This window comes from Bos indicus, chromosome 13 (assembly GCF_029378745.1).
Source record: "Bos indicus isolate NIAB-ARS_2022 breed Sahiwal x Tharparkar chromosome 13, NIAB-ARS_B.indTharparkar_mat_pri_1.0, whole genome shotgun sequence".
Lineage (NCBI taxonomy): Eukaryota > Metazoa > Chordata > Mammalia > Artiodactyla > Bovidae > Bos > Bos indicus.
The window spans coordinates 63,246,599-63,318,400 of record NC_091772.1 but is presented as its reverse complement, the minus strand read 5'-3'; the positions used below and the strand labels follow the sequence as shown (position 1 = coordinate 63,318,400).

General features: G+C 47.6%; 1 protein-coding gene and 1 long non-coding RNA gene across 2 annotated transcripts; one reads left to right on the top strand and one right to left on the bottom strand.

The window, feature by feature from the left end:
* Nucleotides 1-20,076: 20,076 nt before the first annotated feature.
* Nucleotides 20,077-64,874, bottom strand: CHMP4B (charged multivesicular body protein 4B). Its single transcript, XM_070801522.1, has 5 exons — nucleotides 64,548-64,874; nucleotides 25,211-25,388; nucleotides 23,283-23,397; nucleotides 22,130-22,256; nucleotides 20,077-20,950 (listed from the first exon to the last, which is right to left on the bottom strand). Exons 1-5 carry the CDS (start codon nucleotides 64,735-64,737, stop codon nucleotides 20,886-20,888), a joined length of 675 nt encoding a protein of 224 aa, XP_070657623.1. The 5' UTR covers nucleotides 64,738-64,874; the 3' UTR covers nucleotides 20,077-20,885.
* LOC139186562 (uncharacterized) lies at nucleotides 64,225-70,621 on the top strand. Its single transcript, XR_011570195.1, has 2 exons — nucleotides 64,225-64,452; nucleotides 66,420-70,621. It is a non-coding gene; the product is annotated as an uncharacterized lncRNA (long non-coding RNA).
* Nucleotides 70,622-71,802: the final 1,181 nt, after the last annotated feature.

The following is a 71,802-nucleotide window of genomic DNA, read 5'->3' as shown; positions in this document are numbered from 1 at the left end:
CAGGGGAGATCCCACAGGCCCTGGAGCAACTAAGCCCATGTGTCACAACTACTGAACCTGTGCCCTAGAGCCTGGGAACCGCAACTACTGAGCCCATGTGCCTCAGCTACTGAAGGCCACATGCCTAGAGCATGTGCTCCACAAGAGAAGCCACAACAGCGAGAAGCCTGCACCCTGCAACTGGAGAGTAGCCCCTGCTTGCCACAACTGAAGTCCAAACAGTAATAAAGACCAAGCACAGTCAAAAATAAAGAAATAAAATTATTTTAAAAAATACAAAAAAACCCACCTAACGTAGCCAAAGAAATCAAAGAAGGCTTCCTGGGAGAGGTGAGATTTGAGTCAGGCCTAGAAGAGGAGGAGGTGTTCAGCCAGCAGAGACGGAAGGGACAGCATGATGGGCAGAGAGCACAGCCTCCAAAAAGTCCTGGGGGCCTTACGAGATCCTCTCCCGTGGCTCCTTTGCTGTAACTTGGGCTGGGAGTGTTTCCAGGTCTTTGGAGCACTGCCAAGAGGAAAGAACTCTCTGGGGACAGAGATTTATTTACTTGGTTGTAAAGTAAAAGCCAGGTTGGGGTTGGGCATTAAGAGGAAAGAAGGGATAATAAAGAGGCAGGCAGAGGACGGGCATCCTCCAGCCCCAGGGACCTGAGCCAGCAGCTCCCCTGACTTGATGCTCCTCCAAAAGGGTGCTGCCTACAAGCATGCAGTGAGCACTTACTGTTTACCAGGCCTGTGCCCAGCGCTTGGCTGCAGCTGAGTATGAGGGATAAACAAGTCAATAAAGGCCGCACTGTCAGCCAGAGACAGACACATCCGAGGCAGAGACAGGCCGAGGGGCTGGTGCTGAGACCCCTGGGGGGTCCCAGCCTGGTGGGTATGGGGGAAGGGAGAGAGCAAACAGAGACAGCTTCCGGGGACAGAGCGCCAAGAAGAGGAAGAGTGAGTGCAAAGATGCTCCCCAGCCAGGTGCTGATCCCTGGGTGGGGGCAGGCCTGCAGGCCTCGGGGGTACTGACGTGGGACGTGGCTTTGGCCCCTTCTGCCCCCCAGCTCCCTGGCAGCCCCTCCCAGACTGCCCGATGCCCCTTGAGTCCTGTCCCAGCAGACAGCTCCAGCCACCCACTCAGGGTCTGCAGTCTGGCCGCAGCCTCCTCTGTACAGCCCTTCCCTACCTGCCTGTATCTTGTTCAGAGTGGAGAAGCCATGTGAATGTCTAGGCAGAAGCCATCCACAACCCCTAACGTGGCACAGGATGCCTGCCTGACCTTCTGATGGGCCCCCTCTCTGCAAGTGCTCCCTTAGAGATCCCCTCCCCCCTCCCACAGAGAGAACCTGCGAACCCCCACACCCCCAGGGCTGACAATTTACAATCCAATAATTCTCTTCTCTGTCTCTCGCTAATTTTGTGCTTATAGAGACGGGACAAGGCAGTAGGGGCTGGCGGGGTGGCGAGTCAAGATAACGGAACTTGCTGGACTATCTTTTATAAGTTCTGAAGGTTATATCTGGCCCCAATTTTAACTGCACTCTTTTTGTTGTTGTTATTTTTTTCTTCTTATTTATGTTAAACCGCACTCTTTATTTATTATTATTATTATCGGCCATGCCATGCAGCATGTGGGATCTTAGTTTCCCGACCAGAGATCAAACCTGCACCCCTTGCACTGGAAGCTCGGAGTCTTAACCCCTGGGCCACCAGGGAAGTCCCTAAGTGCACTCTTTCTTAAAATGTATTTATTTGGTTGTGCCAGGGCTTAGTTGTGGCACGTGAACTCTTAGTTGCAGCATGAGGGACCTAGTTCCCTGACCAGGGATCGAACCCAGGCCCCCTACATTGGGACCATGGAGTCAACCACTAGACCACCAGGGAAGTCCCTTAACTGCACTCTTGAGGATGTATGAGACTTGCTGCCTTTGTCTGTAGCTATAGTTTCAGTTGGGCTTCCCTAGTGGCTCAGATGGGAAAGAATCTGCCTGCAGTGCACGAGACCCAGGTTCAATCCCTGGGTCAGGAAGATCCCCTAGAGGAGGGCACGGCAACCCACTCCAGTATTCTTGCCTGGAGAATCCCATGGACAGAGGAGCCTAGCAGGCTATCATCCTTAGGGTTGCAAAGAGTCGACATGACTGAAACAACCCAGCACGCATGTTCGTCTCAGTCGTTATTGTTGGGCCAACAGGAAACCCTGTTCCGTGCCTCATCCTGGCGCATGTGCAAAAGCGTTCACTGCACCATTGCCGGCAATTATAAAAACTGGCAACAACTCCAGCGACTATCAGTAGGGGAGGGTCATAAACACAACAAGAGCAGGGGCAACACCTGCCTAACCCTCAGCTGTTATACCCTCAGTGCCTAATGTGGTGCCTGGCACATAGTAGGTGCTCAGCAAACATTTGTGAAAGGAGGAAAGGAAGGAGAGAGCGAGGGGAGCAAAGCGTTCAAAGGGTCTTGCAGGATCCCAGAAAGCAAACCCTTCTCCCTTTAGCCGGGTGAGAAAGACGCACTTTGGGGGCTGTTATTGTTCATTTTAAAAACTTCCATCAAATGACTTCAGAATTCAATTCCCTCTTGAATGTTTCTCTTTTCTCATTTTCATCATCTCCCGTCTTTTTAATACTCGTTGTTGAGTTCCCTTTTGCAGCGGTTGATTGAATTGAGGCTCTGGGGACTTGCGACAGTCACTTTAGACACTTAGAGTTCCAATCACGCTGTTCCATGCTCCCCCCCGCCGTTAGCACCCAAGAAACCAGCTCTTATGAGAGCCGAGAATATCTTTACAGCCCAGAACGCCACACTCTAAAACACAGACGGTAAAAGTCAGAATGCTCTGTGACTAATGTGTGTCCAATGAAAGTATTAAAATGCCCATTTAATGGGAGAAGGCTGATTGAAAAAATCCATGTGCTGGTGAAGTTCTGTGACTGATGTCATATGGGGTCCACGCCTGGAAAAGACACGGAGCTCATCAGTCCAGGGGCCAAGCTGTCCAATGTCTCCAGTTCCAGGAAACACCCATAGTCCCCCTCCCACAGGGAGTGGCACCCCATGGAGGCAGACAGAGGGAGGCACTCACGTCAGCTGGTCACTTCCTGGGACTTGCCTGGTGGTCCCGTGGTTAAGAATCCACCTTCAAAGGCAGGGGACTCAGGTTTAATCCCTGGTCGGGGAGTTAAGATCCCACATGCCGTGGCGAACTAAGCCTGTGTGCCGCAACTACTGAGCCCAAGTACTCTAGAGCCTGTGCTCCACAATGAGAGAAGCCCCTGTTTGCCACAATTAGAGAAAGCCTGTAGGCCACAACAAAGACCCAACACATAGCCAAAAAACCCCCACAAAACACAAACAAAACAAACCACAAAAAACAAACAGGCAAAACTGGGGCATTTCCTGTGTGCCGGGTCTTGTGCAAGGCACAACCTCATGGACTCCTGAGAACAACTCTGAGAGGTGAGATTTATCACCCTCTTGCAAAGGGCACTTCCTGTGAGGTCTCAAAGGTGGAAGAGGAGTTAGCTAGGAGAAGAGGAGGGCCCTGGAAAGGAATTACCCAGAGGAAACAGTACGTGCAAGGGCAAGAGGCAGTATATAAAAAGAAAAGCAGTTTGGTATTGCTGAGGCTTAAAGTGCCAACAGTGAGAGGAAAATGATGAGGCTAGAGCTGTGGGTGGGAACAGATGACAGTTTCATGGACCTTGCTGGATGGGGCAGGGACTGGGAGGCAGGAGCCAGAAGCTGGGAGACTCCGGAGTGGCTGTCAGAGTCATCAAGGCAAGAGATGAGGGAGTTAGAGAAACTCACGGAGGCATAGATAGCAGGACTGGGTGGCTGATTGGACTGGATACCTAAGGAGGCTGAGGGGAGGAGAGGACCCAAGGATGATGTCCAGATTTCTGTCTGCAGAGCTGATGGTGGGGCTGCCCGACTCAGGGACCCAAGGCAGACCTGGGGAATAATGTAGCAATGCACCGTGGACATGCTCAGCTCTTGGCAATCAAAAGACAAGAGCCCAAGAGGAGAGGGTCTGGCCTATGTGTGGCCTGGGCCCAACTCAGAGGCATAGCTGTTGATTGTCAGCTTGGCAATGATCCCTGAAGCCACAGAGCAGCAGGGCTCACCTAGTTCAGTTTGACCTGCACTGTGTTTAAAATATGAGTCCATGTTTAGAAAACAAGGCATGCTCAGTTAAAACACAAACATTTGTCTTCTCTTGGAAAATCAGAAGATTTGGCCACATGGGCTAGAATCCCATGAGGGCAACCATTGCTGAGAAGTAGCTAAGAAGTTGGGCTTCCCTGGTGGCTCAGTGGTAAAGAATCTGCCTGCCAATGCAGGAGACGCAGGTTCAATCCCTGGGTCGAGAAGATCTCCCTGAAGAAGGAAATGGCAACCCACTCCAGTATTCTTGCCTAGGAAATCCCATGGACAGAGAAGAATGGTGGGCTATAGTCTGTGTGGTCTAAGACAGGAGTTAGTGACTACACAACAACAAAGCTAAGAAGTTGGATAGCTAATAGGACTTCCCTGGTGTTCCAGTGGCTAAGACTCTGCTCTCCCAATGCAGGGGGCCCAGGTTCAATCCCTGATCAGAGAACTAGATCCCACATGTCACAACTAAGAGTTTGCATGCTGCAAGATCCTACATACTGCAACTGAAATTACCCTGTATGCTGCAACAATGATCCCATGTGCCGCAACTACGACCTGGTGCAGCCAGATTAATAAAAATAAATATTAAAAGAAAAGGAGTAGTTCAGAACTAGGTAGTTAAGTCAGAATACATGCTCTTCCATTCACCACAGTCCCCACCATTCCCTATGGTCTCGTAGAATCCGAGGCTAAGTAGTTCTGTTGTCAGTTACTGCACTTGCAATGACTTCAACATCCCACACTTTTATCATAAAGGATAGTCTCAGAGAGTTGAAGTTCAGTGTTTCAAGTAAAACAGGAGCGCATATATCTTTGCAGACACCAAGACAATTCCTTTGCCTTTAATATGCAAAACGAGTCTGTGTCAAAAGCCTAAGCCAGGCCAGACGCTCTTCTCTCATCCACGGGTCTTGCTAGCAATCCGTGGCCTAGAGAGAAAAGAGAAGAGGGACACAGGGAGAGAGTAATCAGACAGGGAGGGCGACAGGGGGCATCACCAGGAAATAGACTTTTAAGGAGAGAATGATCAGCAATATCCAGCGCTGACAGAAGTTGAGTTAGACAGGCATGGCTCATTTGTGACAAGAGTTTGTGCACACAAGGCCACACATGCATCCACATGTAAAAATGAGTGCACACGCCCATGTGCACACAGGCACATGTATATACACACATACACAAGAGCAAGCACACAGGCCATTTACACTCCCAGTATACCTGCCTCTGCACACACAGAGACACATGTTCAGTTAGTTGCTCAGTTGTGTCTGACTCTTCGTGACCCCATGGACTGCAGCACACCAGGCTTCCCTGTCCATCACCAAGAGTTCCCCAAATTTTGTCAGAACTCTCCACCATGACCCATCGTCTTGGGTGCTACACAGTATGGCTCATAGTTTCATTGAGGTAGACAAGGCTGTGGTCCATGTGATCAGATTGGTTAGTTTTCCGTGATTGTGGTTTTCATTCTGTCTGCCCTCTGATGGAGAAGGATAAGAGGCTTATGGAAGCTTCCAGGTGGGAGAGACTGACTGAGGGGGAAAATGGGTCTTGTTCTGAAGGGCAGGGCTATGCTCAGTAAATCTTTAATCCAATTTTCTGTTGATGGGCAGGGCTGTGTTCCCTCCTTGTTTGACCTGAGGCCAAACTATGGTGGAGGTAGTGAAGATAATGGGGACCTCCTTCAAAAGGTCCCATGCAGGCACTGCTGCACTCAGTGCAGCAGGCCACCGCTGACCCACGCCTCTGTCAGAGACCCCTGGACACTCGTGGCAAGTCTGGGTCAGTCTCTTGCGGAGTCACTGCTCCTTTCTCCTGGGTCTTGGTGTGCACAAGGTTTTGTTTGTGCCCTCCAAGAGTCTGTTTCCCCAGTCCTGTGTAAGTTCTGGTGGCTCTATGATGGGGTTAATGGCAACCTCCTCCAAGAGGGCTTACGCCATACCCAGGTCTACTGTACCCAGAGCCCTGCCCCTGCAGCAGGCCACTATAGACCCGTACCTCCACAGTTGAGTCAGTTCAGTCACTCAGTCGTGTCCGACTCTTCACGACTCCATGAATCGCAGCACGCCAGGCCTCCCTGTCCATCACCAACTCCCAGAGTTCACTCAGACTCATGTCCATCGAGTTAGTGATGCCATCCAGCCATCTCATCCTCTGTCGTCCCCTTTTCCTCCTACCCCCAATCCCTCCCAGCATCAGAGTCTTTTCCAATGAGTCAACTCTTCGCATGAGGTGGCCAAAGTACTGGAGTTTCAGCCTTAGCATCATTCCTTCCAAAGAAATCCCAGGGCTGATCTCCTTCAGAATGGATTGGTTGGATCTCCTTGCAGTCCAAGGGACTCTCAAGAGTCCAACACCACAGTTCAAAAGCATCAATTCTTCAGCACTCAGCTTTCTTCACAATCCAACTCTCACATCCATACATGACCACAGGAAAAACCATAGCCTTGACTAGACGGACATTTGTTGCCAAAGTAATGTCTCTGCTTTTCAATATGTTATCTAGGTTGGTCATAACTTTTCTTCCAAGGAGTAAGCATCTTTTAATTTCATGCTGCAGTCACCATCTGCAGTGATTTTGGAACCTGGAATGTCAGGTCCATGAATCAAGGCAAATTGGAAGTGGTCAAACAGGAGATGGCAAGAGTGAATGTCGACATTCTAGGAATCAGCAAACTAAAATGGACTGGAATGGGTGAATTTAACTCAGATGACCATTATATCTACTACTGCGGGCAGGAATCCCTCAGAAGAAATGGAGTAGCCATCATGGTCAACAAAAGAGTCCGAAATGCAGTACTTGGATGCAATCTCAAAAACGACAGAATGATCTCTGTTCGTTTCCAAGGCAAACCATTCAATATCACAGTAATCCAAGTCTATGCCCCAGCCAGTAACGCTGAAGAAGCTGAAGTTGAACGGTTCTATGAAGACCTACAAGACCTTCTAGAGCTAACACCCAAAAAAGATATCCTTTTCATTATAGGGGACTGGAATGCAAAAGTAGGAAGTCAAGAAACACCTGGAGTAACAGGCAAATTTGGCCTTGGAATACGGAATGAAGCAGGGCAAAGACTAATAGAGTTTTGCCAAGAAAATGCACTGGTCATAGCAAACACCCTCTTCCAACAACACAAGAGAAGACTCTACACATGGACATCGCCAGATGGTCAACACCAAAATCAGATTGATTATATTCTTTGCAGCCAAAGATAGAGAAGCTCTATACAGTCAACAAAAACAAGACCAGGAGCTGACTGTGGCTCAGATCATGAACTCCTTATTGCCAAATTCAGACTTAAATAGAAGAAAGTAGGAAAACCACTAGACCATTCAGGTATGACCTAAATCAAATCCCTTATGATTATACAGTTGAAATGAGAAGTAGATTTAAGGGACTAGATCTGATAGATAGAGTGCCTGATGAATTATGGACAGAGGTTCGTGACATTGTACAGGAGACAGGGATCAAGACCATCCCATGGAAAAGAAATGCAAAAAAGCAAAATGGCTGTCTGGGGAGGCCTTACAAATAGCTGTGAAAAGAAGAGAAGCGAAAAGCTAAGGAGAAAAGGAAAGACATAAGCATCTGAATGCAGAGTTCCAAAGAATAGCAAGAAGAGATAAGAAAGCCTTCTTCAGCCATCAATGCAAAGAAATAGAGGAAAACAACAGAATGGGAAAGACTAGAGATCTCTTCAAGAAAATTAGAGATACCAAGGGAACATTTCATGCAAAGACGGGCTCGATAAAGGACAGAAATGGTATGGACCTAACAGAAGCAGAAGATATTAAGAAGAGATGGCAAGAATACACAGAAGAACTGTACAAAAAAGATCTTCACGACCCAGATAATCACAATGGTGTGATCACTCATCTAGAGCCAGACATCCTGGAATGAGAAGTCAAGTGGGCCTTAGAAAGCATCACTACGAACAAAGCTAGTGGAGGTGATGGAATTCCAGTTGAGCTCTTTCAAATCCTGAAAGATGATGCTGTGAAAGTGCTGCACTCAATATGCCAGCAAATTTGGAAAACTCAGCAGTGGCCACAGGAATGGAAAAGGTCAGTTTTCATTCCAATCCCAAAGAAAGGCAATACCAAAGAATGCTCAAACTACCTTACCTCCACAGGAGACACTCAAACACAGTTCTGGCTCAGTCTCTGTGGGGTCTCTGGGTCCTTTTGCACACAAAGTTTGTTTGCGCCCTCTGAGCATCTCTGGTGGGTATGGGGTTTGACTCTAAATGCGATTTCACCCCCCACTACCATTTTGCTGGGGCTCAATGGCACCCCACTCCAGTACTCTTGCCTGGAAAATCCCATGGATGGAGGAGCCTGATAGGCTGCAGTCCATGGGGTCGCTGAGAGTCGGACACGACTGAGCGACTTCACTTTCACTTTTCACTTTCATGCATTGGAGAAGGAAACGGCAACCCACTCCAGTGTTCTTGCCTGGAGAATCCCAGGGACGGAGGAGCCTGGTGGGCTGCCGTCTATGGGGTCACACAGAGTCGGGCACGACTGAAGTGACTTAGCAGCAGCAGCAGCACCCTTTGCCCTTGGACCTCCAAGATGGCAGAGTAGAAGGACATGCGCTCATCTTCTTCTGCGAGAACTCCAAAATTACAACTTGCTGCTGAATAACTGTTAACAGGGGAATGTTGGATCCCACCAAAAAAAGATACCCCATGTCCAAGGGCAAAGAGACACATATGCACACACACCAAGAAGAATGTGATGAAGAGGTGTGCACACACAAGCGGGCATGCAAACACACACGTACGCGTGTGGACACACCTACTCAGGCACAAAGACGTAGTGTCTGCACAGACGCAGGCCCACGTACATCCCCACCGCCGCCTGACTCCGGGCACCCTCCCGGGGATCCACGCTCACACCTAATGAAGCCCTGCCAGTTCCAAACCAGCAACTCGTAACTAAATAAATATGATAAACAACTCCCCTCCAGATGGCTCCGCACGCACACCCACTCCTCCCGCTTGGAGGGATGGCACATTCTATGCCAATAAATCCTCCTGTTTGAAAACATTTGCCTTCTTAATTGGCCCGTTTACGGGTAAAATATGTTTCTGGGTAGTGCTCTGCCAGAACGGGGTGCAGAGATGCCCCATCCTGCCTGGGGCTCAGCCAGGAGACAGGCCTTGGAGCTGCAAGTGCACCTCTGCCCCGGCCCAGGAGGACAAGCTTGACCCCTGCCGAGACAAGGCTGAAGGGAAAGGCTCTCCCCATGGCTTTTTTCCTCCCTGTGTCTCGAGTTTTCTTTGGGTTCACATTTATCGAGCTTGCTGCATGCAGCACTGCCATCAGAGACACCCTCTTCTCTCCATGTTTGTGTTTCTGGCCAGGCGCTTGTGAGGTGTGCTGACTGTGCTGACCCCCATAGTGGGGTGAAGGGTGATTCCCCCAAAGATATACCCACATCCAAATCCCCAGAACCTGTGAATGTGACCTTCTTTGGGAAAAGGGTCTTTGCTGGTGTAATTAAATGAAAGACCTTAAGATGATACCCTAGATTACCCAAGTGGGCCCTAAATCCAATGTCTTACAAGAGACCACAGATGACACATGTGGAGAGGAAGGTGATAAAGGGCTGGTCTGTGGCTCAGCAGCCCGGGTCAGAGTGGGTAGATTGTTTGATTCACCCACTGTGTGACCTTGGCCAAGTCACTCTGTACCTCTGAGACTCCATCTTCTCATCTGTGAAATGGGGGACATAATAACAGCCACTCCTAGGGTTATTGAGAGGACTGATGGAAAAAAAAAAACCAAAAGCACTCCAATAAATAATATAAAATAAAACAAAGTGAATAATTTTGAAAAAAAACCTCACAGAGCCCTAAGCAGTACACTGACTACTCAGTAAGTGCTGGCTGGTGTTAGGGTGAGCTTAGAGGCCAGAGAGAGGGAGCACATAGCCTCTGGCCACGGAAGGTCACTTTACGGCCAATGTGTGGCCAGGATGACAGCCTAGTGGGCCAAGGCAGGCTGGTGCCCTGACAGATGGGGCCGTGGCTGTGAGCCTATGCTCACCACGAGCATCCTCCCCAGAGCACACCCAGTCCTCTGCTCATGACAGCCCAGCCGCTGTTCTGAGAGCTGAGAGGTAGCAAGGAGGGTCTGCATGGCCAGGGACAGGGAGAAGGCAGGCTCCCCGCACTGACACAAGCCCATCTTTCCTGGCAGTGTGCAGTAGGCGCTCAGAAGAGGCAGCCTCAGTGACTTCCTCTCCGTCTTCATGAGAACATCACCTAGATTTATAACCAATGTGACAGCTAAGAGTTCAGAGTCTGGCCAATATAAACAAACCTTAGTGTTAACCATGAAGGGTTGGCTAAGGTTAAATGCAGGAAGAGAAGGGAAGTGACAACATTGTCACCAAACCAGATCCATTGAATTATCATTGTTCTGCAGAGACTTGATCATGTAGGGTCCAAGGTCAGGGCTCTGGTCCTCCCTGCAGGCTGTTTTGATGAAAGCAAATGTCCATGGATAATTTGATGAAATTATCCTTTTCCTCAAATAATTCATTTCTTCAGCTAGCACGTACTGAGCACCTCTAAGTGCAGGCACACAGGGGTGCTGAGCACAGGAATACAATAGCCTCAGCTGTCATGGAATTTAGGGCCGGGAGAGAGAAACAGACGTCCGACAAGGAAATGGAGGGCCTCTAAGGTGATGAGAATGAGACAGAGCTATGCGTGGAGCTGTGAGAATATGGAGCTGGGGAGTCAGGGATGGGAGAGCAAGCCAGGCAGAAGGGCCTCTCTGCTGTTAAGGATAAAAGGCAGGCAGGGAAGCTACAACACCTGGCCTAGATATTAAGAGGTACCCCTGGCAGCTGAGTGGAGAATGGTTTATAGGGGATCAGGGAGACAGGGAAACCGGTGAGGAGGCCATGACAAGCAAAGGAATGAGGGTGGCCAGAATCAGAGCCAAGGCAAGTTCATGGGTGTGCAACCTGTGCAACCACACAGGGCCTTCATCCAGAAGGGCCCCCACTTGGTTTAATACTTGTCACTGTCTTGAAATTGCTAATAATTTTTGAAGAAGGGGCCCTGTGTTTTCATGTTGCCCTGGCCCCTACAAATTAAATAGAGGGCCGAGGAAAGCAGAGAAAGGATCTTTCTTAAACACTCAAAATCATAAACCTTTTTGCACCGGTGCACTGTAATAGGGCTTGTACCATCTCTGAGAGCCAACTTTGAGGAATTTTGTTGTCTTGTTAGTAGCCTGAAATTGGCCTTGGTGGGAGTACTTACACCATGGAAATCAGCTAACATTACAAGTCAGTCTTATTTTTTCAAAGACATTTATTCATTAGCATTTCCCAGAGTGTGTCCAAGGCCACACTTGAGTAGTGTGCTAAAAATATAGTTTCTAGGTGATGCCAAAGCCCCCTGAGGCTGCAGGGCCAGCGCAGGAAGGCTGGGGTACACCACAGCGTCTACACGCTTCATAGGAGGGAGGGCTAGAAAAAACCGGATTTGTGGAGTGAGAGTGTGGGGGCGTCCTGCTTGGGGTCAAAAACTGAAGTTCTGGGCCTGGGACCCAACCTCACCCTCCCACGTGGAGGCTGAGCCCATAGGGGAGACATCACCCACAAGGTTGCCCACTTTGCGGGACTCCTGGGGCGAACACGGGACCAATACAGAGCCCTCCTAGACCACGCAGGAGCAGCACACACCAGCCCCCCTCTCCTCACCCGCCCAGCCCCTGGCGCTCAGTAGATAATGACTATTACATTACGAATGTTGTGGCTATAATGGCCCCACCTCCTGGCTGGCTTCCCTCCATTCTGTTACAGCCTTACCTCTCATCCCCACTCTGGCAGGAGCCAGGACCTCCACACATACATCAATCTCATCCGGCCCCAAACCCCCTGTCCCTGCCCCCGTGTCTGTCTCATCAGACCCCAGAAAGCAGGCAAGTTGGGATGGCTGGGGGTGGGGATTCTAAGCCCATTCCTATCCCATCTTCCCCACCCCTCCTCCTCTCGCCCTTCCCTCCCGGAGCGCAGACTCTCCTGAAGAGCCGCCCCCCAACCCCCATTCCCCACCCCTCACTCCCCGCCCCGAGGCTCCAGCGCTGCACGGGGCCTCACTTCCGGGGAAATGGCGCCACCTTCAGGCACCCGGGCGCGCTGCGGCGTCGGCTCCTCACCCCCGGGGCCTGGGCTCCCGCCCTGGTCCACAGGGTCACCCCGCCTGCTGGCTGGAGCAGTGGACCGCGTTTCCCATCAAGTGTCCGGTGGAACCTACACACGCTGATGAGATGCTTGGAAAACGCCCCCTGGAGATGCTCCGTGGACATTTGCCCTGAAGTCCGACTTGAGTTAACCCTTCAGTTCCCGGAACATGAATGCTGAGGCCATGGGAAAGTCATTCTTCAGTTTCCTCAAATGCAGCATGGGGGTGAGGGTTAGAAGAGATTATCTCAAAGGCTTGGTGGAATTCTCAAACTTTCATGAAAAGAGAATCATTTGGAGGCGTGTTTAAAATGCAAAATCCAGAACTCCAAGAAATTCTGATCCATGCAGGAGCTTGCGTGTTCAGTCAGAATCAGAGATTCTGATGCAGATTGTCTGTCTACCCCAGCGTGGGAAACACTGCCGAAGGAATGAGCCTCCAGGAAGCTGGAAAAGCCGGCAGCGGCCTGCCGGAGCACACCTTGAATGTGGACGCTGTGACTGCACAGAAGGCGGTGGAAGCTGTGTGTGTGCTCAGTTCCTTCAGTGGTGTCCGACTCTTGGCGACCCCATGGACTGTATGCAGCCAGCCAGGCTCCTTTGTCCATGGAATTTTCTGGGCAAGAATACTGGAGTGGGTCGCCATTTCCCCATCTAGGGCATCTTCCCAACCCAGGGATCGAACCCATGTCTTCTGCATCTCCTGCCTAACAGGCAAATTCTTCACCGCTGAGTCACCTGGGAAGCCAAATAGAAGCCATGAGAGCTATTGTAAGCCATGGGAGCTTGCTACATTCTGTGCAGCAAGGCATGCAAGAGTGACAGCTTTTCAGAATGATCACACTGGCTCTGGCTACTATGAAGAGAGTTGGTAAGGGTCCATCATGGTGGTGGCAACGACCTCAGAGAGGTAACTGCTGAAGTTGCCCAGATGAGATTCAGTGGTGTCCTGGACCAAGTGGAGGGGAGGAAAGGGGGACAGATTTCAGAGGTAAATCTTTTGCCTCCTTTCGAACACAAGAAGAATAGATTAGAATTGCTGATTATATTCTTATCCCAGCGTTTTAAAACTTCAAGGGGTTGTGTATGTATTATGTGCACAATATACCACTCTGTGTGAGTGTGTATATATAGATATACAGATGGTAGAGATACAGATTCAGATATAGATGTGGCATGGATTCAAAAAATTTCTCTGGATGGTGTATCAGAGACCAGATGAGTTAATTCAATACCTGGCACATACTAAGCATTCTGTGTCGGCTCTCACGGCAGATTGTGCCTCCCAAATATGGCCCAAATGATATCTCCTGTCCCCCATGCTCTTTTTTCTTTTCTTTTAAAAAAAGTTTTATTGGAGTACAGTTGATTTGAAGTTTTGTGTTAGTTTCAGGTGTATGGCAAAGTGAATCAGTTATACATACACATATATCCACTCTTTTTTAGATTCTTTTCCCATATAGGTCTTTACGGAGTATTGAGTAGAGTTCCCTGTACTATACAGTAGGTCCTTATTTGTTATCTATTTTATATCAGATCAGATCAGATCAGTTGCTCAGTTGTGTCCAACTCTTTGCGACCCCATGAATCGCAGCACGCCAGGCCTCCCTGTCCATCACCAACTCCTGGAGTTCACTCAGACTCATGTCCATCGAGTCAGTGATGCCATCCAGCCATCTCATCCTCTGTCGTCCCCTTCTCCTCCTGCCCCCAATCCCTCCCAGCATCAGAGTCTTTTCCACTGAGTCAACTCTTCGCATGAGGTGGCCAAACTACTGGAGTTTCAGCTTTAGCATCATTCCTTCCAAAGAAATCCCAGGGCTGATCTCCTTCAGAATGGACTGGTTGGATCTCCTTGCACTGTGCATGTGTCTTCTTTATGTCAATAAGTGAGTGAGTGTTAGTCACTCAGTGAAAGGTTGTTGTTGAATCACGCGAATACACCAGGATTCTTGGCCCCCGGAGGAGAAGAATTCAATCCGGGGCCAGAGACGAGGCTTGATCGCTCAGAGCTTTTGTGTAATAAAGTTTTATTAAAGTATAAAGGAGATAGAGAAAGCTTCTGACATAGGCATCAGAAGGGGGCAGGAAGAGTACCCCCCTGCTAGTCTTTAGCTGGATGTTATATAGTCACTAGCAGTCTGTTAATGAAAGAAAGGAATGTCTTAAAATTCAGAATGGCACCAGGCCCCTCACCCATAAGATGCATTTTGGGATAATCTTGGCACCAAATGGTTTATCCTGGGCCATAAAATGATTAACTTGAATCTTGAAGAAGGGCAGACCACCATACAAATAGTTTCATTTACATAGATTAGGGGAACAATATCTATACTGGTTTGTCAAGTAGGTTCTGGGCCAAGAGGCGGAACCGACTTGGAGACAGAGTTTGGGGTAAAGGCATAGTACATTAGCATAGCTTAAGACAAACATTTCCATAAGAAAAAGGCATTGGTTATCTCTAGACTCGAGAATAGCTAACTTCAGGCGAAGCCGGGTGTCATTATGGCAACACAATATTTTAAGAGAAACCTCCCTTTAAATTTGTATAGAGAAGGAAAAAATATTGCTAGTTTGTTTCCTCCTGCCACTTAAGAGAGATAAAAATGTCTGACACTTGCAGGCTATTTCCTCTATTTGGAGACCCCTGGCCTTCCTGCCTGTTACCCTCTCATCAGTCATATCCAACTCTTTGAGACCTCATGGACTGTAGCCCACCAAGCTCCTCTGTCCATAGGATTTTCCAAGCAAGATTACTGGAGTGGATTGCCATGTCTTCCTCCAGGGGATATTCCCGACCCAGGGATCAAACCCATGTCTCCTGTGTCTCCTGCCATTCGGGTGGATTCCTTACCTGCTTAGCCAATGGTTAAGCCCACTATATGTCTAAAGTAGTGTGTATATGTCAGTCCCAATCTCCCAATTTATCCTTCCCCACATCCCATGCTCTTTTAGAACTAACCCTGCCCTCATCAGGAGGTGGAGTCTAATTCCCCTCCCCTTGAATCTGCAACTAATATAACCAGTAAAACACAGCAGTGTGACTTCACATGACTTCCAAGGCTAGGTCATAAAGGTGATAGATACATCATCAACAATATTGGCTGGAACCATCAATTTTAGAGCCCTGACCTTGGACAACACCAAGAGCTGCATGCTGTGAGGAGGCTCGAGCCACATGGAGAAGTCATGTGTTCCTGCTGAGCCCCCACGGGAGGTCCCAGCCCCCACCAGCACCCATAGCCACACATAGCACGCAACTGAAGAGGTCTCCGTATGTTCCAACTGATGACGTCACCAGCCTTCCAGGGCTTGGCAGGGGAGGCCCTAATTACCATGGAACAGAGATAAGTCATACCCTCTGGGTCCTTTCTGAGTTTCTGAACACAGAATCTACGAGCATAAGGAAATAGTTGCATTTCACAACTAAGTTTCAGGGCGGTTTATTGTGAAGCAATAGTTAAGCGGAACTGCCGTAGTGTATACCACTGTGTCTTTGTCCACGCTTTCTGCGAGGGAACCAAGTGCCCACATGTAGCTGCCCAAGCAGAGGAGGGAGAGAAGGAAACCAGGTAGTCCCCGTGAGATGGTCTAGGGGAAAAAGGTCAGGCCTTCGGGTGGGAAGGGGAAACCAGCCCCAAAGGAGTCCCATCTTCAAAGCCCCTGTGGGAACCTACTTTGTAGCTCAGGGAACTCTATACTCAGTGCTCTGTGGTGACCTACGTGGGAAGGAAATCCACTCAAAAAACAAGGGATATGTGTATTCGTACAGCTGACTCACTTTTCTGGGCAGTAGAAACTAATACAACATTGTAAAGCAACTATACTCCTATAAAAATTAATTTTAAAAAAGCCCATTGGGGAAGGAGTGAGGAGCCCAACTCCACTGTATGACTCTGACTCATAGCTCCATTCCAGGTCAGCTGGATGATTCCAGATCCTGTTGCCTGTGGCCTTTCTACTCTCAGTAGGATTTCCAAGAGAGTTGGCCTCCTCTTTGGGCCTCCGCACTTGGTCACATTCAGGGTTGGCACCTTCTAAGGGAGACAGGAGTCTGTGAACCTAGCCCTCCCGCCATCACCACAGCAGGGAAGGGCTTGGGGCTGGATTCTCGTGGCTCTGCTGCTCACCAGCTCAGTGACCTGGGCCCCCAGTCACTTTATCCCTCTGAACCTGTTTTCTCAGCTGTAAAATAGGGCAGTGAGTGGTCCACCCCTGAAACAGTTCTTGTGTGGATTAAATGAGATGAGATGAAGGCAGATTAAGCGCCTGGTCTTAGTAAATGCTCCCTTAACGTTTGCCATTCTTTTGAGACTGTTGTTCTTGTTGAAAACCAAAAAGTCCAGGCAAGTAACATCACTGTGAGCAAGCGTACACATATTTGCTTTCTCCTGCTGTGGCCTACATTGTCCTGTGGGAATTTGGGCCCAGGTTAGCCAGAGCCTCACAGAAATCTAGCCTGAGCTTGGTGCAGAGCCTGGGCTGCAGGACCCAAAGGTTTATGTGTCTCTGCCAGCTCCACCTGCTTCCTCTGTTTACTGGGTAAGGTCAGAATGCAGCTTAGCAGGAAGGAGGGAAGCTCTTTCTGCAAGGTGGGTACCCAGGGCAGACAGGAAGAGATCTGGTTGGAGAGACAGGGACTCAAGCTCGGCCTCTACTTACTATGGGACTTGACGTACCTTGGCACCTCAGTTTCCTCACCTGTCATTCACTGAATAAATACTTATCAAAGGTCTATTGATTCTGTGTCATTGTCCTGCTCAGACCCACAAGAAAGCCCAAGATGGCCTCCAGGCCTTTGCACGTGCTGTTGAAAACTATCCTCCTAGTTCCAAGTCTTTCACAACTTTTCCCTTGCTGAGTCCTTAGCACCCCTCAATCTTGGTTGAGAGAGCACTTCTTCCCACAAGCCCTCCTCAATCGGGTGCCTCCTTTTTTAAAAATTCTGACCACACTTCAAGGCACATGGGACCTTAGTTCCTGACCAGGGATTGAACCCATGCCCCCTGCATTGGAAGGTAGTGTCTTAACCATTGGACCGCCAAAGTCCAGTCTCCTTAACTGGTTTAACTGCATTGATTACCCAGCCTGTGGCGGCAATGATGATGAGGAGGATGGCAATGGCCTAATTTCCTCACCAAGAGCCTTGTGAGAGCTGGCACAAAGCTGCCCAAAATACAGATGTTGGATAAATGGCCTTCATAGGACAAGAAACTCATTAGTTGCTTCTGTCGCTTATTAGCATGGAACCAGAAGCTTGTCTAAGCCATAGTTTTCACCTCTAGCAAATGGGGTTCATAATAACCTGTTCTTCCCACCTCTACCCACCTCACAGAGCTGCCAAAGCCCTGATGGGTGCTTGCAGGCCTTGACCTCACAGCTGTGTGAGGCACCATCGTGCACTGACTAGTGTCCCCCAAACTAATGTCCACCTGGAACCCTACAATGTCACTTTGCTTGGAAATGGGGGTCGTTGCAGATGTAATTAAGGATCAAGATGAGATCACATTGAATTAGGGACCCTAACACATAATGAGAGGTGTCTTTATAAGTGACAGAAAAGGACACACAGAGACAGGGAAGAAAGTCATGTGAAGATGGAGGTATAGACTGAAGTGATGGAGCTACAAGCCAAGGAATGCTAGGAGCTCCCTGAAGATAGAAGAGGCAAGGAAGGATCCTCCCTACTAGGCCTCTGGAGTGTGGCCCTGCTGATACCTCGATTTTGTACTTATGACTTCTTGAACTGTAAGAGAATAAATTTCTATAGTTTTAAGGTACCTGTGCACTCAATAAATATTTGTTGAGTAAGTTTTGAATGGTTAAGTCAATGTCTTTACTGTTTGTACCAGTTGAAATCTTCTGGAGCTTATAGCCAAGGAATCCTGACATGGTCACTTCTCTCTCCATCCTGAGAACCTCCAGAGAGCAGGAAGGGGGCTGGGCATTACTGAACACAGCATCCCACAGGCCTGGCACAAAGCCCACATCAAGTAGGAATAAGCAGCTGTTTCTCACAGGGGCCCCAGACACTGCCCAGGAATTAGCTGCAGGCCTGCAAGAGCTGGATGCTTGGGTCTGCCAGCTCCTCTCTCCAAATCCCAGGGTGAGATGCCCCTGAAGCAGCTGATGAGAAAAGTGTAATGTCCACTGTGCATTTCCCACACCAGATGATGCCTGCCAAACACCAACTGCAGCTGAGAAGGGGGAATCTGGCAGCAAACACTGCCATTAGATTCTTCTTAAGGTGGAAAGAACTTCTGAGAACACCGCAGGCAACATCCACTCGAGCCATAAATCTTCAAGCCACCGTGGTGAAGTCCCGATTCTAAGTGTGGCGGCTTGGGTGGAGGAGCAGTGAAGGGTGAGGAGCAGGGCAGGAATAGCTTCCCAGACGGGACATCTGAAATGATCTGGTCCAGCCTGGCTGTTTCACAGGTGGGAAAATGACATTTAGGACAGGTGGGCAGCTTGCCACAGGGCACCCAGTGAGCAATGGCATGTTTAACTGTGAACTCAGATTGGGGTTTTTAATGACATTTAAAAAAATTTTCTTTAATTGAAGTATAGTTGATTTACAATGCTGTGCAAATTTCTGCTCTGCAGTTAAGTGATTCATTCACACACATATATACATTTTTTTAGTCTTTTCCATTACAGTTTACCCAAGGATACTGTGCTACCCAGTATATCCTATACATATATATACTGCATGTGCTATACAGTATATGCTATGCAGATATCCCTGTGCTATATGCAGGACCTTGTTTATCAGGTTGGTTTTAATCTCAAAAGGTGTAGGGATGGGCACTGGAAGGGGATCCTCTTGACTCTGCCAATTTGCATGCAGAATAAAGGATTAATGTGCATAGATCAAATTTTTTGAAGGAGAGGGTCCATAGTGTTTATCAGATTCTTTTTTTTGATTGATTGATTTTTGGCTGGGCTGGTCTTCATTGCTGCATGGGCTTTTCTCTAGTTGGGGCGAGCCGGGGGCTACTCTCTAGCTGCGGTGTGCAGACTTCTCATTGCCGTGGCTTCCCTCGTTGCGGAGCACGGGCTCTAGAGCACAGACTCAATAGTTGTGGTGCACAGGCTTCGTTGCTCCGCAGCATGTGGGATTTTCCCGGACCAAGGATTGAACCCGTGTTTCCTGCATTGGCAGGTGGATTCTTTACCACTGAGCCATCAGGGAAGCCCTTCATCAGAGTCTTAAGACAGCGTAAGACTACAGAAGACCAGAAACAGTGGAAGAGGCCGGGTCAAAATCACAGGGCAGGTCACAGCGGACCTGAGACTAGCATCTGTGTCCTCAATTCTCGGTCACTGCCCTACACTTTCCACCCCACAGGAAAGACTATTTTCTTCAATACACAGATGGGCCTCGTCAGTGGGCACACCAATGCTTCCAACAGGTGGAGGGTCTGTGGTCCTGCGGGCACTGCCCATGGACGTGACAGAGAAGAACGAGAGAAGATCCTGGAGCCCCACAAGCACCAACTACTCCTGAACTGTGCCCAGGGGGTCCCCAAACAAGGTGAGGGCTTCTGGAACCTAAACATGTTTCCAGTAAGACACACTCTGCTCTCAGTTCAGATTGTTGATACACATCACGCTTGGGTCTTCCATGTTTCCAGACTCCCCTGGACACCACACTGGCCCGGAAAGGGTCACCTCCCAAAGCCAATGATCGATTGATTAAAGACAAAGGCAAAGTATGAAAATTAATCGAGATATTTAATAGACAGTGCAAACCATAATTTCATCTGAATATAAATGTATGCACATGTTTCCAATGGGTTATCTATCAGTTATCACAAACAGCAACAAGGACCTTAGAGCTATGTTAGAAAAATGTATAGCTGGAATTTAACTCAAACAATCTCACACACTCTCAAGAGAACACCATCCATTTCAAATCAGTGTCACAAACTCCAGAAAGACCAGGGGGGTGGGAGTGAGGAGTGGGCCAGGGTGGGGAACACAGGGGCCAGTACACAGGTGATGGACAGAAATACAGCTCTCGAGGAAACCAAAATAGATGCATTATTACAGCTAAGGACAAGGAAAAGCCTATGGCTTTTAAAAAACGACTCTTCTGCCAGTACCATACACGTCTTACAAAGAGATGTGCGACAAGTCAGCTGACTTAAAAGGACAGAGGCTACATTTTCAGGTCATTCTGACTGCAAACGGTCGACCCTTGCCATTGAGGTTCAGCAGTGGAGTTAGCGTAGTCCAGAAGCTCAATGTTGGATTTGCAAATACAGTTTATTTTACAGAAATTCAACATTATAAACAGCAGGCACCTCCCCCCCACCCCACCCCACCCCCTCCCCCCCACCTGTCCCGCTGGGTGCAGACCATGCTATGCGGAGTGAGCAGTGATGCGGCCCTACTGCTTTGGAGGGAGATTTGAGAGCGATGGAACCTGCCTGCACCACATCCGGCCTGCCCCGCACACGCACGCGCCTGCCCGCTGCGCAGGCCACCAGAGTCTGTCTGGGCTCAGCCCGCACTGGACCGGTTAAATGGTTCCAGCCCAGGTCTCTAATTCCTTCATGTCCTCGTCTTCCTCTTCCTTCTTCTTGGCTGTGTGAAGACAGAAAAGGCTGTTTAGGAAGGCTGGTCGCTGTGTTCTCCACACGTTCTGGCTGGATGCCAGGGCTGTGCTACCCCGTGTCTACAAAACGGCCCTGCCCGTGCAGCCCGCCGCGTCTCCAGGCTATCAGCAGACTGCCTCTCTGTGCCTAAAAGCTGCAACGCAGAACTCCAGATAACCAGGCACAGCTTTTCCAGCACCTCCCCTCCCCGACACCAGAGCCAGACAAAACGGGGAGGATTCAACACTGAGTCCATCAGGATCCAGGCGTGGCCTCCGGCCAGAGCATCCAACGTGGGAGAGAGTGGGAAGATCCCAGAAGAGCTCTAGTCTAAGCCACTCCTCTCCACCTCAAGGGCCTAAGGCGCCTCTCCACCACAGGCAGTTGGCCAGACAGCTTTCAGACCCGCACCCCACCCTGGGCAGCAGACTCAACCAGAGGATCCACTTCCCCTTGACCTATGGGAGGATGAGAGGACACAGCCTGGTCACACCCTGCTCCCTGGGTTCTCTCTCCGTGCCAAATCAAGCTGCTTCACCTTTTCTAGAAGTTCTGGGTGGAATACTTCTACCCAAAGGTAAAATAATGGGGGAGGAGGGGCTCAAAGAAGGAAATGAAGGATTTATAAACAAGGTCTCTAAAAAACCCAAAGCTGTTTTGGCTACCTATGAGCCCCAGCTGTGCACTGCACGAGACACCAGACGGGGAGAAAGCGCCGTCCTGGAGGTGGACTCTCACCTTGCTTGGTGACAACAGGGAAAGCGATTCTAAAATAGCGGCTCTCAACCGGATGAGATTTCTCCCCTCCCCCACCCCACAGCCCTCAGACATCTTGCAAAATCCGGTGACATGTTTGGTTGTTAAAACCTGGGGAGGCGGATGCCACTGGCATCTAGAGGGCAGAGGCCATAGGTGCTGCTCACCATCCACAGGGCACAGCACAGGCTCCCTCCTAGTCCCCACTAAAAGAATGATTTGGCTATGTCAATAGCGCCAAGGTTAGGAGACGAGGAAAGAGCGGGTGGCACTGTCTTCAGGGCTGTCACAACAGATGCCACCTGGCTCTCAACTCTGGGCAACTCAGGACCCACACTGAAGCCAACTGACCACAGGATCACCTATCCCATGGGTCGTGGCTGTGTCATGACCATGGATAAGAAGTACTCACCGGGTTTTGATGGTAGGGATATAGAGGGAACACTCGGTAGAGGGACTGTTTCCGGTCCACTGATTTCCAGCAAATTCTTGTCTAGTTCCTCCTGTTCTAGTTCTTCTAATTCTGCCATGAGCTCATCCTGGGAAACACAAACACAAAAATGAGAGCGACACCCTGGGGAACCCTAGCCCCTCCTGTGGTGCCTCCTACCCGATGGCTCAGGGGACACATATCCCTTCTGAGAAGGTCAGGGCTGATGGACTCCAAGTGCGCACTCTGTGACTCATCCTAAACACACTTCTACTGGTGAATGGAGCACACTATCGAGCAATTACTGACGTCTATGTGGGGTCCCTGCACCAGGCAGGGAGCATCTTGAGAAAAGGGGTCGTATGTTTTCATTTCTATCTCTATCTCAGAACTGGGTGCACTGAGTGAATGTTCAGGAACGTCTGCTGAATTGAAATGAACTTGAATAGTCCATCGAACTCCAGTCTGAAAACATGGAAACTCTGGCACTGGGAGCCAAGGGAGCTACAGGCTGCTTTCTCAGCTATACGGCGGCAATCAGCACAAAGAATTAGGTTCGGTGGAGAGGCCCTGACCTTCAGTGGACTCAAATCTAAGGCAGAATGAGGTACAGAGCCTGTACCTGTATTTTAAAAACCTAAGAGCTTCAAGGTTCCAATTGCTATGGCAGAAGTTGGTAGCTGACCAAGTTCCAGATGAATCCTTCAGGGATCAGTTGCAAACATTCCTTCCTTGGTTTTACCTTTATCTCCCAGCAGAGCTGTCTGAGGGCGAACCCTGTAAATTCCTCAGGGCATGGTGACCTCGGCTGCCCCAGCTCTGAGCCCAGGGGCCCACCATGGAAGGGTGCAGGGTCATTGCTTGCTGAAATCAGTATTGACCTGAAGTCTGCTGAGATGTCCTGACGAAGGTCCCTTTACTCCACCTTAGCTCCCCCCAAAACTGAAAGCATCCCTCAAAACCCAGAATTCGGGAGGGTGCATGCCATACCTTATGTCTACATTCAGGTTTCTGGAGGGAGGAGACCTGGTGATTTCCAGACCACATACTCCCTGCTGGAGAAGACTCAACTGCACATCAGAGGCAGCCTGGGCATCAGCTGAGAAGCTGGTGTGGTCGGCATGAAATCACTCACCTCGTCAAACTCTTCTCCAAACCCTACGGGTTTTGAAATAGCTGTTGAAATCTCTTCTGCAAGTTCCTGCTGGTCAGCAATGTCCTGCATTAACTCATCAACTTTGTCGATGTCCCTTTAAATGAAACGAGTGTTGTGTTAAGTCTATGTACACAGGCTCTGTGAGGCAGAAAAAAGGATCTGCTGCCCAGCCCCAGCCCCACAATCACTCCCTCTGAGGAATTCCATTTTTTTTTTTGGCTGCGCTGAGTGGCGTGTGGAATCTTAGTTCCCCGACCAGGTATCGAACCCAAGCCCCCTGCAGTGGAAGCATGGTGTCTTAACCATTGGACCACCAGGGAAGTCTCGTGGAATTCCTTTTTTGTCTTTGTCTTCTTCCCCCTCTTTTAAACTAGAGAATCACAGAATCAAGAGGACAAAAGCATCCCTAGACGTCACCCGGTCTAACACCCTGAGAAAATAAAGCTGGCAAAGTTAGATGCCATCGTGAGAGTCTCTCATGCAAGCTGGTAAACATATTAGATGAGACCGTGGGACTTGGGAACTCCTGGATCAATAGCTCTTCAAGTTCAAGGGCAACTCTGCACAGCAATAGGTAAAATCACAAATCCTACAACAGAACCATGCAACGTGACCAGCCCTTCCCATCTACACAAATCCACTATGGCTCCTGCACGAGGCCCCAAAGGAAAAGCAAACAATGCAGAGTATTCCCTATGCGCTGTCACTAATGCCAAAACACTTACAGTCAGTCAATATCATATACACACATGTTATCTCCAAGCACAGTATTTACTAGGAGGTGTTGTGCTGTGGAGAACATGGCCCGAAGGGGACACGCACCTCTCTCAGGAAGCTCAGTCTGATGAACATCCCCTCAGACAGTAGCTCAGTTATCTGAAGGCTACTTTTCCCACAATCCCACACTTCTAGGGCAGGGATCAGCAAGCTTTTCCCGTAAAGGGCCCCAAAGAGTAATAAATGTTTTAGAATCTGTGGGCCACACGATCTCTGTTGCAAAAATTCAAGCCTGCTGTGTGCCACAAAAGCAGCCACAGACGGTATGTATTAAGGGACACAACTGTGTTTCAACAAAATTTTATTCACAGAAATTGGCAGCAGGGGACTTGCCTGGGGCCCACAGGCCACATTCTGCCAACCCGTTTTAGAGCATGGCTGAGGAACCAAAAGGAGCAAAAAGGGGCTCCCAGCACCCCCAAATATATGATGCCAAGTTCAAGCACTAAAACAAATGCAGAATTCTGTTCTATTTGGAAGAAGTCCTCATTTGGGGCTTAATGTCAACCTGGCCTTTAATTACAAATGTAACAGCTCAGTTATCTGGTTTTTTAGGCCACAGGATGTGAGAGCAGCTACATAAAGGAAGTAATGCAGAGGTCAAGAACACTTGTCAATATGAGAGCCAAAGCCCAAGAGTGACGAGGAGGGAAAATTCCATCAAAAACAGACCCAGGAAGAGAAAGAGCTAAAGCCCTCAACTGTACCACACCTTTCAGGGCCCCTGACAGCTTCAGGAGAAAGTCACGGGAACTGATTCTAATCCCAGTTCTATTCAAGTTTCCCCATAGCCCAGGGCAAGTCACCTCCCCTCCCTGGGACAAACTTCTCCACCTAGATGATCAGAGGCCTGGGTAAGAGAACCTTCTAAGAAGCCAAAGCTTTCCAGCTTAAAACTCTACATTCATTCCAATAACCCTGAATTACTCAGAAAACAGTTTCATTCCATCAGATCTGCTTCTAGGGGTAGCAGGGCACCATAATCCATTTCAGAAGAGTTCCAGAAAAGACGAAAATTAGAACAAACTTGGGTGCCTGAATGGATAAGTGGAGGGGTCTGGGACTGAGGCCTTGCACAGCCAGCATGCCCTTGCGCATGTGTGCCCCCTCCACCAGCGGGCGCCACGTACATGTTGTCGTGGGCAGCCTTCATGGCCTTGGCGGCATAGCCCATGTTCTTGAGCACCTCGGTGTTGGTGTTGGCATTCTCCAGGGCCTCTCGCTGGAACTCGATTGTTGACAGCGTGCCGTCGATCTGTGCCAGCTGCTTTTCATACCTCTTCTTGCGCTTCAGGGCCTGGAGTGCCGCTGCATTGGGGGAAGAAAACAGGGTTTCAGAGAGCCCGGACACAGGGCAGCGTCCTAGAGTTCACTGAGTCGTCTTCCTAATTGGGATGGATGCACTTCAGTTTCTGCTTCACTACAACAGAGGGCTAATACTCTCTTCTTCACAAACAGCATATTCAATATTCTAGGAAAACTATACAAAATTCACATTCTTCAAAATGCAGCCAGGCACTAAGCCAAAGTTCACTCTCTCTGGTAACCACACGCATAAATCAAAGCATGGAAGGCACCCCAAACAAGAGACTGCTTTGAAGTCAAACTGCCTTACGTTGAAACCCCAGCTCTCAGCCGCAGTGAGCTGCTGAACCTCCCTGATAGGTTGATATGAATGAGATAACATATATGCAAACGCTTAGCACAGCATTTAACATGGTGGACACCCCCAAACCCCTCTAATTATTATAAAGCAGCTTTAAGGTATCATTTTATGTCAACTAAATTACAAAATAATAAATAATGACTATAGCAAATACTGGATCATTCGGGGTTAAAATGCTATCTCACACACAGCCCACAACTGTACATTGTTATAGTGCTTCTGAAAAGTAATGTGGCAACACACAGCAACAGCCAGAATGCTGTTCCTGCCCTCTGACCCAGTAATTTCCTTCTGGAAATGTATTCAACAAGAGCAAAGACCCCATGCCTGAAGATGGTAACTACAGCATTCTCTATCATAGAAAGGACTGAGCAACTGAAATAAAGACAGAATTCCCTGTCGGGGCCTCATCTAGAGTCTGACCACTGGGTCAAATCAATGCCACCACCTCTCTTGGCCTCCCAGCGTGTTAAGGCTGCAGCGATCACCTTGTCTTAAGATCCAGTCAGGGTGAGCACTTTGGTCAAGGCAAACTGGTAGCAGAGCAAGGGCCAAACCACACCTCCCTACTCAAAGCCCAGGCTTCCCTCTCCTTACTATTTTAGTTCCCCTCTTTACGCTGAAAAGTATCTTAGCGGAGCATAAAGCGCAGGAAGGAGGCTCTGCACAGACTCAAGCAGACGGAATGATGGGTCAGGGAAGCTGCCTGGCACCTGCCTTGGCCTGGACAGCACCAGCCTCACATATGTATGTAGACACATACACTCGTGCACTTGTGCCCGCTGTGTCCCCAAGCTCTGCACCAGAGCCACCCCTGCAGGCTGCTGGCCACGGCTAATCACCTGCCCAACAGGGCTGTGGTTTCTCCACATGTCACCTGAATTGGTCCTGCACTCCTTCCACTAAAGTGCCCTGTGAGCCTAGGACTGCCCCCTGAAAACCATCTGCCAAGGGAAAAGGGCCTTGGTTTGCATGTAAGCAATCCTTAAGTCCACAGTTCTTCCAAAAGCAGCAGACAAAACCCCCAGGAAAATTCCTCCAGCCAAAGGATAAAGCAGGCTAAAGTAACACTGCAAAAAATCCAAAGAACAATGAAATGTGCCTCATTAAAAGCTGAAAAGCCATTCCACTTGTTACTTCTCTTATCCTGGTGTGAATGGTCAGAACAGCCTATGACGGTAAGAAATTCAACCTGCAGTCACATCTAAATGTCCCCAAGACCCTTTACTGAATGCCTGCGCCTTCTGCTAGTACTAAGCCACGCCTGCCAAGTAATTACCTCACAACAGCAACCCTTTAAAGCAGAAATGACCACTCTTTATCAGAGGAAGAAACAGGTTCAGAGAGGTAACTCAGGTTGCCAGGTGGTAGTCGGCAGAGTAGATTAAGCCAGGTATGGAACTCCACAGTCATGGGCTGCCACGCTAACTGCTACGCCCCCACTGAACAAACCGGGCAGGACCCTGCCGCGGAGGCGCAGTCCAGTCTAGCAGGGAGCGTCAAGGGAACTGGGGATCACAGAAGAGGGAACACAAATCCAATCATGTCATTCCTCTGCTTAAGAACCCTCAATCGCTCCCTCTGCCTGCAGGACAAAGCCTCTGAGTGGTTTAACGAGGCCGGCAATGGACTTGGATGCTCGCCTTGGAACAGGTTCTGGAAGCCCCAGACCCAGGTTCGGATCCCTTTGCCACTGACCATCGAGGCACAGGGACGATACCCTGGGAGTGTCCTGTTGTACAATGCCAGGTCAGGGCCTGTCATTGCTTCCTCCTGACTCCCTGGTGCTGAAACTGGCTCAGACACACCCCGATCAACAAGTGATTCTCAAACCTTCTCAGGTCAACACCCCATACGTGCCCCCTTCCCAGGCCCTCCTCAGCTGCCCTTACCACCTTCACATAGCCCAGCCTAGAACTTGTTCATCAGTTGAAATTCAACAGGTGTTCTGACCGCCTGCTGTGTAATACCATCCGCCTCCTCATTTAATCCTTCTGCAAAGTCCTGGGACACAGATCAGACAGATCAGAAAGGTGGAGTGGCTCAACCGAGTCAGCCAGCTGGTATGAGAGGAGCAGAGGGCTCAACCACTGGCCTGTGTGAACCCCCAGGACCCTGCTTCCCACACAGGCTCCGGACGATGGTAAGCGACACGGGGATGGTTCTTAAGAACAAACAGCGAGATGACATCTGCTCTGTTTCTCAGTGTCCCGAGTACAGTAGGAGCCGTGATTTTACAGTCAGCTGTGTTCTGACTTTTAAAACCAAATTTATTCTTTCCCTGTTAACATCACAGCATATTTAGAACTGCTTTAACTTTTTCTCTAATACATTTTCAATTGGCAGGGACTCCTTGTAAGCCAGTCTTCCATTTCTCTGATCTGCACCCAACTGCTAAAATCCCCCAGGCAATAAATTATCTGGAAGCAAATACCCAAACATATCAGGGGGGTAAGCCAGAGACCCCCATGAATGAAATAATGTTTATATTACGCATCTTTACAAGCCATCATCCAGCACAATGCCTGGGACACACTATGCTTAATTATATTAAACTGAATCTCCAATTTCATCTATTTTAAGTTCTTCATATATTCTCTGCAAGGTTCCTCATATAGGGTACACCCATATTTTATCTCCTGTGAATCTCTGATTCAACAGAGAAAAGATAACAGTCATCTGGCAGGATTCTTTCCCTGCATTTGTCCTGACCCATGAAACAGGAACTTTGGCAAGTGCTTGCCCTTCCCCTCTGTCCTTGCCAAGAGGTGTGCCCTGAAAGGAGGAAAAGGTTCTGAGCTAGAAGCCTCTAGGGCTCCCCCTCCAACCTGCAGGGTTCACATGGTCTCTCCACCTCTTTGCACAGAAATCTCCAGAATGGTTTCTGGCAGAGACAGTCCATTTGTTTACCCCAATGTAACTCCTGTTCTATTTCTCAACCCTAAAAAGAAAGGGTATGTGATTAATTTCCCCCTCCATACATGGTTCACCAGCAGAGTAACCTTGAAATGAGACATGGGGCCAGCCTTTGGGCTGCAAGATTATGTGTAAACATAAATATTCACAGCACTCGACCCAGCCCTCCTTCACCATCTGCCCCATGTCTAAACGTGTGGCACATGGTGAAGTGTAACTCAGGGCAAAATAAACGAGTAACATGCCACACTTCCTGCACACCGTTCCACTTCAAGTAAACAATCTCCACTCCAAGCTTATTGCTGACCACAAAAATTTGCTTCTATAGAGCCAAAGCCTAAAGGGTCAGACTCAATGTTTTACATATGTCTTGCCTTACTTATACTTCTCCAAATTCCTGAGTTAAAAAAACAAGTACTGAGTTCTCATTACGAGGTTTTAAAAAACGTAATCATGTGAGGTGATGCACGTTAACTAAGTGTATTTTGATAATTATTTCACAATATACACATATATTAAATCATTGGGTTGTGTACCTAAAAATAACATAATGTTATATGTCAATTATATCTCAATAAAACTGGGGTAAAAGGGGAAAAAAAGATAAAAACAAGTACGGGGAGTTAACAAGGTCAACATCCAAACCAAGTGTTCAAAGAAGAGGTATCCAAATAGACCCTTTTCTGCCAAAGAACCCGCACCCCATGTCATTCATAAACACGATGCTTTAATGACTGAAATCTAACCCAGGCCAACAGAAGTTTAAAAGGCTGCTTTTAGCTGGAAAAAAATAGTCTTTGGAATCTCCATATTTAATTATGCCTTTGCTGGTTCCAAGAGAGTAATTACAGCAGCAATTACAGAATCTAATAACCAGCTTTATTGGCTCTGAAAGCTGAAGCAAAAACAACTCCAACCATGTTGAAATAAACATTGGTCTCCAGACAGTTGCTTCATTAGACACTCTAAAGACAGCTATTTGAAGAAAAAATACAGAAGAGATACCCAAAGAAGCAGAGATCAGTGGAAAAGACATTCACCCAGGACAAGAAACTCCTTCTGCAAGGCATCTGTTAGTGACTGGAGAGAAACCATTCTCAAAGAACACATCAGTTCAACACAACCACCAGGTGGGATGTTCCTTTCTCCTCGACAAAGGCAGACACGACTTCTCTTTGAAGAGTTGCCAAGGAGGGAAAGTTTGCCTGCCCTGATCTGGGGGCATTCAGAATCGGGGCCATTAGCCCAGGGTATCTCAACAGATGCTAAGATGTCATAACTGTATACTAATGACTGAGATTAGTACACTGAGATTCAGGCACTGGGGAGAAGGAGGGTGCGGTGATAGCCTCTCACTGAATGAATGATGATGTTTAGAGTCCTTTCAAAGACTCAAAATTCTACAACTGAATTCATGCAGCAGAAGGTCCAAGAGCTGGGAGAGGAGGCGAGGGCTGGTCCTTTCCCACTCTCAGCATGAACTACACAAAAAACACAAACGTAAACCAGTAGCCACACACGTAATGCTAAGTGAGAATTCTGAAGAACCCTCAGCAGCTCGGTCATGGCAGGGCTACTGGTGGGCAGCGAGCTGGTGAAGCTGCAGAAACCCTGCCTTGCCCACCTCCAGCAATTAGTCAGATGCTCACTCCCTGCTCTTTTTGCCCATGAGTAAACCTCATACGTTCAAGGTGCCCTCAGCCAAGAGAAGCACACCCAGCCCTCAAGCCACTAGTTGCTTTGCTGGGGTTGCCTGTCATCCGCCCTGTGTATGTGGGCAATAAAAGACCCAAGTCAAAACTACAAGCCCACCAATGTCAAAGAAACCATCCTCCTGGAGGGATGGCTATTCACACGCATCCTTGCACCACATGGCACTGGACGTCCCACCAAATCCTGACCAAATAAGAGTTACAATCTTAGCATCAAAGGCTGAGGGACCCGAAGGATTCTCAGAGACCCTAAAGTCCAATCTATTTCATTAGAAACTGAGAAAAAACGATGCCCAGAAAAGGCGACACAGCCTGCCAGGACCCCACAGTGAGTTAGAGGAAGAATCAGGACTAGAACCCCGGTCTGCAGCCCAGGGCTCTTTCCACCACCTCAACTCTGTTATCTCCAAAGTAAGTCATTATAAATAAACCAGCAGTTCATTTGCCATTAGGAAAACAGTCTCCTAATGCTCTTTCAGCCAATCTCAAACTCTCCCTTTTGCAAACTCCATTAAAAGCTCACACTAATGCACAAAAGAACCAGGAAGCTACCCAATATGCTTTCCTAAGTCCCCAGATGGAAGAAAAAAATGAATGGAAAAGAGGTGCTTTTGTTCCAGAGGACATTCCCTCCAACAGTTGCCCGCAGCTTCAGAAGGCAGGGGTGGGCTGGGCTCTCAGTTTTCTACTCTGTATAAAGGTGGCAGGAACCTACAGGAAGGGCTTCCAAACTACAAAGGACCTTTAAGCCCAGACGGTTGGTCTTGCGCTCACCGTTACTTAGCGTCCCAGGCTCACCTGCAGAAGAGAGGGCCTCACCCGCCGCAGCCTTGGACTGCGGTCCCTGACGTGCTGTGTTCACCCCCCACAGCTGGAGCGTTCAGGCTGGAGGTGCAGAACGGCATTTTTCAGAGCAGCCTCCTTCTCTGTGATCTATCTCCCAGTTCCCCTAATTTGCTCTCCGTGGCCTGGAGCTAATGCACTCCATTTAGCGATGGTAAAATAAGTACTTGTGTATGACCAGGAAAGCAGAGTCTGAAACCCTGCTGACTTCATCAGCAAACACACAGGGAGTACAGCACTCCTCGTGAGGGAAAATGCTAGAGAGAAAGAAAAAAAAAGCCTCTTATCTGTTAACACGGACAAAGCTGAAAGAAATAAGCCCCCACTCAGTTAACAATCTAACAGAATGACAAACTGCTCCAAAATCATTTAAACAACACACAGGATGTACGTTCTATAAAAGGAAGATAGGACAAGTTCATATAAGCCCAGGAAACGCAAGGTCACATCAAATTACAGTGGTCACTAAGGGAGTCCCAGTTGTCCAGCTATGAGTTTCAGCTCCACTATCAAGTAAACCCTAAGCAAATCCACCTCATTAATCCTCAGATAATAATAAACTCACCTCACAGTTACTGTGAGGATGAAAATGAGACACGTATGTGAAGCTCCTGGCACTGGGCCAGACATGTGTACATGTTTAGTCCATGTCCATCGCTGGTATTACTAACTGCAGGACTTCTCAGAGCCTATCTTAGTAGAAAAAGAATCAATACCATTATGACTCCCTGCCCTCCGCCCCAAAAACAGCTTGGGAAAAAAACAGTTTCAAGCCACCTTGATGGTAGTGTCAACACAAATATCAACAACCTTGGTTGACTTGTACCAGCACCGAGGCACAGAGGAAAGAGCACAGGGCTTGGTGTCAGAATCCTGGCCGTGGGTAAGTTATTTCACCTCTTCATCAAACATTAATAAACAGGAGCAATATGGCTACCCCAAGGACAGGTAAGAAAGATAAACCCTTTGAAACTACTTGAGGGACTTCCCTGGTGGTCCAGTGGCTAAGACTCCCCGCTCCCCACACAGGGGTCTGGATTCAATCCCTGGTCAGGGAACTAGATCCCACACGCAACAATTAAGAGTTAGTGTGGTGCAAGAAAGAGCGAAGATCCCCCGTGCTGCAACTAAGATCTGGTGCAAACAAACAAACATTTTTTTAAAAAAGAAAAGGAAATGCTTGACAATTGTGAGCATTCTCTCCATCTTGCCCATTTTTTCCTCATCGGCTCCCCTCTCTCCTTGCCTGTGTCCTGAATTCTGACGAGCTCTGTATCTTCGTGTCCTTCCCCCAGCCCAGCATGTCTCTTCAAGAAAGAGTATACAGCTGTGGCCCAGTGAGAGAGATACATAACAGCAGCTAACACTTATGAGAGGTTTCTTGGCCGCCAGGCACCACAGCTTGTGCTTTACGTGTTGACTGGCCTCCCCCCAGAAAACCCTACGCCATAGGTAGGTACAGTAGTGTCCCATCTCAGGATCAGGAAATTGAGGCTCAAAGAGTTTATCGCCTGCTGGAGTTATAGTTAAGCAGTGGCAAGCATGGGATCAGTGCCAGGCAGCCTATCTGCAGAGGGCATGTTTTTACTCCACGGAGGAAAGTCGACCCTGCTCCAGCTGGCCTGCTCCTGCCTGAGTCTGGGGATCTGAGTGCCTCTGTGCCTCCTCACCCAACTGAGGCTCCAAGCCAGCAGTCTGGCACCACGGGGCAGCTCAGTCTGCCCAGAAACTCTTGACTAATTGGTAATCCATGCAAGCAGGCAGTAAAAGCCTCTGACTAAAAAAAAAAAAGAAAAAAAATTTTCTAGTGGATTTTAAATTGGCTAGACGTACAAGTGATAAAACATAACCATTTAATCGGCCCCTCTGCATTTAGGATGACAGTTCTACATAGTTAGGGAGTTTGTAGTTAAAGAATAAATGCCTTCTTTCCTTGTGTCTGCCCTATCTCTTCGCTAGACCACAAGGTTCTCAAGGGTGGAATCTGCATCTCTGAGGCCCTAACAGTACTGAGATAAGGCGAGCAGGGGGCACTCCAAAATACCCAGTCATTTCTTCTGAGGCCAGTGGGCTGAGCCCTCTGTCTTCTCACTCTGTAATGGCCTCCAGATCTTTTCCAAGACCTAAAATGACCTTCCCTCTTTTTCTAGAAGACCTAGAGGCCACATCTATAAGAACTTGGTAAAGCTTCTCAAATTCCTGTCACTTGTCCACTTTTTTTGTCCATGTTAACTAATCCCCATTGGAATGCCTAGGACTTTAAAACCAAAGGGTCCAGGACTTGTCTGGCAGTCATTAAGACTCTGTGCTTCCACTGTAATCCCTGGCCGAGGTCAATCCCTGGTTGGGGAACTAAGATCCCACATGCCACGTGGCATGGCTGAAAAAAATACAGACACACACACACAAAACCCAAGGGGTCTGGGGCTTGTTTAAGGGACAATGAGCCTAGGACCTCCCTGTGACTATGTAAGGAAGTGACAGAGATCAACAGATTATTCCAGAGTGAGCCAGTCTGAGTGGCCAGAGCCATAGCAGGAAAAGGAAATGGCCAAGGGGACTCGGGCTCACCCAGGGGAACAGTGCAAAGGCCTGTGTGGCTCTGTCCTCGTTCCCGAAAGGGCAGATGATGGCTTTCCCTGGCTCTACTTAAGCTGGCTTCAACTCAGGAAGGAAGAAGAGATGTTTCACTTCTCACGAACAGCAGGCATCCAGGAATTACCTCTTTGTGATAAGGGAACTCAAGGCCAGGCTGGGGCCCTAGGATCCCAGGAGGGAAAGTGATCTGCCCTTGGTTACTGAGGGCCACAGTCAGATAACCTATGTTCTGGGATTTAGGCCAGACTCTTTCCTGTATGGCACCAGGTCACAGAACTTCCCTTAAACAATTATCAGAGGCTAAAATTGCACACACATACAGCCCACAGATGGAGAAGGCAATGGCACCCCACTCCAGTACTTTGCCTGGAAAGTCCCATGGATGGAGGAGCCTGGTAGGCTGCAGTCCATGGGGTCGCTAAGAGTCGGACACAACTGAGCGACTTCACTTTCACTTTTCACTTTCATGCACCGGAGAAGGAAATGGCAATCCACTCCAGTGTTCTTGCCTGGAGAATCCCAGGGATGGGGGAGCCTCGTGGCTGCAGTCTATGGGATCACACAGAGTCGGACACGACTGAAGTGACTTAGCAGCAGCAGCAGCACAGCCCACAGATTTGTCTTAGTTGTACCATGTCGTAATGCATAAATCTGATTTGAATGCACATTTCACACAGAAGTCCCGATTTCTGGCTTCCTTTTGAAAATGCAGATTATCTGGCAACACAGCCCACACTGCTGTCTGGCAACAATCGAGTGGAGCCAAGGAGCAGCCGTCCTTTTAGAAGGGGCACATACTGACCTCAGAACCCACAACGACCCACCACCTTACACCTGACCACACCATAACATCTTAGTTCTGGAGAACAATCCTTTGCCTTCGGCCAGGTGGCACTAGTGGTCACGAATTCACTTGCCGATACAGGAGACGTGGATTTAATCCCTGAGTCAGGAAGACGCCCTGGAGGAGGGCAACCCGCTCCAGTATTCTTGCCTGGAGAATCCCATGGACAGAGGAGGCTGGAGGGCTTCCGTTCATGGGATCACAAAGAGTCGGACACAACTGAGTGACTGACCACGCAAAATTTGAAGACAGGCAATGGAAGTCACAAAGGTTCAAAACTGCTCAAGGTCCCGTGGTTAGAGGTAACAGGGAGGGAAGAACCCGAGCCAGGCGCCCTACTCCTGGGCCACGCCCCTTCGACTTCCTAGGGAAACTCCTAACCAGGCAGAACTGCAACCCGGGGCCTGTGATCTAACTCTGCCAAGACCAAGTTACGTCACTTAGCAAGGACCTTCCTTTTTTAGGGCCTCAGACTCCTCATCAAGGATATGAGAAGAATGGATCCTAAGGTCTTCCTAACCAGATCTCTGGTTCCTCTGCCTTTTCTAAATTCACCTTGTACATCTGGAAATTCTCAGTTCATGTACTGTTGAAGCCTAGCTTGAAGAATTTTGAGCATGGCACCCCACTCCAGTACTCTTGCCTGGAAAATCCCATGGATGGAGGAGTCTGGAAGGCTGCAGTCCATGGGGTTGCTGAGGGTTGGACACGACTGAGCGACTTCACTTTCACTTTTCACTTTCATGCACTAGAGAAGGAAATGGCAACCCACTCCACACGACTGAAGTGACTTAGCTTAGCTTAGCTTAACTTACTAGCATATGAAATGATCGCAACTGTATGGTGGTTTGAACAGTCTTTTGGCACTGCCTTTCTTTGGGACTGGAAACTAAATAACTATTGCTAAATAACCCATGGGTCAAAAAAGAAATAAAACAAGAAATTACAAAGTATTTTGAACTGAATGAAAATGAAAACACAACATATCAAGATTCATGGGATGCCATGAAAGCAGCACTTAGGAGAAATTTTATAGCACTAAATGCCTATGTTAGAAAAGAAGAAAGACCTCAAATCAGCTACCTCAGCTTCAACCTTAAGAAATCAGAAACTGAAGAACAAGTGAAAATCCAAAGAAAGTAGAAAAAAGAGAGTGAAAGTCACTAAAAAAGAAAATAGATGTTATCTAGACTAGTATTTCAGAGAAGGCAATGGCACCCCACTCCAGTACTCTTGCCTGGAAGAGGCTCCCATGGATGGAGAGCCTGGAAGGCTGCAGTCCATGGGGTCGCTGAGGGTCAGACACGACCGAGCGACTTCATTTTGACTTTTCACTTTCATGCATCGGAGAAGGAAATGGCAATCCACTCCAGTGTTCTTGCCTGGAGAATCCCAGGGATGGGGGAGCCTGGTGGGCTGCCGTCTATGGGGTCGCAAAGAGTCGGACACGACTGAAGCAACTTAGCAGCAGCAGCAGACTAGTATTTGCTGCGTACTGCGCTAATTCTTCAAGCTAGGCTTCAACAGTACATGAACTGAGAATTTCCAGATGTACAGGGTGGATTTAGAAAAGGCAGAGGAACCAGAGATCAAATTGCCAACATCCATTTGACCTCCTCCAGGGGATCTTCCCAACTCAGGGATCAAACTCACCTCTTTTAGGTCTCCTGCAATGGCAGGCAGGTTCGTTACCATTAGCTCCACCCTGGGAAGACTTGGTATAGTGATTATTTATTGGGTCACCACTTATTATGGTGATTATATATACACACCAATCAGTATGCTGTACACCTAAAACTAATGTAATGTTATATGACAATTACATCTCAATTAAAAATTAAATAAATAAAACAGAAACAGTAGATATCAATGAAAAACCTTGGCTCTTTGAGATGAATAAAACTGAACTTCTAGCCAGACTAGGGAAAAAAAGTTACCAACATCAGGAGTGACAGGTGTAACGTCACTATAGATTCCACAGATATTAAAAGGAAAAGAAGGGAATATGAACAAATTCATGCCAATAATTTTGACAGCTCAGAATGACGAATACCTTGTACAACCCAAATCTACGCTCCTTCTACTATGCCAAGAATTACACTTTGTAAATGACGCTTTGCTCTGAAAGCAGGGACAAAAATGATATAGCCCCAAGGCTGAAGGCGCTCACAACCCAAAAGACAGATGGACAATGTGATATGGTAAGAAATAAGCACTGTGGGAGCCCCAGGGAGGAGAACCCAACCTTTGGAGTTATTGAATTTTAAAGAATGATAAGAGATAGCCAAGAGGGACATATCCCAGCCAGGCAAGGGGAAGGGAGGGCCGGAGAGAATGAGGGAGGAAGAGAAACACCCAAGAGAGAAACTCAAGAACAGGCTTTATGTCTTATTAAGGAATTGCTGGACTTTATCCCAGAGTTAGAGGAAAGCCATTGAAAGATTCAAAGCAGACCAGGAACGTGATCAGATTTGCATTTCAGAGAGGCCAGCCCAGGCTGCTGGGGGAAAAAGGACTAGCAACCCACTATAATAATGTAGAGGGTTTGGATTTCAGGGCCTGAACTAAGGCCACAGCTGAGGGACTGACTAGGAGAGGATGAACTTGAGAGATGACAGGAAGGAAGACTCCATGGGCCTTTAACACTTGTTTGAATGTACAGGGGAAGGACTTGGAGAAGGAGTCAGGAATGACTTTCAGGCTCCTGGCAGGGGCAACCAGGTGACTCAGATACCATTTCTCAGGGAATCTAGTGACTCAGGGAAGAGAAGATGAGGCAGGAAGGGAAGGATCATTCTCAGTAAGTCTTTCTGTGGAGATATGAACTTCAATTCAAATTAGCACCTGAAATTTGAATAACATTCTCTAAATCCTTATGATGAAGGGAAAAAAGTTCAGGGGCACCTGGGTGGGTCAAATCTAAGTCATTTTCTACAAAATTGTAAAGAGCACAAGATTCCAAGGTAACCTGAATTGCTACCATTTGTGCATATGTGTCAGGAAAATTATAAATACAGGTATATGCTTATAATTTGCCCAGACTATTTCTGGGCTTTTTTTAAATCAGTTGCCTCATGGAGGGGCACTGCATGGCTGGGGCAGAGGATGCACTTTAAAAACTATATACCATTTACATGACTATCTAATCAAAATAAACAAAAAGAAGTAACTTAAATAAAATGGCCAGTTTCCTCCTCACCCGCAGATGTGGAAAGGCAGTTATATTTAAAATAGTAGACACTTACTAAGAACAACTTCATGATGCCCAGCACTGCCACTGTGGTCTGGTCCAGTCAGTGGAGTGAAGGCACTCACTGTGGAGCTCCTCCCAGTATCTACCAGGTGGGCTTACTCTGGGGGACCAGGTTCTTGGCTGGGACAGGGGGGAAGCAGAGCCTGCCCTTGGTTTCCTTTCCCAGGCCAGAATGAAATGTTTCTTTTCCAGCTGGCTTTTTTTCCTTTGCTTCCAGCTGGACCCATGCCAACAAGAGCCCCTTCTGTTGGAGCAAGCATGATGGCACCCTGGCAACTGAGATGACAACAGAGGGCTGGGGGCTTTAGTGGGGCAGTGAGGGGGCTGTGTGGGGAGGGAGGGAATGCCAACAGAAAACCACTTTTCAGGGTTTCTCCCAAGCAAGAGAGAACACCAAACCAGCTTTTTCTCCTTTTAGAATCAGAGGCACACGAGACGGTTATAAAGACAAACCACTTTTCTTACCCAAATGACAGCAAGGGATGGAGGGCAAGGGGAGCCACAGGAAGCTGATGCCTTTCTGGAAAAAGACAATCTCAGGGGCACAGAACCTCAGAGTCCTGGAACCCTATGAAAATATCTCCATTTGTATGCTCCCTGTAATTTTTTTTGGGGGGCTGCGCTGGGTCTTCACTGTGGCACGCAGGCTCTGCCTTGTGACACGCAGCCTTCTCTCGTTGTGGCACACAGCCTTAGTTGCCTGAGGCCTGTGGGATCTTAGTTTTCCAAGCAGGGATCGAGCCCAAGTCCCCTGCATTGGAGGGCGGATTCTCCACCTCTGAACCACCAAGGAAGTCCCTCAAACTGCCTGTTATTCAACTAGAATGTGACCTCCTGGGAGGAGGGACTGTCTCTTGTCACCTCAGTATTCTTGGTACACAGTAGGTGTTCAGTGAGGGATTGATGGCTGGACAAACACATTCTTGGGGAATAAATCCAACCTTGTTTGCACAGAGGAGGAAACTAAGGCCAAGGGATATTTAGGCACAGAGTAAGTACTTAGTAAACCCATACTGAACCCAAGCCTGGTGCAGGGGCGAGCCTAGGACCAGAACCCAGGTCTTCAGTCCTCCACAAGCCCTACTGGGGCTGGGGAAAGAATGGATGAGGACCAGCAGTGAGCTCTACCAGGGACAGCAAGAAAAGTGCAGGTGTGGTTATTTTCCTAAAGACCAACCCCCTCAAACTCCAAGCCTTTGCAAACAGACCCTGCATCCCTGGCCATAGGCATGGCATAGGTTTGTGATGCAAGCTGGGCTGCAGAACAGCCCCGGCCTCCAAAACAGAGATTGATCTAGTCATGAGCACATGACCCAAGCAGCCAATCAGATTCCTTCTCCAAAATCTGCTAAGAGATTCCAAAGGAGAGAAACAAAGGTAGAATGCAGGTAGAGATTCTTTTACACCCAGGATCCAAAGAGATAAGCCAGAGCAGCCTTCGGCCATGGCCCAGATTCACAGAAAATCAGTCAGTAAATCAATAATCAGCAGAAAGAGACCAGGTCCATCCTGCCCTTCCCCACAGTCATAACTCAACAAGTTCCCCCTCACCAGCAACTAAAAACCGACTGGCCCATTCAAGAAATGAAGTAGAACAGAAAAAAAGCAAGGGGAGAGAAGCTGGAACAGGGATTCTATTCTCAACCTAGATTCCAGAATCCCTAACACAACATGCAAAATTTCCCATATATATTGTATGCACAGTTTTCTGAGGCACTTACTATATTTTTCAAAGGACCCATGACTCCCAAAGAGTTAATATGAGGGAGCTAGAGCAAAAAGAGACAGATATTCCCAAAGCAGAACCCCTGGGCCACCAAGTTCTGCAGGTCAACTTCCTTACTATTTCACCTCCCAGCCCTACTGCCCTGAATTTCCTCCATGCCTTTACCACTGCAATAGTCTCTGCACAGATCTTATTGCCTCCATAAAGATAACAACAGAACTGACATTTTCTTCTAGCTCTCCTCTGCCCTCAGGAACATGTGTGTGTGTGTGTGTGTGTGTGTGTGTGTGTGAGAGAGAGAGAGAGAGAGAGAGAGAGAGAGAGAGAGAGAGAGAGAGAGAGAGAGAGAGAGAGAACTAGGTTATCATAAGTTTCTGGCTTTCCTGGGACAGTCCCAGTTTATATCTGTTGTACCAGAGTAAATATTAATGGCATCCCCTTCCACTCTCATAAGTGTTCTGTTTGGATGATATAAGGTCAGCCCACTCCAGTATTCTTGCCTGGAAAATCCCATGGACGGCGGAGCCTGGTAGGCTATTGTCCATGGGGTTGCAAAGAGTCGGACACGACTGAGCGACTTCACTTTCACCTTACCTTCCAGGATGGGAACCTCCCTCCTCTCTTTTCTTTCAATCACAGATCCTGTCCTATGGTGGGGAGATGCATACAGTGAAGATTCTGAGGATCTCAGGGCAAAAGGGAAGTGGAGTTGAAGCGCATCTCAAGAAGACAGGGCCATTTCTTCCCCTACATGCAACCTGCCAGCCACCTGGGTCACAGGGATATGGCTAGAATTTGATTAAAGACCTGTCTCCTGCCTCTTATTTCTACACTCACTCTCCCTAACTAAGAAGCTAGTTGGTCAGCAGTCCCCACCTCCTCTCCCATAGTCACTTGCCACCCCTCCCAATTCGAGCCAACCTGAATCAAGGCCAGAACACAGAAGGCAACTTCAGCTTCTCCCTCCTTAGGGACTCAGAAAGCCCCTCTGCCCACACACAGATCATTGGCCTAAGCCACAGCTCCTGGCTCCTCAGCATACCGAGGGAAGGCCCTCACCCCCATCCCCGTCCCCAGCAGCTGGAGCAATGAAGACCCAAGAGCAAGAGTACTGTGTCCAGGGCAGGACCCTGTGGGATTAGGGGTTGCCAGGCTGTGCCCCCCACTGGTCCCTTCATCACTTGTCACCAGTGGTCTTTCCAAACACAGACTCTAACATTTCACTCCCCTGCCAAGAAAACATGATACTGACTTTCATTCTCTGCAGCCTCCTTAGGCTTCCAGTTCTCCCCAGATGCTCTTCTCATGCATCATCTGGCTATCCTCCACTGGTCTTACAGTACTGTCCAGGCAGCAGCAGCTTCTTCTTTTTTTTTAATTAATTAATTTATTTATTTTTGGCTGTACTGGGTCTTCATTGCTCTGTGGGCTTTCCTTTGGTTGCAGTGAGCAGGAGCTACTCTCTAGTTGCGGCATGCAGGCTTCTCATTGCGGTGGCTTCTCTTGTTGCAGAGTATGGGCTCTAGGGCGCATGGGCTCCAGCAGTTGTGGCTCCCGGGCTCTAGAGCGCAGGCTCAGTAGTTGTGGCACATGGGCTTAGCTGCTCTGCAGCATATGGGATCTTCCCAGACCAGGGATCAAACCCATGTCTCCTGCATTGGCAGGAGGATTCTTTACCACTGAGCCACCAGGGAAGCCCCCAGGCACTAGTTTGTCACCCAACCACCAGTGCCCCCATGCCCTCGCCCCAGCCAGGCTAGGACCCTTCCCCTGCATGCTCCTGCACAGACTCTTGCTGAAGGCTGCTCAAAATCCCTAACACTGTGCTATAGCTGACACGCCCCTAGACAGCCCAGTGAACCTCCTGGGCACAGCCCCTGGCATAGGAGAGGTATTCAAGCCCATGTGTCATTTCAATGAATGATGAGGAAGCAATGCCTGCAGTCTGGGCAGTTACTCTGCCTCCGTCAGTGGTTTTCTAGGACCCCTGGGCTTAAGGAAAATGTTTAGAAGCTTGTCAAACAACCAAATATTTTCTACCAAGCCAGGATTTAAACTGCCCAAGGACCTGCCATCATTGCTTCTCCATAAGAATTTATTTGAATGATGTCCAGTTGCTAAAAAAAAATTGAGAACTACCTCAAAGGACTCAGTGAAGTGAAGTGAAAGTCACTCAGTCATGTTCGACTCATTGTGACCCCATGGACTATAGAGTCCATGGAATTCTCCAGCCCAGAATACTGGAGTGGGTAGCCTTTCCCTTCTCCAGGGGATCTGCCCAACCCAGGCATCAAACCCAGGTCTCCAGCATTGCAGGTGGATTCTTTACCAGCTGAGTCACAAGGGAAGCCCTAAACCCCCTAACGACAGCCTGAGATCTTGAAAACTTTGGGAGCAAGCTCTAATACGAATTTTATCCTTGCCAGACCCCCAGAGGTTTACCTCCCAAGGTCAGTGAGAGAGGAAAGAAGGAATCTGTCTCTAGTTCCAACCTCCTGAGAATATAAGACAAAGAATGATAGCTTCTCTACTTCTGTTCTTTGCAAAGCTTCTGAACAGACACGCTAATAACGGCTGAGAAGGCCTCTTCCTTATACCCAGCCCCACTCCAACACCTTTTATTATTTTGTGACTCAAGTCAAATCTCATTGCAATTAACTTCTTGGGACAAGCCAATTTCTAATGCTGGAATGAAATTCACTTTTATCGACAACTGCTTGAAGCAACTGGGCCACAGTCAGGCCATCCTGAGTACAGGCTTCATCACTTTCTCTCTCGCTCTTTTTTTTTAGACATATTTATTTATTTATTTTTGGCTGTGCCTGGTCTTCATTGCTGTGTGGGCTTTTCAGAGAGTGGGGGACTATTCTCTACTTGCAGGACTCGAGCTTTTTGTTGTAGTGGCTTCTCTTGTAGAGCACAGGCTCTAGGGTGCATAGGCTTCAGTAGATGCGGCCCATGGGCTCGTAGTAGGAGTAAGGCATGGCTCCATCATTTACAGTCTGAGTGACCCTGGGTGAGCCTTCACTTCCTCATTTATAAAATGGTAATAAGACAATAAAATAATCCTGGCATGAACCAACCATGCCTATCACCTGAGAGAGACTCAGCAAAAATGAACTGAATCAGAATCTGTATGAGGAAAAAAAAATCCCATTTCAGAAAGTACCATGACAATCACTTCTAAAAGGCTCTTTCTAAGACTGATTAAGCAGGTGACCTTGGGCAAGTCACTTAACCTCTCTGAGGTTCACAGTCCATATGCGTCAAATGAGAATAGTAACATGTGCATCTAACTGGGCACCGAGGCAGCACATACAAGATACTTGTGTAGCATGATACTTTATAGTGGATGTTCAGTAAACCTTCCTTCCTTTCCCCTTCAAAATGGACAGAGTGGAAACAAGAGACTCAGAAAGCTAAGTACCTTCCCCAAGACTGCACTTAGAAAATAAGGGAACCTGAGGGCTTCCATGGTAGTCCAAGGGTTGAGTCCCCCTGCCAATGCAGGGGACACAGACTCAATCCCTGTTCCAGGAGGATCCCACATGCCACAGAGCAACTGGGCCCCTGCATCACAACTACGAGCCCACGGGCTGCATCTACGGAAGTCTATAAGCCTTAGAGCCCATGTTGTACAACAAGAGAAGCCATCGCAATGAAAAGCCCGAGTAATGCAAGGAGAGAGTACCCGCCACTCTCTGAAAATAGAGAAAAGCCTGCACAGCAATGAAGACCCAGCAGAGCCAAAATAAACAAATAACTGTATTTAAAAGAAAAAAAAAGACAGTAATGAAGCCTGAATTGAAACACAGTTTGTCTGACTCCAAAGTTCTTATTACTATCATTATTCCTTCAATTTTATAGATAAGGACACAGATACTCAGAGAGCTTCTCTTAATGGCAGACATCAAATTTGAGCACCTTTCTGTTGAATGGTTAATCCTGGCCAACCAAAATTTGAAAAGTAAAAACAGACCTGCCGCAACAAAGTCAATGTACTTAATGCCACAAATCAGTACACTTGAAAATGGTCTACATGGTAAATTTTATGTTACGTATAATTTACCACCAAAAAAGGTTCCTGGATTTGCTATCTGGTCTTCTCTCTTCAACACTGTAGCTTGTAACCATACATATGACTGAGAATAACAAAACTGGAGGATCTACTCTAAAGTGCACAGAATTAGCAGAACCTGAAGATCATTTCTATTCCCTGAAAAATATATGACAGTTCTAGATTATAGTCTGATTATTTAGAAAAGAATGCAAAGAAAGGAATGTCAAAAAGCAAGCTTCCTGTCAAGGAAAGCAATATGTACCTCAAGTGTCCCCAAGTAGTCACTCAGAAAACAAAAAGGTAAGAAGGAGAAACACTAGAGATTCTCCAGCCAATTAATATCCTTAATCACGACCACCATAGCCCCAAGTCCCCATGCTATGGGGCTCCTGGGCCCTCCCCAGAGATGGCTGGCTGCCTCTTCACTCTTACCCCCCATCGGCCTCGGCACTTTGGTTCTCTGACTCCAAATGTGGGGAACCACCCAATGCTCCTGCCACTCTGTTCACTGCATCACTGCCACCCTCTTTCAGCCAAGCTTTCTTTCAAGTCCTGCTGAACACTCACTCCTCGAGAACATCTTCGTATGCCACCAGATATGAAACCTGGCTCTGGTTCCAGCTCTGGTCAAATTAGTTTCTCCATCTTTAAAATGAGGGTGCGGAAAAGACACAAATGATCTAAGTCAAAGGTTCCTAACCTTTTTGGCACCAGGAACTGGTTTCACGGAAGGCAATTTTTCCATGGACAGTAGGGTGGGGTGGTTTTGGGATGATTCAAGTACAGTAGGGTTTGTGCTTCGATGAGAATCCAATGCCCACGACACTGATCTGACCAGAGGCAGAGCTCAGGTGGTAATGCAAGCAGTGGGGAGTGGCTGTATACACAGATGGAGCTTCGTTTGCTTGCTCTCCTCCCGCTGTGTGGCCTAGTTCCTAACAGACCTCGGACTGGTACCAGGTCCGTGGCCTGGGGGCTGGGGACCCCTGATCCAAGTCTCTTATATTTCCAAGACACAGTAATTCATCAGAACCTGAACAAGTTTCAGTCAGACTAAGGCTTCTGCCCTCCTTCTTCCCTACTGTTTACACATGGACCAAGATACAGCCCCGTCACATGCAGATGTCCTAACGTGTTATCTCGTCATGATGACCATGTCTCAGGTGTTGGTCTTCACTGCTTCAAGAACTCTTTAAAGAAAAGAATCACCTTGTGTCTACTTTGGAATGACCTTCTGCCCTCCTGTCAACCAGAGCCATACGCCTTTACTAATAATTAAGACAGAACAAAAACTTGTTCCTCACACATGAAAAAAGATCAGAAAAGTCTGTTTAAGAGACAGAAAATGTCTATGTTTTAACTATTCAACCAAAGTGGGCAGAGAAATTCAGGTCAAAATCAACATTAACTCACGTAAGACTTGTGGCCTTACGAGTCTTAAAACCAAAGAGAGAAGGGAAGTCAGCTCCTAAAGAGCCTAAGGCCAAAGAAGTCAGTGGGCAGGGGTGGGGGTCCCTCTTGGTTTTGCTTTCTTCCACACTGCTGAACTCTCCCCTGCTTCTCAGCAGAGAAGGTAAAGCTGAGCAAACCCCACAGACGGGGATTTTCAGCTGAGCCTGCACCTCTCCAAGTTCCCAGCGTGGCCTGAGAATGTAAACAACTGGGTGAGAAGAGACTGAAAGTCTATAATCTGGCCCCTTTCCTGTATTTCTAGATAGTAAGGGAAGCGGGTAAACATCTGCATCTACAGAATACACACAACCTCTCCTCCCGCAGCAAGCGTCAGCCTCCCTCCTCCACTGTCTCTCACAGCCTTTCTCTCTGTCCCTTGGATTCTATAACCCCTGACGGGTTGTGAGCCGAGACAGGACCACACTTACTGCTGTCTATACTCCCAGCACAGAACCCTGCCCTACCAGGTGCTTAGGAAAACAGACGCCGAGTGAGCAGCAGAAGGAAAACAGAACGGCCTCCGAGACTCCTGCAGGTAAACAGACACCGCTCTCGTCTCAGGTCCTGAGACCCTATGAGAGCGAGACTGCCTGAGTGCTGAGTGTTCAGTATCTTGATCTGGGTGGTGGTCACATGGGCACATACGTGTGTAAAAATTCACTAAGCAGTCCACTTCAGACCTGTCACTTCACCATAAATAAATTATACCTCAATCAAAAGAAAAAAAAATCAAGAAGCACCAAAAATTGCTATTTATATGCCAACTCTTTCCTAGGTCTCTTTCTAGACTTCCTAGTCCTCCAGAGTCTGCAAAATGGGCCAGAGGTAGGGACTGTTCAGACCCCTTGCACAGGAGCACCCTGAGAGGCAGGAAAGACAGCGGGGCTACACAGAGTGTCAGGAATGTAGCAACAAGACCCTGAGATCTGGATCCTCCAGGCAGCCCACAAAACCACCAACAGCCAGTTATAACTCAAAAGAAAAAAACCCTTCAAAATAGCAGCTGTCTGCTCCACCATGCCTGTTAGCTGGCTTTCTTGCATGGCAACTTTATTTTCAGGATCATTCTGGCAGGGCTGGGCACATGCCACCACAGCATTTGCTGAGAAGCAGTGAGGCACAACTCACTGCAACGAGGAGACAGGAGCTGTGGATTCCAGTCCCGAGTGGGCTTTCAAGAGCGACATCACTTTCAACTGGTCACCAAACTCTCTGGGCCTGGGACGCCCCTCTGTATACAAGACAGAAGAGTTCTAAAGTTGTGTGATCCTCCAGAGCTGTTTAGGAGACAGGAACGTAGTGTGGAAGTTAATAAAAGGGAGAGAACTGTTTTAATGGGCACTAGTAGAGACTTGAGGTTTTGAAGGCCTTAATTTAGAACCAGGTAAGTAAATGTCTTCCATATTCCTAAGAGGCGTAGCTGCTTGTGGCGGTAGCAGATTTACACTAAGCACAGAACGCCTTTGCAGAGAAGGCCATGGCTCTTCCCAAGACCCCCAGCATCATCTACAACTGCAATCCTCAAGAGCAGATTTAATTTAAGTGAGTCAAGTCAGGCCACTCTTGGTAGCTGGTTCTTCTCTCCACTCCCCTCACACAGGAGACAAGTCCCCTACATTCCATGGCCTCAAAGCTGGGTCAGTGAGGAAGTCAAGTCCTACTGCAAGGGAGCACTCTCAATATGCTTAACTGGTCAGCGCCGAGTTTTTGTCCAGCCGAACTTGAACCTGCTTAAGCCCCAGAAGAAACCTGTGGCTCTGATTTGCCCAAAAGCTGGCAGTCTAGTCAGAGGGAGGCTACTGATCCAGACGAGGAGAGATGCCCTCCGGCGTCTGTGCCTGTTGCCTGGATGGAGTCTCAGGGGAGCAGCTAAATGCCATTATGCAGCTCTGGTCTCTGAACTAGAGAACTGAAATGGAAAACGACCTTTTACAAAATAGTCTATAGCTTCCCCAACTTTTACAATGAGCAGGGAGGAACGCACGCTGTTAACACATGAAACGAATGCTGAGCTACTCCATCTTTTTACACAGCAAAACTGCTTGGAACATCTGGTTCTCTGGAGGATTGCTGTAAAACGGCACTTGTTGACTCAGAGAATGTCAGAGCAGGAAAGAACCTTAGCATTCATTTAATCTGTCCTTCTCGTTTTATTGTTGAGAAAACAAAGGCCGAGAGTTGGGCAGGACTCGCCCAAAGATACCAGCTGACAGAGTCAAAACTAGAACCAGGCTGCTTTAAGTCCTAGGGCTCAGTTCGACCATCCTGCACAAAGGCAGCACCCAGGGAACAGGAAAACTAACAGAAGTCCAGGAGCTCAGCAAACAAAAGGGGGAAAAAAAGAGTTAGTTCTCAGATTTTTGTGACTAGGAGAGAAGAGTCCAGGCTGAACTTGAAGTATATGGCCTCATAAACAGAGGTCCTTGTCATCAGCCAAGGGAGTCACCAGCTCTCTTTTAGCTCAAAGATAAATATAAAGAGAAGATTAAATAATAGCAAAGATCACAACTAACTGAGTGAGCCAGCCAGGCAGCTAGGGTGAAATGCACTATATGAAGCAGCAAACGACCTGATTAAATAAAGGAGGCTGGGTTGAGCTAATTTAGGCAGGAAATATTTATGTGCCTGCTTACCTTCGGCATGTAACCTGAGATTCGCTCAGAGTGGAAAAAAAAGTTGCTATTCTGCCTCTACCCAGCTGCCTAGGGTGTGCTGGGCTTCAGGAAAAGCAGAAGGGGAACCAGGAAGAAGTTAACGGAGAAAAAGGGTGGTGAGCCATGTGTCCCCTGCTATAAGGCAACAGCCGCTCTACCTGCCTCATTCTCTCAAGTAATAATGGGCAGAAAGTCTACTGGTGGGAAACCTCGCCAGGTGCTGGGGAAACATGGCCGCTCAGTTCTCAGTTCAGTTGCTCAGTCGTGTCCGACTCTTTGCAACCCCACGGACTGCTAGGCCCCACCAAACTGCTCTCCAGACAGAATGTGTCTCTCGGGTATCTGCCCCACTAAAATCAATAACACAGATTCCTCAGCTTGGCATCCAGGGTCTCCTCAGGGAAGCCACAGCTTACCTTTCCAACTCTTACTCCACCCGGGGCCACCCCCACCCCCCACCCATACCCCATAATCCTCCTACCCCTCCCATAATCCCCCCTCTCCCTCCCACCCCTCACATGGCATAGGCTAATCTCAGGACCCTGGCTCCCACAATCCCCTCTGCCTGGAATGACCCTAACCCCCTCCCTGTCCCCAATCCCTTCATCTGTGCCCCATTCAGCTGGGTCCTGTAGAGTCCCTTCACATGGAGTCTTTCACAGAACACTCAAAATGTTGGCCAAATTGGGTGGAACTTAATTTAACTACCCTTTTCCATCATCATCTGACAGAAACAAACAGCTACATCCTGGGATGCCAACTAGAGTGCCAGCTCCTAAATCTGGGAGTAGGGACCATTTGTGTGGCCTGGCCTCTCTGCCTCTTATCTCTGAAATAAGAGTAATAGTTCTTGTCAGAGAAGCTGAGTGCCTGAGATGAGAGGCTTTGGAAACACACATTCTCAAGTACAAGGCCATTATTTTAAAGGCCCCTTAGGCCCACGCCCCACTGACCAGCTAATGCTAACTTAAAGCTTGTCTCCAGCCAAAGCCCCTTCTCGTGTCACCAATGCCCCACGGAGAGCTGTGAGAGGGCTGCAATGATCACTGGGTAGCCGCTCGCTTTTTATTTCCGCAGAGTGTGAGATTTCCAGCTCAAGTGTGGCTATCAACTCATGGTTTCAGAAGAGCCTGGAGTCTGAGGCCTGCTGTTCTCTCAAATCGCACAGTATAATGCGTCAACTGGCTCCCGGCCTACCGGTGTGGGCCCGTGGGGTTGACAGGTATCACTCTGCTGCTCTGTGAATGCGCCGACCCAGCACTCTCTGCACACTGAACGATGGATATATTGCACAATAACTAAAGCAACCACCACCTCCCCACCTTCTACCATTCATCTCAGACACAGTCCTAGGATAAAGACACAAAACAGCCGGTATTCAATAAATACTAGTTGAAGGGAATAATGTACCTTCTTAATTAATGGGTACTAAAAGCACAACTATTATCACATGACCGTACCAAATATTTTTTGGAACTAGATAAGGGTCCTCCAATCTGAAAAGACTGAGGGTCTCTGGGATGATGAAAGAGTCCTGGTGGGGAAGGATTCAGGTCCAGATCCTGATACTAACTACACTCCCAGAAAGCAGAGCCAGGAGGCCCTGAGCCATCTCCAAACCTTGGTTTCCTCAGCAGAACAACAAAAAGATAGTCTAACAGGAAAGGCAAACGAAAACTACAATGATTCAGAATGACCATCGTTAAAAATCTACAGACACACACACATACACACACATCTACAAACAACAAGTGCTGGACAGAATGTGGAGAAAAGGAAAGCCTCCTGCACTGTTGGTGGGAATGTAAATTGGTGCAGCCACTAATGCAAACAGTTCGGTTGTTTCTCGAAAAACTACAAATAGAGTGGCCATATGATCCAGGAATCCCACTCCTGGGTATATACCCAGACCACACTATAATCCAAAAAGATACACGCACCCCTGTGTTCAACAGCACTATTTACAATAGCCAAGACAAGGATGCAACCTAAAGGTCTGTCAACAGATGAATGGGTAAAGATGTGGTATATACATATACACAACAACATGGATGGACCTAGGGATCATCATAGGAAATGAAGCAGGACGAAGACAAATACCATACAGTATCACTCATACGTGGGACCTAAAATATGACCCAAAGGAACTTATCTACGAAACAAAAAAGACTTACGGACCTAGAGAACAGACTTACGGGTGCCAGAACAGTGCGGGGTGGGGGGGGGGGAAGGCAAGGACTGGGAGCTGGAACTACTGGACGCGAAGTATTGTACACAGGATGCATAAACAAGATCCTACTGCACAGCACAGGGAACTACATTCAATACCCTGTGAAAAGACATAATGGAAAAGAATATAAAAAAGAATGTATGTGTAAATGTATCAATCACTTTTCTGTACAGCAGAAACTAATAAACGCTGTAAATCAACTATCACAAACCAACTCTTTGTGACCCCATGGACTGTAGCCCACCAGGCTCCTCTATCCATGGGATTTTCTAGGCAAGAATCCTGGAGTGGGTTGACATTTCCTTCTCCAGGGGATGTTCCCGACCAGGGATTGAACCCGTGTCTCCTGTGGCTCCTTCACTGCAGGCAGATTCTTTACCCACTGAGACACCTGGGAAGCCCTCCCTTCATTCAATACCCTGTGATAAAGCATAATGGAAAAGAATATGAAAAGGAATGTATATAGGTATCAATCACTTTGCTGTACAGCAGAAACGAATAAACACTGTAAATCAACCATACTTCAACGAAATAAATTTTAAAATGAAAAAAAAAACACTCTAACAGGTGTTCCCGGCTCTGCTCTTTAAGATCCCTCCCCCTAGGCCAACCTCTAAAGCTTTAGAGCTGTACCTGTGTGGCTTCACCAGTCCTAGAATAGTGGTCCTCAACTCTAGGAGCTTTTGTCTCTTAGGACATTCAGCAGTGTTTGCAGAGATTTTTGGTGGCCACAATTTGGGGTGGGGGTGTGCTATGGACATCTAGTGAGCAGAAGCCAAGGGTGCTGCTAACCAGCCTGCAATGCACAGGACCACTCCCCATCCAGCCCAAAATGTCAACAGTGCTGAGGCAGAGAAACTAGAGACCACTGAGAGAAGGAGCTTACTGCTGTAGAAGAAATGGAAACCAGGCTGGGAAATGCACAATGCTGATGTTGTAGCAGACTGGGAATGAATGAATACAGTGAACAAAAAAGCTCTCAAACCATTCCAGACACGTAAGAACAATCTCCTGTCCATCTTCTCTCTGGCACTAGTCCCACTGTGTTAAGATGATTCAGTCACTCTGCTGCTGCTGCTGCTAAGTTGCTTCAGTCATGTCCGACTCCGTGCGACCCCAGAGATGGCAGCCCACCAGGCTCCCCCGTCCCTGGGATTCTCCAGGCAAGAACACTGGAGTGGGTTGCCATTTCCTTCTCCAATGCATGAAAGTGAGAAGTGAAAGTGAAGTCGCTCAGTCGTGTCTGACTCTCAGCGACCCCATGGACAGCAGCCTACCAGGCTCCTCCATCCATGGGATTTTCCAGGCAAGAGTACTGGAGAGGGGTGCCATTGCCTTCTCTGTCAGTCACTCTAAGAACCCACAACCTTGTTCCTCCTCAACCTGACCCATGCCCATTACTGACACACAGCTTTCGAGACTGAGCATAAATGAGAGGGAGTCAGGATGGTGCAAGATGTGGCAGGAAAGCACGAGACTTGGGGCGTCATGAAGGCTAGCCTTGGCTCAAGCCCTAAAGAAGCCACTTAATTGCTTTGAGCTTTTAGTTTCTCTCTCTGCAAAATGGGTTAAAATCACTTTGTCCCATCCGCCTTATAGAATTTTCTCTGGGTTTCAAAATAAGATCATGGATGTGGAAAGGGTTTTGGAAGCCACAGACCCAGCACAAATGTGAAGCACTCTCCTGCAGAGTAACAGGTGCTCATACTCTAGAGGGAATATTGTAAAAATTAATTTCCAATGACAAGACTTTATCCACTGGTAAGTTATAAGCACTCAAGGTTAGAGTCCTGGTCCTATGGAACACCAAAATACTACAGCCCACCATAATGCAGCCCATCTCAGGATGCCCAAGGTTCCTGGGTCAGCCCAGTGATTCAAGTACTCTGAACTTTGGCTTTCTCATCTCTAAAAGTGGGAAGGTAATACCACTTCATATACAAGGTTGTTTGAAAAGGTCAAATGTGATCAAGTTTGTAGAGTCCATGCCATTTCCCAAAGATGGGGGGAATATTTTCATTTTCTGATTTTTCCCCTGAAAAAATAATTTTTTGCTTCAAAAAATTTTTTTTAGAATGACGAAAATAACTTAAGGTGTTTTTATAGTGTTATTTGTCCTTTACACCTCTGAAATTACCTCTAAAATCTAAGCATAAGAAGAGTGGTCAGGGACTTCCCTGGTGGTCCTGTGGTTAAAACGCCACGCTTCCACTGCAGTGAGCATAGTCTGGATCCCTGGTTGAGAACTAAGATCCCACATGCCGATGATGTGGCCAAAAGAAGGGGATGGGGTGGGGTGGGGGGTTGTCGCAGCTGCAAGCCCAGCAGCCCTGACTCCTAAGAGCAACAAGCTGAATGCCAGGTTGATACCAACTCCCTCCTGGGACATGGCCACACAGGGCTATCAGCACCCACTACAACTCAACACCTAAATCTTTTAACTCCAGACCTGCCAAGCAATCTACAACCACTGACTGCCCTTGTGCAAGATTCTAAAAGGAGAAAATGCTCTGGGGAGGTGAAAGCAACTGATCCAGCTAACGGAAAATTAAGAAACTAGTCTCATGAACTCTGGGGACACTGAGCTAATCAAACTCCTCACCCAAATGGGGAGCCTTTCAGATGGCTTCATCTGAGTGGCAGCTCCTCTGCAAGCCTCTGCGGAGAACAGCAGCCAGGCTACTCATGTGTACACGTCTTATGTTTGGTTTTACAACTACCAAATCTACACATATTACAGGTCTTACACAGATTACAAAGAACTTACAGTTCCTGCTTTAGCAGACAGTAAAGAAGCCATTCCTCAAGTTTATTAGTTATTATTTCCTTTTATAGGAAGTATTCTAAAGCTAATTATTTTTATCACCCAACTAAGTTAAACATTTATCCATTCTTACGTCCCCGCCAAAGGGGCTTCTGATTCAAATAAGGTACTTTTTCAAAGTACTACATATATTACTATAGGACTTCCCTGATGGCTCAGTGGGTAAAGAATCCGCCTGCAATGCAGGAGCCACGGGAGATACAGGTTCAGTCCCTGGGTCAGAAAGATCCCCTGGAGGAGGAAATGACAACCCACTCCAGTGTTCCTGCCTGGAAAATCCCATGGACAGAGGAGCCTAGTGGGCTACAGTCCCTGGGGTCACAAAGAACTGGACACGACTGAGCACATGGCACATTATTATATATTACCATGCTCCTGGTTTTCCCTTCTCAAAACTTTTCCATTTAATTCAAAGTTTCAAGCACTCATACGATTTGAGTTCCCTACTGCTTTAACATTCTACTACTCTCCAAAATAACTATTTAATAAAACACAGATTCAAGTAACACACACACACAGAGCTGTTTTGACTCCCTCCACTGCATATCCTGTACTGTGAAATCTAAATATGCTTCTAGAACAGATCACACTGTACCTTGATTACATCTGTTTACTTGTCTGTCACTCTGGCTAGATTGTGAGCACTTCATTGGCAATGACCTGACTCCATCTGCATTTACCCAGTAAACTAGGACAGTATCTGGCACAAAGCTCAAGTTCACATATATTTATCAAATGGGTACATGAATGAAACAAAAGTTTCTAGCAACCTTCTTTCATAATGGACTATCTCAGGACTTGCCTGGCAGTCAAGATTCCACACTGCTAATGCAAGGGATACAGGTTTGATCCCTGGTCAGGGAACTAAGATCCACATGCCTGCCATGTGGTACGATCAGTAAATAAATAAAAATAAATTAAAAAAAATAAAACGGACCATCTGAAACAAAATGCAAATGTCTTACCTATGCAGAACGAAGACAGAAAAGATTTGGGGTCTCAACAGCAAAGTCCCGAAACAGTGCACAATCTCTAAGTTCATTTCAAAACCCCCTTCCTCAAATACACTCTCCTCAAAAAGCCAGATGAAAGCAAGAGTTCTCTCCGTTGTAACTGAGGTGGTGTCATATACCAAACATGAAAGGCTTACACCCAACCCCCACCTCACCCTGCCCCACCTCGCAGCTACCTACTCCTTTACAGTGCAAGTCGCTTGGTCGTGTCCGACTCTTTGCGACACTATGGAATATACAGTAAATGGAATTCTCTAGCCCAGAATACTGGAGTGGGTAGCCGTTCCCTTCTCCAGGGGACCTTCCCAACCCAGGGATCAAACCCAGGTCTCCCACATTGCAGGAGGCTTCTTACCGTCTGAGCCACCAGCCTAATGCAAAAGATCACATTGCCATCCCCAATCCTAAACTGGGGCCAGTCTCCCAAACTCAAATCTCCACCAAGCTACATTTAGGGTGTTCTCGTGGGTGGTACCCATGGCCAATTTTGGACTTTAATTACTGCTGTCCAGGGTTTATCCCTTCACCAGGAGTTGGGCTTCCTGGGAGCAGGACTTTAAGGCAGGACCCCACATTTCAGCAGGAAACCTTGATTGGGTGAAGGCCTGAACTCCTGCTTTGGGACCACAGAGCCTCCTGGCTCTGAGCAAACTCAACTGCCCTGATTGTTCAATGGGAAAAAACTTACCTCAGCAGGTTGTGCCAAGCTCCAGGCCAAGCCTCCTAAACAACCTGATGCTTGATGCTGGGGCTTTCTGTTTTGTTGTGTTGTGTTTTTCAGTATGTTGTTGTTTTATTTTGAGGGTGAAAAAGAGATGACAAAGCTTTTTGCTGGATTTTAAACCCAATCAGGAATCCCTGCTCAAAAACTCACTAACGCCTTAAAATCTAGAAAAGATGTCATTTTACAGAATCAAATAGGGCAAGTTTAATGCTGGAATTCCCCATTTCATCATCCCACCTCACTCCCTCTCGCCTAGCTGAGAAACTCCTCGGATTTTTCTAGCTTTACTTTATCCAAAAACTCCTGAAAAAGACACTTTACCTAGGATGGTTCTAAGACTCCAGTCAGAAAACGTATGCGCTATTTAGTTGTGATAACTTCTTTCTCTGAGAAAGCCACAGATCTGTCCAATGCTAGGATCCACTGGGCCAGGCTGTGTCTTTTTCACTGCCTGGAAATCCACACAGCATCTCAGACGGCTCCCAACACAGAACAGGCACTCGGAGAACATCTGTTCCTCCTGATGCAGAAAACTGGTGGACCAGAACAGTATCAGTGCCAGATGAACAGAAGAGGAAACAGTCATAAAGCCACTGAACCAAGAAATCAGAACTCACCGAAAAATGATTTCTGGTGGAAAAAAAATATGACTTTAAAAAACTCACTTCCTAACCCACTCCAGGTGGAGTTATCTCTGCACCTGGGGTCCTTCTAGTGCTCTACACAAGCTCACTGGGCGAAAGAAAGTTCTTTCTTTACCCCCTGGTCCTCCATCCAGGGAGTGATGCTCACTGAGGAAGGGAACTACCTTTAACGTATTAGCAACTACCTCTAACTTATGAGCAACACCAGCCGGGGTTGCTGGCGCCTGCTAGTCAGTGGGTCCTCATGGCTGACAGCTTTACTGAATGCATGTCAGTTATCTAGATGGCAGGCTTCTGACTGAAGGTAGCTGGGACAGGCTGAGCTGGATAAGAGTTCAATCATTAAGCCACAGAACGAGTGAGCAAATTAGCCAGGTACACAGAATTCCTGAGTGTCCAGGAAAAGAAAGAATACTGGCATGGACATGTGAAAAATGCCCAACATTCTCACGTAATCACTACAACGTGAGGAAGAGGGAGGAGGGAAAGCTATGTAACTATAGAGAGGCGTCTCTTTTACGAGCATACACACCACCTGAAGATCTCATAAAAAAAAAAATTAAAAAAAATTTAAAAAATAAAATAAAATAAAAGTTCAGGCTCAGCTTCACTGGGCGGGGCTTTCGCATCAGCAGGTCTAATAGTTTCACGGTGTGCCCACAGACCACACTTTCAGTAGCAAAGTTCTGTTGTTATTGCTATTGTTTTCAACTTTTTAAAAACTGAAGCATAGTCAATTTACAACACTGGTGTTTTCTGTTTTGATTGAAGTATAACTGACCCACAGCACTATGTTAATTTCAGGTGCCCACAGAGTGACTCAACATTTCCATACAAAACAAGCACCCTGATAAGCTGAGCTAGCATCTGTCACTATACAAAGTTATTACACTATTACTGACTATACTCCCCATGCTGTGCACATTTCCTCTTTTTTTTTTTTAATATTGTTTTATTTTGGGCTGCACTGGGTCTTTGATGCTGTGCTCGGGCTTTCTCTAGTTGTGCTGTGCAGGCTTCTCACGGCGGTGGCTTCTCTTGTGGAGCACGGGCTCTAGGAGCGCAGGCTTCAGTCATTGCCGCGTGTGGGCTCAGTAGTGGTGGCACAGGCTTGGCTGTCCTGTGGCACATGGAACCTTCCCAGGCCAGGGATCAAACCCGTGTCCCCTGCATTGGCAGGTGGGTTCCTAACTCTGGACCACTGGGGAAGTCTAACTCATTTATTTTTAGAACTAAAAGTCTGTACCTCCTAATCTCCCTCACCTATGTCATTCACATCCCCACACTCCTGCCCTCCTCCAGCAACCACCTGTTTATCTCTGCATGCGAAGCAAAGTTGTATAGTAAATACTGTATCCTGTGTTTGCAGCTGAAGAAGCTGATGGTCAGGGACAGGAGGATACTTTTACCAGCAAGCAGAGGTGGAATGTGAAATCAGGTCACCTGATCCCAAACTTAGAGCTTTTTTTACTAGACCATATCACTATCCTCCTGAACTAAATATCCAGGACCATGAAGACATATAGCTTTCCCGCATCCCTCAAGTTAGCCCTCCCGCCAGCTCTGCCATGTAACGTAGAGGGAAGAGGGAAAGCTAGAAATAGAAGCTATGGGAGAATCAAGCCAGCCAGATGCTCGTGTTAAGAACTTAAACCATTCAATCCTTCAGCTAAGGCTCCTTAAGAAGGATCAAACAAACTGTGTGTGAGTGAGTGTGTGAGTGTGTGTGTGTGTGTGTCCTACTCTTTGCGAACCCATGGAGCATAGCCCACCAGGCTCCTCTCTCCATGGAATTTCCCAGGCAAGAATACTGGAGGGAACTTCCCTGGCAGTTTAGGGGCTAAGACTCTGTACTCCTAATGCAGGTGGCCCTGGTTCGATCCCTGGTGGGGAAACTAGATCCCATATGCTGCAACTAAGAGTTCACATGCCACAGCTAAAGATCCTGCATGCTGCAATGAACATGGAAGATTCCAAAGCTGCAACCCAGACCCAGTGCACCCAAATAAATAAAACTAATAAATATTAAAAAAAAAAAAAAAAAAAAAGAAGAAGAATACTGGCATGGGTTCCATTTCCTCTTCCAAAGGATCTTTCTGACCCAGGGATCAAACCAGTGTCTCTTGGGATTCTTTACCACTGTGCCACCTGGAACAAATTTTAGGGGCTCCTAGATGCTTGCTCCTTCACTAATGAAAGACCACGGGAAAGTGTAATCAATCAAGTGTAAAAAAAAAAAAACAAGAAAAATTCTCAGTGATATGGGAATTATCAGGGCCATACAGCACACAGAACTAAATTAATTCCTAACAGACAGCCAGTCCTCCGTGTTCTGGGCTGCAGTGCTCAGACCTCAGCTGGCAAAGTCACTGAGTGGTCAGCTCTGCCCACTTCACACCTTAAGAGCGACACTGATGAACAGGAGCCCACCTACAGGAGGGTAACAAGGAAAGAACAAAAACACCAGGCCAGGAACAGTCAATGGAACACAGAAGACCTGTCCAAGAGAGGTGCAGGTTGAGACGTAAGCCCCATTTGCCTTGATCTATCTTCCCAAAGGGGGATGAGACCTGTTTTCTGAGGCAGAATTCACCACCTGTTCTTCCAGCTGAAGCAAACAGTTCACCGCTGACAAGCGTCAGGGGTGGCATTCGCCCCTAAACCTTCTAACTCCAGATCCCACATTCTTTCCACCAGCCCAAGCTGCTTCCCTGTGGAGCCACCACCCCGGCCTGTACCGGAGGTCGGCACTAGAGGAAGACAGATCTCAGTTTCAAATAAGAAAGGTGGTTTTCTAGTCAGAGCCATCCAAAGGCAGACTATGCAGTAGCGTGAGAGGACAGGGCACCTAATACAAATCCTGTCGGCAGAGAGGTTCAATCAGAGGCTAATCGCTCAGCAGGAACACTGCGAAGGGAATCTGGGTACTGGATGGGTGGCTGTGTGAGATGAACCTGCCAACCCTCAGAAATGAGTTCATCTCTTCCTGCTGGATTTTTCTCTAACGCTTCATTTGTACACGGCTTGCCTTTTATCAGCTACTTGTACGTGTGCGTGTCATCTGCACTGAACTGTGTGCCCTTGTAGCGTCTCATCCATCTTTCTACCTCTTAGTGTGCCTGAGACTATAGCCGGGAAACCAAGGAAATGTACGTGCCTTCTCTGTGCTGGGCGCTCTGCTAGGCACTTTACACGTGTTGCTTTATTCTACAGCCTCACAAGAACCCTAAGAGGTATTGTTCTTACTCTGTGTTTATAGATGGGGAAACGGACTCAGGGAGGATAACTGCCAAGGTATTGCTGGTGAGTGGTGAACCGGCACTCAGTTTGGAAATCTTCTACCTACACCATCATGCTACCTTCCTCCTAAAAGGAACTCAACAAACGTCTGCTGACTTGAGCCAGACACCTTAAAAACAGGCCAGTACTATATCCAGCTAGGTCTCTTGTTGTTTCCTGTTGCTATGCTCAAATTTGCCTTCTAATTATAACCATCCATCCTCAAAGGAGGAAAGGAAATGGCAACCCACTCCAGTATTCTTGCCTGGAAAATCTCAATCCATGGGGTTGCAGAAGAGTCGGACACGACTTGGGTGACTAAGCAACAAATCCTCAAAGTGACCAATATAAAGTTGTCAATTTTTGGATATCCTCTTTCATTTTTTAAAGACAGTGGCAGAGCACAAAACAACTCTGGGTAAGAGGATCAAGTTTTCACAAACTTCTCCTATGCAAAGAAATCTCTCAAGGCCCCAAGAACCCCAGTCTCCTCCCCGCAGGCCAGAACTCCATCTCAGGACTCTGGACCACTGCAAACATCAGGCCCTGGCTTTCTGCCCCAGAAGTATATGGCTCAAACACATCTTCACAAGCTCCTCTCCAGAACCTAGCTCTCTACACTCACACCCAACTCAGAACAACTCAGAACTTCCTTGAGCAAAATACTCCAGCTCAAAGGTCCTCACGTTTAGCTAAACTTCCAAACAAAATCTATCTTGAATTTCAAATCACACTAGAAACCCACTGGCAGGCACTTTAAAAATATTTAATCTTCCCGCCCAATAGGGGAAAAAAAATTTTTTTTTGTAATTTGAATCAAAGGCGCCAGCATGTTTTGAAGAGCCAATGCATAAGGCCTCTCTGACACTCCATCTGTCTTAAGAAATAAACCAAAGCCAATCTGGCCAACCATCTCTTTAAACAAGAAACTTAAGCAGCACCAGGGGAAATCCCCATTGCTCAATTCCCTGGGTGGGTTTCAGGTTTTCCATCCCTGGCCCTCTGAGATAGGCACTCCTGCTGGCACATGTACCATTAAGACGCTGTACTTTTCAACCTGACATCTTGATTACAGAGGACCAAAAAGCCATGATCACTATAAATTTAACTTATGAAGATGTCTTCCCACGTGCTAACATTTTAGAGCAACTTTATTAAACATGAGAGAGCCACCTTGGCTCCAGCAATGAACAGGACTTAATGAAGATCTACTTCCCATGAGCGTCTGGCCTATCTGCCTCCAGACATTTTCAACTGAACCCAAATGAACCTATAAATGAACTGATTTGCATCCATAAATCCAAGAGAAATATAGCAGTGTAGGCGGAGGTATCCAACCTGCCATTTCCCAATCTCATGTAAGTCTCTTGTTAAACTAAAAATATGATCCTTTCAACAGTCAGGTTTCATTTTTATTAAAAGGGGAAAACAGAGAAATCTGAGCCACATAGGGTAGCTTATTTCATAACTAGTTACAATGTCTTAAGAAGAAAACAATGTTTGCTATATGATCATCTTTCTTAACGAGAAAACCAACCAGGCACTGTTTAAAAAAGATCTAAGCTGGGGAGATTTCTGTCAGTTCACCCGCACCGCAATTCTGGTTCCCATCCAGTTCTCAGTGAAAGAACTTTTCCACTTGACAACTGAACCCAAGAAGTTTGATCAAGGGGTTGGATGGGGTGGGAGATGGGAGGGAGGTTCAGGAAGGAGAGGACATATGTGACCTATGGCTGATTCATATTGATGTATGGCAGAAACCAACACAACATTGTAAAGCAATTATCCTCCAATTAAAAATAAAATTTTTAAAAAGTTTGATCAATAACAACTTTATCAGTAAAGGATAGTTTACTTACTCAATATTTACAATGTGCCACACTCTTTCTTATATTATCTTAGCTAATCCACACCATAGTCATGTAAGATGAATACTATTTCCACTTAATAGAAAAGGAAAAATGACAATATTTAAGTGCCTTGGATGTATCTGTTTTCTCTATATTCCCAGTACTAAGCTCCTCATGTTAAGCATGGGACCTAAGACACAGTTTAAGAGCCTGCCACATGCCTAAGAATCAATACATAACTAAAGAAAACGAAATTTGGAAAAAAAAAAAAAAATGTAATCCAAACTTTGCTCTATGCCCCTAACTAAAACCACTTATTGGAACATACTTGCCTGATGCAAATTATTGACTTGAACTGCAGAGGTTTGTTTCAAAGAACCATTTGTCATCTTTCTAATATGTACGTCACAAAAATAACATCCACGTTTGGTTACACACTTCACAGGGCAGGGCCTAGTCCTGTCTCACTTCTTTTTCCCCCGATTCAGCACCACACCTTGCACAGGTGGGTGTTTAATGAGCTAAGCGATGACAAAGGTCATGATGAGGCCTGCAGCCAGCACAGGAGTAAACAGAACACAAGATACCCATGGCCACCCGCAGACCTGGTCTCTGCGTCGAGTTACATCCTCTCTCCAGCCTCGGTTTCCTCTCCAGACAATAGGATTAACAGAACATACCCCCAAGGCTGTTTGCATTCATTTAACAAATACTTACTGAGCATAAATACTACCTGCAAGCACCGTGCAGTCCAGTGGACACAGTAATGAACATGACTAACATATCCTGTCTCATGGAGCTCAGTCTCAAGGAAATATCATGAGACTCATGAGGAAAAAGGAGTTTCACAAATGTCAAAGGACTCAGTTAGGAAGTACTGCCCCTCCTCTGTGTTTCCAAACTTGATTAATGGCATCACCATCCACCCACTGTCTGAGCTGTCAACTTAGGAATCACCTTCAACTCCTCCCTCTCCTTCATCGTGCCCACAGTTGTGATCAAGCACCAGCCTTCTGATTCTCCTTCAGAAAAGTCTCTGATGTTTATTACTTCCTGTCAGGTCCTCCATGCTTCTCTAGGCCCTTTGTTCCCACCTGGAGTCTCCTTGTAATAATGGCTGCCATTGATTGGTCACTGTATGGCAGGCATTCTACTAAGAACTTTACATGCATATCATAAATTAATCCAATAAGGTAGATACTAGTACCCCTACTGATAAGAGGAGGAATCTGAGGTACAGAGTGACCTGCCCAAGACACGGTTCATGATGAAGCTAGCTCAAATGCACTGTCCATGAGACTCACCCTGACCCTTTACTGGACTCCTGCCCCCGGTCCCTCCCCGGTCAGCGGACATTCCTTCCTTTATTGATACTGCTCTTTCAGAAATCCAAGCTGACCGATCTCTTCTGCTTTAAGACAGCCAATGCTCCTGACCATCTCCAGGTCAAAGTCTCAAGGCTACAGGTCACTCCCAAGGGTTACCCATCTGCTCTCCTGCCCCACAGACTCCCACTAGGGGATGCTCTCACTTGGGGCTCCCCAATCCCCTTGCTGATCACTTCACATTTCTGTCCTCAACCAAGCTGCTTTTGCCCTTCGCCCTCCAGACAAGAGTCTTCGGTGTTCTTTCCTCCTTCCTTTCCCACTCTTCCTCCTCTCTCCTCCTCATCCTCTCTCTCACACACAAACTAAAAAAAAAAAAAAAACACACACATACACACACCACCACACACAACTTCCAAAAGGAGGGCAGGCACAGTGTATTTTCATCTCTTCCAAGTCCCAGCTCAGTTCGAGTCAATCAGTGACTAAATGAATGACAGGTTGTGGTGTTAACACCTCATAGCACTGCCCCTATAAGCAAATACAACCTTTCCCCCGGAGGACACTAAAAAGAAGGGGAGATAGCTCCTGTCCTCTCAGGTAAACTCAAGAAAGCAGACTGCTTTCCAAAATGTTCTCACAGCTGGCTGAGCCTGGTAGTCTCATAGTTGGCTGGCAATCTCTCTCCAAGCCTCCTGCAAGCCAATTCAATCACCTCTAGAACTGCAGAAACAAAACTAGCTCCAGACCGAAAGACCACAGGAGACCTGCCCTCTCAGATGGGAGATGATGTAAACTAATGCCCTCCTCCGCCCAGCAATGGGCAAAGCCCTCCCCAAATGCAGACTGGTCAAAACACCGACTCACTACCTCTGTGAACAACAGAGGATCCTGAATGAGGGAGAGTCATGAAAGAAAAATGCTAAAGACAGCAAAATCTAACCCTGCTTTCCAACTCCGGAACTACAACTGGAGTCCAAGCTGCAAATGCCCAGCTGCCTCTGCCCTCACCCGTCTCCCCTCTCCCATTCTCACCCGCCCCCCCCCCCCCCCAACAGGTCTATTTTCCAAAGAGAGAGGCCCGATGGTGTTTTTAAAATGATGTGAATGATTAGGACAGCCATAATTACCCTCCAACAGTTTTCCATCCACTTGGAATAAAATCTAAACTCTTCACCAGGAAGTTCAAAGTCCACTCCACACCCACTTGCATTATACCACTCTCTTCAGTCACTGTATTCCATAAACAGAGGTCTTCTGTTGCTTAAAAGAGGCTGATCTCTGGGCCTTTTCCACTGCTGTCTGCTTGCCTGGAAGGCTTCTCCCCTAGACTTCTACAGAACTAGTAGCTTCTCAAGGTTCAGTTCAAACTTGACCTTTTCCAAGAGGACTTCCCTGACCACCTTATCTAAAGTGGCACCCCTTCCTACCCATCACTCCCAATCCCTTTTGGTTTTTTTTTTTAGCACTTTCCACCACTAGACAATATTTACTTCACCTATATTCCTGTCTTCTCCCTCATGAGAGTGGAAGCTGGTTCTGTTCACCCTCTGAATACCATGCATGTAGTAAGCCCCCCAAAAGAATTTCCAGACTATCTGTTGACTATCATCAGCAAAGGAGTATCCTCAGGATGCGTTATTCTGCTCCTCTGTTAGAATGATGAAAACATCTAATTAACCCCTACTATATGCTGGGCACTGTAAATCCACGATCTTCCTTTCAGAGGTAAATTCACTAGCTCAAGGTCACAAAGCTAGTGACTTGCAGATTTCTCAGTTAAATACTTGTTTGTAAAGCTCCTAAACCCCTCTCACCTTTCCCGCTTCTCAGGGGAAGGGTTGTCATGCTATGGTTCATCCTCCTATTGCCATAACAACGACAAAAATCAAATATTTCTAAATTGCTTCATAGTTATTAAAGCTTTTTTACATTCACTTGACTTAAGAGGAATACAAACCACTTGCCCAGAAAGCCACACAACAGTAAGTAAAGTGCCTCAGAGTTCAACAGCCCCGCCCAGAACCACAGTAGTGGGGACTGGGGGAGGAGTCAGGGCCATTGGAGGCAAGGAATCCTTACTTCTGGCACACAGGGATCGCGAAGCGGTGAGTCACCGGGTGAAGGCTTGCGCTACGTGAAACTCTGATAAAGCAACAAGAAGTGAATCACAAGAGCTGGAAGGCACTTTAGGCCTACAGAGGGCAAACCCTGGCTGATGGATGGGGGAAATGAGGCTCAAGAAGAAAAGTAACTTGCTGAAGTTCACTCAGCAAGTGAACAGAACTGGAACCAGGGAGTCTCTTCTCCCCCAGTTCCCTTTCCTCTCCATTTAGGCTTCTCAAGGAGAATTCTGAGTCAGGAGATGGGGAGAGACCAGGGACAGCTCATGGACTCCACAAAGGAATCGGGAGAGAGCAGGGGTGGGACCAGGAAGGACACAAGTGTTGGGATGGAGGGCTGAAAGGAGCCAAGGAGGCGACGGCAGTATCTGCGAAGGGGGGTGGGGGGGGGGGTGAGGGCAGGCAAGAGGGAGGAGGAAAAGGCGGAAGAGAAAGAACAGAGTGCAAGCGGAAGAAGAGGAAGAAGAGCTGTGAAATTAGGGTCTGAAGGGGCCTGGCAGAGTGCGGAGAGCCTGAGACGAGAGGGCTGGAATGACAGTGTGATGATGCAGGAGTCCAAGGCTCCGGGAGACACTGAAGGCAGTCGGATGGGGAGGGGTCCCGGAACCAGAAAGGCAAGGAAGGGAGTCTGACAAGGTAAGAAAGAGTTCCAGGATCCGAGCAAACACTGGAGCAAGTCTGACGAAGGTGGAGTCCGGCCAAGGGAGTCTGAGGGGGCCCGGCCGACTCACCGCGCTTGTTTTTAGTGCCGTGCTTCTTGGCAGCCGTCAGCTCCTGCTCGATCTTCTTCTCCAGGAATTCCTGCTTCTTACTTAGCATCTCCTCTGTGTCCCGAAGCCTCTGGATGGCCTCCTGGGGGGTCGGGCCGCCCTTGCCGGCCTTACCCCCTCCAGCCCCGAACAGCTTCCCGAACACCGACATGGTTGCTGCTAGCCGCGCCGGCCTACGCCGTCCACTCCGGCTCGGCTCGGCTCGGGCGCCCGCTCCTCTCCCCGCCGCTCCCTGCCGTCGCAGGCCTCTCTTCCACCTCCGCCCCGCAGCTGGGCCCGGCCGCGCCACCTCCCACAGGCCCCCACGCCCGGCCCGGCAGGCGTCAGGGAAACACGCCGCTGACTACAACTCCCGGTGGGCAACGCGCCGGCCGTGCTTCAAAGCTAATGGAAGGAGGCGCGCTGCATGCCGGGAGGCTATAGTCTTCCGGCTGAAGACACTCGGCGGCGCGTCTTTTTGGTCTAGCTAGGATCAAAGGGCGGGGTGGCATGCTGGGAAATGTAGTCTCCTTGCAAATAATTTTGTTGGGAGGGGGTAGAAAAACAGGAAGAGAAGTAAGAATATTTTATAAAACAGTAATTAACGTTATGCACTTTCTATGATCCAAGCATTGTGAAGTGCTTTACTTGGATTATCACATTTAATTATCACAAGCTTGTGTGAGATAATACTCTTACTATTTTCAGTTCAGTTCAGTTCAGTCGCTTAGTCTCTTTGCGACCCCATGAAGGGCAGCACACCAGGCCTCCCTGTCCATCACCAACTCCCGGAGGCCACCCAAACCCATGTCCATTGTGTCGGCGATGCCATCCAACCGTCTCATCCTCTGTCGTACCCTTCTCCTGCCCTCAATCTTTCCCAGCATCAGGGTCTTTTCAAATGAATCAGCTCTCCGCATCAGGTGGCCAAAGTATTGGGATTTCAGCTTCAACATCAGTCCCTCCAATGAACACCCAGGACTGATCTCCTTTAGGACTTACTATTTTGTAGGTGGGTAACAGTGTTGGCACCCCACTCCAGTACTCTTGCCTGGAAAATCCCATGGACGGAGGAGCCTGGTAGGCTGCACTCTATGGGGTCACTAAGAGTCGGACACGACTGAGTGACTTCACTTTCACTTTTCACTTACATGCATTGGAGAAGGAAATGGCAACCTACTCCAGTGTTCTTGCCTGGAGAGTCCCAGGGACGGGGGAGCCTGGTGGGCTGCCATCTACGGGGTCACACAGAGTTGGACACGACTGAAGCAACTTAGCAGCAGCAGCAGCAGCAAGACTCACGTTTCCCTGATGCCTCAGTAGTAAAGAATCCACCTGCTAAACAACAGACAAGGCCAATCACTGGTTAGAGAAGATCCCCTGGAGGAGGAAATGGCAACCTACTCTAGCATTCTTGCCTGGAGAATCCCATGGACAGAAGATCCTGGTGGGCTACGGTCCAAGGAGTTCGCAAACCTTTGGGTACAACTTAGCAACTGAACAGCAACAACCAAGACTCAGAAATTGAGTGACTGACTAGTTTAACTTACTAGCCATGTATTCACGTATGCTGTTCCTCTACCTGCAATGCCTTTCTATGCTTTATTCACCTAAGTGATTCTTTGAAACCTAGTAGAGGCTAACAGCAAAGCTGGACTGCAAAGGTTCAGAACACTCCTTGAATACTTACTTGGACACTTTACCTCCCTTCCTCTGTGTGCGTGCCTTTCCAAAACTGTTAACTGGAGATAACAACAGGACCACCTCTGAGCTTGTGTAAGATAGGGTGTGTTAGATGCTTACTTAGCATAGGCCTAGCACAGTACATGCTCAGAAATGTGTATTTTATTCTAGGTCATCATTATGCTGCTGCTGCTGCTACTAAGTCGCTTCAGTCGTGTCTGACTCTGTGCGACCCCAGAGATGGCAGCCCACCAGGCTCCCCCGTCCCTGGGATTCTCCAGGCAAGAACACTGGAGTGGGTTGCCATTTCCTTCTCCAATGCATGAAAGTGAAAAGTGAAAGTGAAGTCGCTCAGTCGTGTCCGACTCTTCATGAACCCATGGACTGCAGCCTACAGGCTCCTCTGTCCATGGGATTTGCCAGGCAAGAGTACTGTTATGCACAATAGCAATTAAACCAGAAGAAGACTCAAAACTTTCAAAAGTAGCAGAAGTATTGAGGGTTGTTTTTATTTTTTTGCCCATTCATTACAAAGGCCAACTGGTTATGGGTTCACATATCATTGTTTTCCTCTGTCTGTTGCTGTCAAGAATCACTTCTCTGTGTATTAGCAGTGAGTCTAGTAGCCAATATTTCCCTCAAGCCCACCAATCTAATTTGCTGCTTCCAGTCTTTTGCATTAGTAAACCAGTTCTGAGTAAACCTGTTCTGAATGAGGAACTGAAGTGCTCGCCTATGAAGAAAAACTTCTTTTTTTTTTTTTAATCACTTGCTGGACTCTGTTGCCTAGGAACAGAGTTTCAGATAAATGAGAGCTTAATGGAACTTCTCCTCTATTATTTCACATATGAGTCTTGTCTCCTCCCCAGACTTATCTACATATAGACAAAAACAAGCTTTGAATGTGGTCCTTGATGTTTTGTTGCTGTAATCTGCTACAACCCCAGCCTCCACCTACAGGTAACTATTCCCAGAGGATGAGAAAGTCCATCTCACCCAACTTTCTAGGTTGGAAACACTTTTTCAAATGTAAGAGACATGCTAGAATTGTCAAGAATTCTCAGCAACATAAATTGTGAAACATAAGCCAGACTTGAGTTTGTTTTGTAATTGAGACATTGCAGTATTTTAACAAGCTTTGCCAGTTGTAAAGAATCTGCCAGCAATTCAGGTGACATGGGTTTGATCCCTGGGTCTGGAAGATCCCCTGCAGAAGGAAATGGCAACACACTCGAGTATTCTTGCCTGGGAAACCCCAGGGACAGAGAAGCCTAGTGGGCTACAGTGCATCAGGTCACAAAAGAGTCAGACACTATTGAGCGACTAAACAACAACGACAATATTTTTATCAAAATAAAAAACAGAAACAGGGAAGTTTCCGTCAAGTCATCTAATGAGTAGAGCAACCCCTCCATGTCTAAGCAATCATCCGCTCCTCTCTTAGCTAAGTCATGCTGTAACCAGACACACAGGTAGCAAACACTTGCTGGGTTTGAGCCATGACCCAGAGAATATATGAACGAGCAGACTCTGTAGACCTCACCACCACCAGTCTCATATTGCTGTGGGGAAAACCATGGATGCTATCAGAGCCCCTCATGTCATAACTCTGGGAGCCCAGAAAAACATCTTGGGGATATGATAGCAGAACACTTAATCTTTAATACCAACCACAATCAATTGGTATGGGTCACTCAGGTTATTGGGTTGAGAAGAAGTCTGAGTCTGCTTCAGGATATTTTGTAAAAATATGCTGAGATCAATTCATTATGTCTGCATAGTGTTTGAGATGGGAGGTGGTGACATGGGCAAGGTAGCTGCCATCATGGCTGAGGATTCAGCTGCCTTGGTAGAGATTCTCAGGGCAATACTGGGCTTCCCTAGTCTTCATTTTTTCTGGTCTCTGGTCTCTTGGGCAAATGCATAGCTTTTTCAAACTGAGGCCGACTGTTATTGATCTCAGAGGGAGAGCAGTGAGCAGTGAGCAGTCCTGAAGAGAGATCTTAGTTCCCTGCCCAGAAACTGAACTGGGTAACCTGGATGAAAACCCAGGAATCCTATCCATTAGACCACCAGGGACTAGAGGCTAGAAGCAAAGGGCCCTAACTCTTTACCAAGCTTGAAAGCAAGACTATTTCAAGGAGGCAAAAAACTGTGAAAATAGGAAAGTTTATTATTAGAGACATAGCATAACATGTGGGAGAGCACACAGAGAAACAGTTTGTTTAAGACAGAAGCAAGGCAGAAATACGTACCCAGAGAGAAAGGATATGGGCCTTCTCTCCAAAGAGGAGGAGCACAGTAAGTCAGAAGCTAGGCAGGTACATACACCCACAGGTGTCCGGAACGAGGAGCACAGTAAAAAGGTCATTTAAATCACTCATATAGGGAAGGTCCCTGGTGGTCCAGTGGCTAAGATTCTGTGCTCCCAATGCAGGGAGCATAAGTTGGATCCCTGATCAGGGAACTAGATCCCACATTGCCATAACTAAGAGTACGCATGCCGTAACTAAAGATCATGGCATGCCACAATGTAGACCCGGCACAGCCAAATAAATATTCAAGTCACTTATATAAGACGGTGCTTCAAGGTCTTTGTTTACATTTGGCCAATTATCTTGTTTCCTTCTTCACACCTAACTGGTTGACGCACCCTCCCCAAGATGCATACACAAATTTTCTCTAAGATGTATCCTACCTCAAAACACTTTGGGCACATGCCCACATTTATTATGGGTGGGATTACCTCCCTTTTCAACCCCCCAAAAGCCTTCCTGCGCATGTGCAGATAGGGAAGTCTTCTTTGACCTCAGGAGTGGGCACTCTATCTCTACTTAAGCAAAGCTCAGCTTCTGACACTAGCTTTGTCCTTGGAGTGTCTGGCTGAGAACAAACTTTGAATTTAACTCTGCTTAACAAACACCAACTGTCCAGCCCAGGGGCCCATCCACCTCCTACCTCAGTATTAGCTCATTAAGAACTACGTGAAAAGAATGGGCCACCTGACTTGCAATCACTTGAATAGCTTGCATATATTATGCTGACTGAAAGAAATTAGACACAAAAGCCTGCGTGATTCCATTTACACAAAGTAGAAAAACAGGCAAAGCAAAACCTACACTTGGCCTTTTCAAGATGGCCACCAGAGATAGGGCCATCCTCCTTCCATGCCCCTCTGCGGGCTCCTTTGTTGGAACCTCTGACCTACGGTGATATTGTGTGTCTGGTGCATAAGGCCCTGGATCTCACAGACCAGAGGGACACACATTCCCATGCCTCGTGCTGGCGACACTGTCTCCCTGAGGGTCTCTGCCTTCAGCCTCGGAGCCCACCTTTTAGTCCCATGTTCTGGATGCCTGCGCTGGCCCTCAGTGCTCCTGAAGCTCCCGAATGTCCCATGACCAGTGGCAGCTCTTGGGTCATTAATATTCACGCCAAACAATGCCTTGGCAGCCACTCTGCCAAGCAGGTTGCCCTGTGGGTCTCCTTCCCGAAGAGAATCTGTTTTAAAGTTCAAGTGTACGTTCCTCAATTCAGAGTGGGAGTCAAGCGACCGCTATGGTGAGCTGCCAGCGTGGTTTCAGGTGGTTCAGGGGGACTAGGTGCCCATGAATAACAATGTGAGGGAGTCAGATTTAGGTCAGGGTTTTTTTTGGGGGGGTCTGGGATTGCTCTTTGAAAATATCTTCAGCACAAGAAAAAAAACAATTTGTGACTACGTATGGTGACATATACTGCGGATGGTGACTGCAGCCATGAAATTAAAAGATTATTGCTCCTTAGAAGAAAAGCTATGACGAACCTAGACAGCGTATTAAAAAGCAGAGACATCACTTTGCTGACAAAGATCCGTCTAGTCAAAGTTATGTTTTTCCCAGTAGTCATGTATGGATGTGAGAGTTGGACCATAAAGAAGATGGAGCACCGGAGACTTGATGCCTTTGAATTGTGGTGCTGAAGAAGACTCTTGAGAGTCCCTTGGACTGCAAGGAGATCAAACCAGTCAATCCTAAAGGAAATCAGTCCTGAATATTCATTGGAAGGACTGGTGCTGAAGCTGAAACTCCAATACTTTGGCCACCTGCTGCAAAGAGCCAACTCATTAGAAAAGACCCTGATGCTGGGAAAGACTGAGGCAGGATGAGAAGGAGGCGACAGAGTATGAGATGGTTGGATGGCATCACCAACCATGAAAGTCAGGGAAGCCAACCCCCAAACTCCTCCTTCCCCAGTGAATATTCCACCCCTTCACTTGTAGGCCCCTCGTAACCAGATTGCCAAAGAGGCTTAGGGCAGCAGTTCTTCACCTGTCTGCCCCCTCTGCCTCTGAGAGTATATCTTTGCTTAAATAAACTTTCACTTTACTTTCTTAACTTCTCTGCTTGTCTCCGAATTCTTTCCCAACAAAGAACCTCAGGCTCGCCGGAGTCACTATGATCTTTCAGGTCAGGAGAGCTGGATCTGAACTTAGTGAGCCTGAGAAGACCCTTCCCCTCTCTGGGCTTCAGTTCACTCTCTGTGATTCAACACAATGAAGTTGGGCCTTGACCTCCTGCCTCAGCTTCTGTGACGAACCATACGCCAGCCACCCTTGGCCAGTCGAGGGGGTCACCCCCACCCCTGATGCAGAACTGCTAAACTCCGTGACACCAACCCCCTCCAGGTCCTGAGAACCCGCAGGGCACTTGCTGGCAACCCTGGGGGTTGGGAGCATCTGCAGCTGCTACTGTCACTCCCTCCTCCCCAGGGGTGATAAAATCAGTCCAACCAGTTCTCCTGGGCCAGGCAGGATACCTGCTCTGTCAACTGAGACTTCCAAGCCACCGCCTTTTCATTTGTCCCAGATATTCTCAGCTCCCTTTTAAGACAAAGGAAAGAGCCCTTCATATCAGACATTACCTCCCAGCTCTCTCTCAGCCTACATGGAGGATTCTTACTGGGGAAACTTGGCCTCTGTGAGGTGGGAGGAGGGGATTGTGGAGGGGACCTTGTTTTCTCAGAGTATCTCAACAAATATTGATCAAGCAATTCCAGGGAAGTTCTGGGCACTGTAGATATACCAGTGAACAAAACAGACAAAAGTCCTTGAACTTGTGGGCTTCTAATGAGGGGAACAGACAATAAAGGAATGTCTAATATAATGTCAAAGATGAATAAAAATGAAGCAGGGTAAGGGACCAGAGAATAATGGGAGTGGGTGGGGTTTATTTTAAACAGATTGGCCAGGGAAGACCTCTCTGCAGAAATGACTTTTGGACAACAGTGAATAGAGGGAAGGAGCCAGCTATAGGAAAATCTGGGGAAAGAGCATTCTAGAAAGAGGCCCCAAGGCAGAAACTGTTAGGGGAAGCACACTGACTGAAACCACTCACTCTGGCCAGGCACCATAGTAACCATTTGCATGAGTTGTTTTATGACAGGAGGTGCTGGTAAGGAACACGGAACTAATAAGCCACCACCAACTGGAGAGTTGTCACTCTGCTTATTTAACTTATATGCAGAGTACATCATGAGAAACTCTGGGCTGGAGGAAGCACAAGCTGGAATCAAGATT

Coding starts and splice junctions, on each gene's coding strand:
- CHMP4B (XM_070801522.1), bottom strand. CDS start 64,737: ATGTCGGTGTTCGGGAAGCTGTTCGGGGCTGGAGGGGGTAAGGCCGGC. Junction 23,398..25,210: donor AAGGCTGCCCACGACAACAT/GTACGTGGCGCC, acceptor TTTCATTTAAAG/GGACATCGACAAAGTTGATG. Junction 20,951..22,129: donor ATCCCTACCATCAAAACCCG/GTGAGTACTTCT, acceptor GTCTTCACACAG/CCAAGAAGAAGGAAGAGGAA.